Source organism: Podarcis filfolensis, assembly GCF_964270895.1.
Source record: "Podarcis filfolensis genome assembly, chromosome: 2".
NCBI lineage: Eukaryota > Metazoa > Chordata > Lepidosauria > Squamata > Lacertidae > Podarcis > Podarcis filfolensis.
Genome location: NC_139605.1, coordinates 4,880,178 through 4,939,691, shown reverse-complemented (window position 1 = coordinate 4,939,691; position 59,514 = coordinate 4,880,178). Strand labels below are relative to the sequence as shown.

Genomic DNA, 59,514 nt, shown 5'->3' with positions numbered 1-59,514 from the left:
TACAGGGGGCTGTTGGGTGTTGCTGACCAGCAGTGGCCAACGCTGGTGATGGAGGAATCCAGAGTTGAAACAGTTTTGGGTAAACCTGATGCAGAAACCACCCTGCTTCTGTTTTGAACCTTGGATTAGAATAATAGAATCATAGAATAGGATTAGAATACAGTGGTACCTTGGGTTACATATGCTTCCGGTTACAGACGCTTCAGGTTACAGACTCCGCTAACCCAGAAATAGTACCTCGGGTTAAGAACTTTGCTTCAGGATGAGAACAGAAATCGTGTGGCGGCAACAGGAGGCCCCATTAGCTAAAGTGGTGCCTCAGGTTAAGAACAGTTTTAGGTTAAGAATGGACCTCCAGAACGAATTAAGTTCTTAACCCGAGGTACCACTGCAATAGAATCATAGAATGGTAGAGTTGAAAGGGACCCTCATGATCATTTAGTCCAACCCCTTGAAGTGCAGGAATATGCAGCTGCCCCTTACAGGGATTGAACGTGAAACCTTGGCGTTATCAACCAACTGAGGTATCCGCCCACAATCTAGAATCCCCAGTTCTGCATAGGATTGCTAGGCACCACTGCATAAACCTCTAAGCAAGGACTTGCCAAGAGATGATTTAGAAATGCCACCTTTGGTTAAGTTTCCACCGAACTTTCCTTCTAATTTCTCCATAACTAGCCTTGTTCCTACTATTTTACATTGCTTTCAACTCTTTGCACCGTTTCTTAAATTTTATTATGTTTTAAAGGGACCCCTGACCATTAGGTCCAGTCATGACCGACTCTGGGGTTGTGGCACTCATCTCGCTTTAGTGGCCGAGGGAGCTTCCGGGTCATATGGCCAGCATGATTAAGCCGCTTCTGGCGAACCAGAGCAGCGCACGGAAACACCGTTTACGTTCCCGCCGGAGCGGTACCTATTTATCTACTTGCACTTCGATGTGCTTTTGAACTGCTAGGTTGGCAGGAGCAGGGACAGAGCAACAGGAGCTCACCCCGTTGCGGGGATTCGAACCACCAACCTTCTGATCGGCAAGTCCTAGGCTCTGTGGTTTAACCCACAGCGCCACCCGTGTTCCAAAAAAATTATGTTTTACGAGCTCACTAAATGAAAGGACGCCAAAAAAACCACACCCAACCAAAAAACACACTGACAAATGTCCTCCTCTCAACTCAGTTCAATAGCTGAATCCTACTGTGACCTGACTGAATCATTGCCAAAACAAGATGACACCTGATTGGCTCTCTAAACACTCATGCTCATTGGCTATATTGATATATAATGTTATAGTAAAAAGGTAAAGGTACCCCTGACCATTAGGTCCAGTCGCTGACAACTCTGGGGTTGCGGTGCTCATCTCGCTTTATTGGCCGAGGGAGCCAGCGTTTGTCCACAGACAGCAAGAGATGAACACTAGCTCTTGATTCTGATAATTTCACAATATCCAAGTACAACTCAAGGCCTCTCAGATGAATGGACTGAGTAAGCAGAAGATCCTGCTCTTTTGAACACGCAAAGGCAGAAAATCAGTCTTCCAGAATTGATACCAGGGCTGGATCTAGGCACATCAAAGAAGTGATTCAGTTGAATGCATTGTTAACTTCATTCATACAGGGAAATCCCGTTGGTGAAAAATGGAACTCCACAGTCCCATCTGGTGTCACAGTGCTATAACGCATATAAAGCATTTTATCTTTATGAATGTAGCTGAGTCCCAGGCCTTATTTGGCTAACTCATGGTTTGCCAAGTACACACAGTCTGTGGTAGGGTGCTAGGCCAGTGTTCGCCTAAGGCTGGGAGATTGTTTGCCCAAATCAAGGACTTCCCAACAGTGGCGTAGCGTGGATTGTCAGCACCCGGGGCAAGGCAAGTAATTTGTGCCCCCTAACCCGTGGATTTGCGCCCCCTAACCCTAACCCCCAGATGTTGCGCCCGGTGCGGCCGGCCCCCCTGCACCCCCCACGCTACGCCACTGCTTCCCAATAAGAAGTGGCTGGGCATAGCTCTTGAAAGAAACAACCCAGACTCTTCAGGAAGAAACTCTAGCTTCAAGGAGCTCTGAGTTGCAGCCCTCTTGAGAGCTGGGCTGGTGTCTTACTCCCTTTCTTGAGAGGCTTGAGGGCATTGGGCAGCAAAGACAAGCCAAACACTAAGGATCCACTCAGTTTATTTCCAACTCTATGGCTGCTGCTATTGCTACTACTAATTTATTTATCTGCCCCCCAACTGGGTTGTCACAGCCGCTCTGGGTGGCTCCCAATTCTTGGCAGAATGTCAAGTGCTTTAAATGTGCTTTACCTATCCTTTGAGGGACGTGGGTGGCACTGTGGGTTAAACCACAGAAGAAGAAGAAGAAGAAGAAGAAGAAGAAGAAGAAGAAGAAAAAGAAGAGGAATTTGGATTTGATATCCCGCTTTATCACTACCTGAAGGAGTCGCAAAGCGGCTAACATTCTCCTTTCCCTTCCTCCCCCACAACAAACACACTGTGAGGTGAGTGGGGCTGGGAGACTTCAAAGAAGTGTGACTGGCCCAAGGTCACCCAGCAGCTGCATGTGGAGGAGCAGAGACCCAAACCCAATTCACCAGATTACTAGTCTACCGCTCTTAACCACTACACCACACTTGCTCTAGGGCCTAGGGCCTGCCGATCAGAAGGTCAGTGGTTCAAATCCCTGTGACGGGGTGAGCTCCCGTTGCTCTGTCCCAACTCCTGCCAACCTAGCAGTTTGAAAGCACATCAAAGTACAAGTAGATAAATAGGTACTGCTCCAGCGGGAAGGTAAACGGCATTTCCGTGGACTGCTCTGGTTCGCCAGAAGTGGCTTAGTCATGCTGGTCAATATTTATTGTGTGGTTTTGTTTTTTATTTCAAATATTGTACAGTGGACGCTTGGGTTGCGAACGTGATCCGTGTGGGATGCACGTTCGCAACCTGCTGCGTTCGCAACCCGCAGCGGCGTGTCTGCACACGTGCGGATTGTGATTTGGCGCTTATGCGCATGCGCAAGGCACGATCACGTTCGCAACCCGAGCATGCACTGTACTGGTCACAGGTATGAGTCCAGTACAGAGCAAGCATGTAACTATGTATTTGGCTTCTGGCACAACTCACACATACCGCTCTGTCTATTGTTCTCCTTCCTAGCAACTACGTGAGTGTGGGGAGCGGGGAAGGTCCACCTATTTTTTCCTATGGCAGAGCAGCTTCTTTCACAATGCTTCTGGTGCTTCGCTTCCGGTCTGGGAGGGGAACCCAGTATGGTATCTGGGAGAGCCATTGCCTGTCAGTCAGAAGCTGGATGAACTAGGTGAACCAAGAATCTGGCTCAGCGTAAGGCAGCTTCCGACCTTCCTCCCACCATCATGCAGCCTGCTTCCCCATTTACCTGCATCCCATCATGCCAAGATTTCCTTTTGCCCACCTGATAGCCCATGAACCAGTTGGGTGGGGATCAGTTTTGTTATTGTTGCAGTTGCATCATGTTGCAACCACCTCAAAGTTCGTTTGTTTTTTAAATCAAGCAGTGTATAAATAAATACATAAATTTAAAAAAGGTTGGCCGAAGCAACTTGTTTGTCGTCGGTTGGTTTTTTGTGTGCTATTTATTGATGGCAATTTCGTTTTTTCTTCTTCTTTTAAGCTGTATTCATTGTGATAGTGGTACTACTAGATACATTCATTGTATTATTATTGACCCTCCCCTCATGGAATATTTTATTTATTTATTTATTTATTTATTTATTTATTTATTTATTTATTGTTTTTATTAAAGATTTTCTTGGGTTACAAAAGACCATACATTGTCTCTATTTTCATATCATAAAGTCCTTTCTATAGATCAGTTATATCTGATGTAAGGTTTTAATGTTGTATATCGTATAAGGTTGGGGGAGAAGACAGGTAGGGAGAGAGAGAAAGAAGGAAGGAAGGAGAGAAGGGGATAGTAAGCTTTCATTTTTCTACATAGTGTATGTGTGAGGTTTTGTTTCAGCATCACATGGGTAGATTTTCTTTCTATTCATTTATTAGTTTTCATTGACAGTGAGAGAGATGGGTATTTTTTTTTTTCAGGCAATTTTTATCTTGTGATTAGGAAGGGACAATGCAATGTTAATACTTATACTCTCTAATATTTAGGAATGGAACATGAAATTCATCTGAGTTCTCTTCCTGCTGGGAGCTCTGCTCTTTCCTGAGGTTCCTGTGGGTGCAGGGGACCCCCCCCATGAGGCACAGTGAGACATTTGCCTTGGGGACAGCTGGGAGGGGCAGAAGATCTGGGTCCAAGGATCATGGTGCTCACTGTCTCCTGTTCTTGCCACCCTCCTCCTTGCTAAATATAATTGATTTAATTCACACTGAGATGAAAAGCTAGCTTTAAAATGGGAAATGTCTGAATGTGTATTAATGAAGCATTGCTAATATTGGGGCTTTTCCAAAGCTATTTCCTAAAGCACTCTGAGCTCCTTAATTTGTTAACAAATTGCTGTTGGTTGTTTTCTACTCCGTGCTGAGAGTGAACCTTTGATCATGTGATGAAGGAATTGAGTTGCAAACCTCCATTTCCAAAGGGAGTTGCCTTTAGTCTTTCTCTCCCAAGTTCCATGGAGTGAGGATGAAAATGAAGGGAGAGTAAACAGCCTAAGGCCAATGGTGACTGGAAAGCAGGCTGTGGAGGAGAGACAGACTTCTCCTTCTAGGTGTGCATGGATTATTCCATATTTTCCTAAGATGCTGAGCCTGTGCTGGATAGCACAAGACATTGTATGGATATTTGGGTAGTATCTTTGATTATTGTGCTCTGTTTTTGAAGAGTTCTGCCACTAAAACTTTGAATAATATTTTTATGGGCCTGCACAATGATTTCTTCCAGAAGGAGTCAGTTCTTGTGCTTCCAGTCGCTTCAGACTGTGCAATATTAATATCTGCAACACTCCTCAGCTGCCACGTCCCCTGCAGCTCCCATTGCATCCCTCCCTTCGCGACCTGCTCATTTCCAGTCGTCTTTTTTCTTGCCCGCCACCTTCAGCACAACAGGACTTTTGTGGGCTGCCTCCAGGTGGCATCAGAACACCCAGGGCAGCAATATTCAAGCAGACTCTCTTGATACGCACAGCACAAAATGAAGAGATACCAATGGAATATGTTTCTTTTCATTTTGAAAAAGAATGCATAAGCAATTTATTTGTAATACTATCTTTAAAAAAGATTCTCTTAATGAACAGCATTCATTATTATTGAATTGTGATAAGGATTTCTTATTAGGCAAAATATATAAACAGTATTCAGAAAAGAATTCCTAAATCAGGTAAAAAATGAACAGTACTAAAGATGGAATGTGATTTAAATGATTATTTTGCGTTCTGATTTCCAAAACAATAGCTTTTAAGGAGCTACATTCCCAACTCATGTGTCCTGGTTTTATTGCTACCATGCTGGCTGTCAATTGCAAAAACCAAAAACATATTCTAGGAATCAGGTGCCATATTAAATCTTTGTAGTCAGGTGTTCCTTTGTATTCAGACTAGGCCTGAGTACAATAATGTAGCACTTGGGAAGGAAGATGCAGCCCAGAAGCCCAGCACTGGAGGCCAGCATAGAGAAGACCTGCACGGCTACCATGTACTTCCCCTTGGTGCTCAGGTAGGTGGGCACAAAGGAGATCCAAACACTGCAGAAGACCAGCATGCTGAAGGTGATCAGCTTGGCTTCATTGAAGGCCCCAGGCAGCTTCCTGGCTAGGAAAGCAACCATGAAACAGATGGCAGCCAGGAAGCCCATGTAGCCAAGGACAGTGTAAAACATGGCAACAGATCCTTCACTGCATTGCAGGATGATCTCTCCAACCTGGGAGTGCATGTCAGAGTCTGAGAATGGAGGAAAGGTACCCAGCCAGATGCCACAGATGAGAATTTGGATACTGGAACAGGAAATGACAATGGAATTAGCCAGGCTCTTTCCCAGCCATCTCCTCACCCTGTTTCCTGGCTTAGTGGCCAGGAAGGCCAGCACAACGGTAATAGTTTTTGCCAACAAAGAAGAGACAGCAACTGAGAAGATGATGCCAAAGGCCGTCTGCCTGAGAAGGCAGGTCACTTTCCTTGGCCGGCCTATAAACAGAAAGGAGGACAAAAAGGAAAGGAGGAGGGAGACAAGGAGGATGTAGGAAAGGTCCCTGTTGTTGGCTTTGACTATGGGAGTGTCAAGATATTTAATGAATATTCCTAAAACAAGACCTGTGATTAAGGCCAAAAACAGGGCAGTGGAAGCCAAGAGGGTCCCCAGATATTCATCATAGGACAGGAAGGTGATAATTTTGGGGATGCATTGATCTCTGTCTTTGTTAGGATATTGATCTTCTGGACACTTGGTGCAGTGGTCTGCATCTGGAAAAAGAAGAGCATCTGCATGAACATTTCCCTGCAGACTAGCAAAAAAAGCAGGTCAATTTTGAATCCAGCCAACCCCCTTCAAACAGAAACAGTGATGGGACTTACTATTTCTGCTAATCAACACAGAGAGTTGGTCCTCTCTTTGTAGGTCCCTAGTGCTGATAACCTCTTATTCCCCTTCTCTAGGAAGAGCTTGGAGTGATCTTGAAGCTCCAAGTTAATTGCAGCTACATCTGATCTCACCCCAACACCAGGTGTTATCAGATGGGTGTAATTTACAGAAAAAAATGTTCCTTGGAGGAGCATGCACTGGAACTCTGGTCTTCCCCGTACAAACCAAACACCCTAGCTACTTTGCCACACTGACTGGTTCAAGGGAGCCTACCAGATGCAGCAACACTGCCTAATTCTTACATACTCAAGGCTGTCTCAGTGGTACCTGGAAAGCTTTTTAAGACTATGTAAATCACTGTTGAAACTTTATTAAGTTCAGCCATATGATTATACTTGAATATTCATCAAAAAAGGACATATATTATTGTACTTTTTGCTGCACATTCCTCTGAAGTCTCCTACCTTCCTGAGTGGAGATCATCCCTTCCGCACATGGAGCACAAGCATGGCAGCAAATGGGTTCCCCTTCCTGAACCTTCTTGGCATATCCCGGGCGACACCTTTCGGTACACCTGGCATGTGGAAGGGTCTGACCAAAAAGACAGAAAGCATCAATGAAAGACTGTTAGCAAGTAACTTCTGGGTCAGTGCAGTCTCAGTCTCAGTCTATGTGGAATAGGCACGGCTTTGTTGTGGATGCTTTTTTTGATCCATGGGACAAAACAAAGGGTCATAGACCTTGGGTCACAGTTGGGGCAGAAAGAGATAATCAAGAAGAAAGAATTACATGGAGACTGTATTGCCCTTGGATTTAGGAGTCAGAGCTGTCTGCCATTATTACAAAGGTCTAGTAAACACACTACAAATCTGCAATCATGGAAACCATTTACAAATATCAAAATCCAGAGAAAGAAACAAGCTGAAACAGAAAGGTATTTGGAGCAGCCATGTTGTGCTCAATTCTGAAGTCTGGCATGCTTCCTGACTACTGCAAAAGCCATGCCCCAGTCATATTCTAACCTGCTTTTCCATTTTCATGTTTCTTATTTTGACTTTCCTCCATTCATCTCCTCCCCCGTATAGTTTTAGCTCGTTACATGGATAGGCATAAATTATATTGTTTCTCCCAACAGAGTATCAGAACTTAACATATCTCTAAAAGGGAATACAATGCAATGAATGGGTTTTCCAAACCTGGTTGAAAAGCCTGGACCACACAAGAGCCTCTTGGTCAATGGTGAATTTTGGGCCTGAGGATCCCTGACTGCTTATGCTCCCAAATTTCATGGCACCAAAGGACTTGTTGGGAAATGGTACCCAGTTCACAACGTCAGATTCGACTGTCAACTGCCCATTCTCATTCAAATACACTCCTTCCATGGAAGTATTGTAAAACTGGGAGCTTCCCAGGAAAGGGTGAAGCTAGAACAGGAAAGAAAGCATGCACATTTAGAAAAGAAGAAAATTATCTAGATAACATAGCCTAATTGCCGAAGATCTTTGTACAGACTGACAATGGGATCTTTAGCCCATTGTTTCTGCTTCAGCCTTTTGGGACAGACTAAAGCCGTGAGATACATAAGCTTTATTCCACACCCCTGGAAGAATTCTGCAAGGATTAGTTTCCTTGGCTAGTAATAGCATGAAGCTTTGCTAAGGAAGCAGGTGGTAAAGTGGAGACAGATTGTCTTCTCAGCAGCAAAATAAAATGTGGGTAACAGTACAGTACAGCGGTACCTCGGGTTACAGACACTTCAGGTTACAGACGCTTCAGGTTACAGACTCCGCTAACCCAGAAAAAGTACCTCGGGTTAAGAACATTTCTTCAGGATGAGAACAGAAATCGCCCGGTGGTAGCGCGGCAGCAGCGGGAGGCCCCATTAGCTAAAGTGGTACGTCAGGTTAAGAGCAGTTTCAGGTTAAGAATGGACCTCCAGAACGAATTAAGTTATTAACCAGAGGTACCACAGTAAATGGAGGCAAAGTAAAGTCAAGCCTGAATGGAATTCACAGCACCGATGCCTGTTTAGCCTGTGAGGAAAACAGCAATACCTGCCAAGACTGTATCCTTCGATATTTCAGCCTCTTTTTACCCTTCGCCACCATCTGATTGGATTTGGAGGAAAGGGCAGCCCTTAAGGCCCCTGCCAGAGCAAGGACAAGATTGTAAATACTGTAACTATCCAGAGACAGGATTTTCTCAATCACTTCGTCAGGCAGGGACTCCAGAGTGTCATCTTCCCTGCACCTTTCCCTTCCTTTTACAGATAACATGTGCTTTGAATATGAACACTTAAATGATTTCTGTCCAAACTGCCACATAGGAGTGAGAAATGTTTCATAATTATCATATTTTGGCCTTCTTTTAATACGAGTTAAGAAAGAGAAAAACCCATGGATGTGCAGGGGAGAAAGCAGATCATCAGACAAATTCAAGGTGAGATCCCACAAAGCTGTTGTGATCCAGACTTTTCCCACAATGGGACTTAAAAGTATTTCAACCATATTTTGCAAATAACGTATTATACTAAAGAAGTAACGATTCTCCCCATAGTAGACTAATACATTGACTTCGTTCCACCTGAAAAATGTTCTGAGAGGCACTGTTACTATCTTCTGTACTGAGGTGCTAAGTGAGAAGGCAGCACAAATTGTGTTCCTGGTTAGCAGGGGCTTCAAGGTCCTCATGAACCTCTCTCCATTGTTGGTGTCTGGAGCAACGAGGCCAATCCAAGTCCAGTTGAAGTGCAGGAGCAGTTGGACTATCCCCAGATACTGATGCTCTTCTTTGGGGACCATTCGGTAGACAAAAGGGAACTGAGTTTTATCATTAAGATCATCAGAAACAAAACCATAACTCACCTAGTAAAGAACAGAAGAGATTAGTGTTGTCACTCCCAACAAAATCCCAAATGTAGTACTTTGTACTTTCCTGAATGATAACTTTTCTCTGACATGGAAAACAGAGAAAAGACACAGTTTCATGGGAGCTAAGAAACTTTACTCCAGGGAGCTTAACAACACCCCATATTTAGCTGTTTGCTTTCAAAAAATGGTGACAGAGTCTTTGGAATGGATTGTGTTTGCTTTATGTTATGCCCTGATTGCATTTTTTTTTACTGCTTTTAGAACATGTATCATGTAGCAGTTTTATTTAATTGTATATGATCTCATCATTATTTCTTCATTAAAGTGTCACATTTAAGAAAAAAGAACAGATTTTGTTAAAAAGAAAAGAGCTCACACAAAATTACAATGAACATTTTTAGCTCACATTAGACCTATAATAGCCATCAGTTCTTCCATATAAAATTATGCTCTAAAATTAGTTGCTATAATCCCTACAGATGTCTAAATAGATTGCTGAGGTATTTGTAGTAGAAGAAACCTGCCTTGTATAATAAACTGTGATCCCCCTCCTAATATCATCAGCTCACTTTTCTTTAGTGAGAAATGTGTGCAGATTTATCCCAAATAAATGTACAATCTTTGGAGAATAAATATAGCTTGACAACAACAACACATTTCATTTTGTGTTTATGATGGCACAATGCAAAATCATAACTATTTACTGACTTATTTCTATGATCCATTTTTAAATATTAGAATTATTATTATATTAGTATTATATTATTAGAATTCATTTGGGTTCTCCTCCCAGTTTTTTCTCCTCTAGTTGGTTCTGCATTTTTATACTCCATTCCCTGTATTTCATCATGGTCTAAACCACTAACCCTCTTGGGATTTCTGATCTGAAGGTCAACGGTTTGAATCCCCATGATGGAGTGAGCTCCGTCGCTCTCTCCCAGCTTTTGCCAACCTAACAGTTCAAAAGCATACCAGTGCAAGTAGAAAAATAGGTACTGCTGCAGTGGGAAGGTGCATGGAAATGGTGTTCCGTTGTGCCAGAAGTGGTTTAGTCCTGCTGGCCACATGACCCAGAAAGCTGGCTGTGGACAAATGCCAGCCCCCTCAGCCTGAAAGTGAGATGAGTGCTGCACCCCATAATCACCTTTGACTGGATTTAACAATCCAGGGGTCCTTTACCTTTACCTTTACCTTCCTAGATACAATACTAGTGAATCACAGAATCGTCAAATTGGAAGGGACCACAAGGGCCATCTAGTCCAACCCCCTGAAATGCAGAATCTTATGTGGCTAGAGTTCTGATTAAGACTGAAAGCATATATTTGACCTTGAAATTCCTGGGCAACTATGAGTGTGGACAAAGCAGATAAGGGAGCAGTAAGACGAGGCTCTAGAAGTACAGCTTTTGAGGATAATGTGATGCAACTGTTGTCAGAAATTAAAGATGATATAAAACACAATTCACAGGGTACTGAAAAATTGAATAAAATTTTTGAAGACTTGAAAGTGGAACTGAAAGAGGTGAAGACTGAGGTCACAAGCCATGAGACAAGATTGACACAGCTTGAGATAGTTAGAGTGATTGATCTAGAAAGATTATAGTATGAAAATTCAAATTCGATTGCATTTCTTCAGATGAGGGAACGGGAATCTCATTTAAGATTGAGAGGTGTGCCTCAACAGGAAGAGGATCGGCTCAGGGAGTGGATGATAGATCAACGGGTGGTGTGGTGGGATTTGAAAAAAGACGAAGTTGACTCTTGGATAGAAAAGGCCTACAGATTTGGTCCCAAAAAAGATTCAAAAATCACCTATGACTGCATAGTGGTCTTTAACACTAAAGAACAAAGAGATACCATTTTGGGCCTGCATTATAAAGAAGGTTTAAAAATACAGGATAAAGCCATCATCCTTTTCAAAGAGATCCCTTAACACTTTTTGAGCTTGAGATCCAACTATACAGACCTGACCACCATTCTGAGGAGGAAAAATACTTTCTTCAGGTGGGAATTCCCAGAGGGCCTTTCCTTCAAATTTGAAGGAAGAAAACAAAGACTTAAGATTGTTGGAGAGAAAGAGTCAAACTTGGATTGGAAAGCCCACAGCTTCCAGGGGTGGGAGCAGCGACCCCGTAACTTATCATGATGGCTTTAAGAATTTATTCTTGGAACGTGAATTGCTTAAATTCCCTTCAGAAAAGGAGGAAGGTTCATCATGTTTTGGCAAAACAGAATTTGGATGTAATTTGTTTACAGGAAACACTCATTACAAGACTACATAGAAAAATCTTATTGAATAAGAAACTTGGTCAAGAATTTATTTCTTCAGACAAAGTAAAAAAAAGAGTGGTTTTCTACGTTAAAGAAAAATGGAATCCAAAATTGATTTTTAAAGATGAGGCGGGAAGATACATAGCAGTGGAAATTACAGCACAAGGCGAAAAATACTTGCTATTGGGAATCTATGCACCCAATGATGGCAAGGCAGAGTTTTTAAAAAAACTGGAAACAAGCCTCTTGGAACACTTGGATTATAAATTAATCTTAATGGGAGATCTGAATGGAGTGGCATCCACTTTAATGGATAGAACTCAGAGACAAAAAATATTGAATGCTGGCAGACTAAGACTTTTTTTTTATCTAACTGATAAATTTGACCTGTCAGATATATGGAGAGTCAGAAATCCAACTGAAAAAGACTTCACATTCTATTCAGATGCAAATCAATCATTTTTGAGAAAATGATTATTTATGGCTATCCAGAGACTTGGTTCCCAGAATAACAAAAACGGAAATTTGCCCTAAAACTTGCTCAGATCATAATGCAGTATTTACGGAAGTGAAATTGTCTATACAGGGATCTTTCAGATGGAGAATGAATGATGACTTGCTGAGGAGTGAGCAAATTGTAAATAAGGCCCAAAAACCTTAAAGGACTATTTTTAGATTAATATGAACCAGGGCATGGACACAAGGGTTATTTGGGACCCCAGTAAAGCTGTAATGAGAGGATTCCCCATTCAACAAAATTCAATTAGGAGAAAGATACAGAATGAAAAGAAAGATAAAATTTTGGACCAACTAAAAGATAAAGAGAAGATCCTTAGAGGCAATCCAAAGAATTTGCAGGTACAAAAGGAAATTAAAGCTTTACAGACTCATTATTCACAGATTATCAATCAAGAAATAGAATGGGCATTAAGAATGATGAGACAAAGGAACTTTGAATCTGCAAATAAATGTGGGAAACTTTTAGCTCAGCAATTAAAAAAGAGGCAAAAACAAAGTACTATTACAAATATTGTATCAGATGGAAAGTCTGTAGAGAACCATGTGGACATACGAAAATGCTTTCAGAAATATTACAAACAACTATATAAAAAGAGTAAAGAAGATAAAGTTAAAATTGAGCAATTTATTAGAACTAATGGTTTGCAGAAGATTCCCGAAGGTAAAAGGATCCTACTAAATGGATTAATTACAAGACAGGAGGTTGAAAATGCAATAAATTCAATGCAACTTGGCAAGGCCCCGGAACCAGATGGTTTGTCAGCAAAATATTATAAGATCCTGAAAGACTGGCTCATTCAGCCATTGTTAGAAGTTTGCAACAAGATTATAGGAGGGGACAAAGCACCCAAAACCTGGAAGGAAGCTTACATTACTCTGATTCCAAAACAAGATCAAGATAGATCTAATGTTAAAAATTATAGACCAGTCTCCTTACTCAATGTGGATTACAATTTTTTTGCCAATATATTGGCCAATAGGCTGAAGTAGGTCTTGTCAGAATATATTCATAAGGACCAGGCAGGTTTTCTGCCTGGAAGACACATGAAAGATAATATTAGGAATATAGTAGATATTTTGGAAAAATTGGAAGCAAGAAAAAATTGTAAAGCAATGTTAATATTTATTGATGCGGAGAAGGCCTTTGACAATGTATCTTGGAGTTTGATGAGACAAAATTTAGAAAGCATTGGGGTTGGTCAGGAATTTTTCAATGGTATTAATGTGATCTATCATGAACAAAAAGCTAAAATTATAGTAAATAATGTGCTATCGGAGGAAATAAGAATTGAGAAGGGTACCAGGCAAGGGTGCCCACTTTCCCCTCTGCTTTTTATTTCAGTTCTCGAGGTCTTCTTAAGCATGATAAGGAAAGATGAACAAATTAAAGGTATATCAGTAGGATCAAAACAATATAAATTAAAAGCCTTTGCTGATTATTTGGCACTGACACTTCAAGACCCAGACTCCAGTGCAGTAAAAGCACTGGAGATGATACAGGAGTTTGGACAAGTAGCAGGATTTAAGTTAAATAAGAGCCAAACCAAAGTGCTAGAGAAAAATTTGGACAATGAGGAAAGGAAATTATTACAAGAAAAGATGGGCCTAGTCTTTGTGGAAAAAGTAAAATATATGGGGGTTAATTTGTCAGTGAAAAAATTGAATTTATATAAAGACAACTATGAGAAATTATGGAATGAAATTAAGAGAGATCTTGAGAGTTGGTCAAATTTAAAATTATCATTAATGGGTCGGATCTCGGTAGTTAAGATGAATGTATTGCCAAAGATGTTGTTTTTGTTTCAAGCCCTCCCAATTATTGACAACGTGGAATGTTTTAAAGAATGGCAGAAAGTTTTGTCTAGATTTATCTGGCAGGGGAAAAACCCCAGAATTAAATATAAATTACTAACAGATTCTAAAGAAAGAGGAGGATTTTCCCTGCCAGATTTGAGGATTTACTTTGAAGCCGCAGCTCTCTATTGGGTTAAGGAATGGATACAACTAGATAACGCGGATGTTTTAGATTTGGAGGGATCTGACAATGTGTTTGGATGGCATGCTTATCTATGGTATGACAAGACAAAGGCCCATAATGGTTTTAAAAATCATGGAGTTAGAAAACCCTTATATAATGTTTGGATAAAATACAAAGATCTTTTAGGAAGGAAAACACCCAGATGGCTTTCACCAATGGAAGCAAAGGCCCAGAAAAAGTTAAATATGGAAACTAATTGGTTGAGATATTCAGATCTATTACTGGAAGAAAAAGAAGGATTTAAATTAAAACCATTTGATCAAATTAAAGATAAAATAAATTGGTTACATTACCATCAGATCAATGAATTGTATAAATTAGATAAGAAAAATGGTTTTGCATCAGAAAAAACCAAGTTGGAAACGGAGTTGTTAGATTCTAAAGTTAAAAATTTATCGAAAATGTATAATCTATTGTTGGAGTGGCATACAAAGGACAAACAATTTAAATCTGTGATGATAGATTGGGCAAGAGATGTTGGACATAACATAATGTTTGAAGACTGGGAAAGGTTGTGGAGGAAAGGGGTTAGGTTCACTGCATGTTCGGTGTTAAAGGAAAATATTATGAAAATGATGTATATAGGTGGTACTTAACTCCTGTAAAACACAATACTGATAATCTATGTTGGGTGCGTTTAGCCTCGAAAAGAGGAGACTGAGAGGAGATATGAAAGCTACATTCAAATATCTTAAGGGCTGTCACATAGAAGAAGGAACATGTTTGTTTTCTCCTGCTCTGGAGGGTAGGACTCAAACCAATGGCTTCAAGTTGAAGGAAAGGAGACTCCAATAAAACATAACGGAAAAACTTTTTGACTGTAAGCACTGTTTGACAGTGGAACGGTCTCTCTTGGAGGTGGTGGACTCTCCTTCCTCAGAGTTTTTTTAGGCAGGGGTTGGATGGCCATCTGTCATGGATGCTTTAGCTGAGATTCCTGCATTACAGGGGGTTGGACTAGATGACCCTTGGGTTTCTTCCAACTCTAATCTTCTATCATTCTGTGATTCTAAGAGTTGCCATGTCTTCTATGTTTGATTAAAGAGGGCCATAGAGGGGAAGCATAGAGAAGCCATTAAAGCTAAGTGATCCAGTTATTTTCCATGAAACTAATTATCTTTCATGAGTCAAGGTAGCATATGAATATGTAAATAATAAGCAGGACCACATTAGGAATGTAAATCTCTTGCCTTTACTGTAAATTGCTCTTACTTTTACAGGTTTGTCTAAGGTTTGCTTAGCCTGAGCTCACAGAGTTTGTTTCAAAGATGATGACATTCCATTGTCTTGTCATGCATTTTTTTTTGTATTTTGCCTCTTGTTTCTTTAATGTTTCCTTTTGCATATTTGTTCATTTGCATCTCACATGCCACTAGCTTTCATTACTTATTCCATTCTTCTGTCTTAATTTTGACAATTTCCTCAAATATCCTTCTCCATAAAACACAGCATTTGCATCTGTGGGGTCTTATAGATTTAGCTATGGGCTTATTGACACATCCCTTATCCCGTTGCTTTTCCAATTTAGAGTGGGTTTTCTGTGGGAAAGGAGAAGGGTGAGGGAGAAATGCCCTGGGTCCATGCCTACAAAGCACAAGGGAAATGGAAAGCCGCTCAGACCCATGTTTCTAGCCATGGGATGGGAGGAAGTGAGAACAAACCCAGAATCCCCTTAGTCATCTTTGTTAAGAGAGGCTTGAGGTCAATCTCTCCTTCTGCCTTAGAAGCAGGAATGACATTTTCACATCTTTCCAAAGAAATTGCAATAACTTTCTGGGATTTTTTCCTTCCCTCCTGATTTTCATACCTGTGGGGTTTTGTAGATGCTTGACATGGTGGAAATATCTTTGGATGTGTCAGAGTCAGCCCCTTCAATAACTGCCAATACTTTATTCCATGGTCCACAGTAATAGTTTGGGATGTTTGCCTGCCCAGGGCAGAGCAGGTCCACCATGGCACCAGAAGTCATTCTGGCATCGTTATAGTTGTCATAGATGTCATAGCCCAGGGTGAGGTTGGGGAAAAGCATGTGGTTCTCATTGACCTCCTGAACAGCAAATAAGAAGGACAGGATATGCCAGAAGGCCCGCATTCCAAACCTGGAAAAAAGTGTGTGTCATCTTGACATTTTTTCCATACAAAGACCAGATTGTGTCATCCTTACCTGTGACGGGGGGGGGGGGATCATGAGATGCTTCTGCAGCATCTGTACACCTGAGATCCATAGACCCCTTCCTGTCCAAATCTTAGAAGAACGGGCTATTCTAAAGCAAAGGTCTCACTAGTGTGGGTGAAAGCACACAGATTGCAGTAGATGACTTTCTGACATTCAGAATGAATCCTACCATCTCCCTCCAAAAGGACGAAAATGGAAGACATGATTTACCAAGCAAAGGTACCAGAAATGAGGATACGTGCCTAGCAGACAACATTTGGTGTCCATGAAGTCAGATTCAGCTTGCATAAAGCTTTTACAACAGTAGGCACATAAGGACTTACCCATTAACTCTGGTTAAGGGAGGCTCATTGAAGACGCTTGGATTGAACCCAACAGGTGTAGCGGATATGACCCCACTAATATGGTAGTCTCCTCGCCTGTACCAATTCAAGGGTGCATTGGGATCCCTTATCAAAGTCAATGGGCATTTTGAGTTCAGCATCTCTGGTGTTGCTTCAGGTAGTAGCAATAGCAACAGCAGAAGGTGAATTATGATGCACCTGCCTTTTACTGCAATCTCCTTCTTGAGTGCTATCAACAACAGAACTAGCAAATTACCAGCAGTCAAAATCTGCTTGGAAAACCCAGGCTGCAGCAACGTAATCAGAGAGAACATGCCTAGCATACATGGCTTGAGAGCCAAAGAGGATTCACTTCAGCCCCATGTGGGGAGCATAACCCCACCCCACCCTCAGTGGCACAGTGGAGAAGTATTTATGTACCAGTCTCTTCTGGCTGAGTTTGATGAAGTTACATCATGTTGTTGTTCAATGCTGGACGCAAATATGATTTTATTCCTCTTGAGCTTTGGCAAGATGATGACAAAGAAATCACCATTATTTTTAATAATTACATTTGCCTTCACACCATGTTGAACTCCCTTTATGGTGCCAGGTGTAGACCTGAAGGAATACATGTTCCATCGAACCATAGAGCTATAGAATTGCAGAATGAGAAGGGACCCTGAAGGAGATTTACATTGTTGAACAGCTGTCAGAAAGTTCTTCCTAAAGTTTAGTCTGAATCTCTTTTCTTCTTACTTGATCCACTATTTCAGGTCCAACCCTCCAGAGCAGAAGCAAACAACCTTGCTTCATCTTCCATGTGACGATCCTTTAGATATCTGAAGAACTTCCCACTGCATTGTGGTTCTACTTGTGACATGGGCCAGAGAGGGGCACGGGAGATTGGCATGACCTTCCCTAGCACTTCTGAAAGACTGGGCCATGGTCCAGCAGTGGGCCTCAGTGCCACAGCCCACCCAGTGCCTCCTAATTCACCCGTACTGCCCCTGGGCCACACATAGCTCTTTGGTTGGACCAAGGGCATTACTGGCAGTTTAAAGGGGCATAAAGGTGTCCAGGAGACAGAGAGGCTGAAGGAGGGCAAGGGTTTAAAGAAGGAAAGGAGATCTCTCTGCTCTGAGGAAAAAGGGCGAAAGAATGTGTTGTGGGAAATTAGGATGAGTGATAAAGGGTTAATATCTACAATTACAATAACTTGGGAAAAGAAAGAAAAGGAATAAGAGAGGGGGAAAGGAAGAAAAAGTGAATATAAAATGAGCAGGGAAGAAAGATGACAGTTTTTGGAGGTACTGTATTTTTTGCCCCATAGGGCGCACCGGCCCATAAGGCGCACCTAGTTTTTTTTTGGGGGGGGGAAATAAAGGGAAAAAAATTATTCCCCCCCCAAGGCGCGAGGCTGGGGTGGGGGAAGCCCAAGCTTCCCCCGACCCCAGCCCCCAGAACAGGCTGCTCTCCGCAAGCCGTGGAAGCCGTCCCGCGGCTTGCGCAGAGCTACCCGAAGCCCCAGCGTGACTCCTCAGCGTGCAGGGGCTTCGGGGTAAGAGGCAGCTCTGCGCAAGCCGTGGGAGCCCGGGGGGGACTCCCGTGGGCTCCCACGGCTTGCGGATAGCTTCCTGAAGCCTGGAGAGCGAGAGGGGTTGGTGCGCACTGACCCCTCTCGCTCTCCAGGCTTCAGGGAAAGCCTGGATTCGCCCCATAGGACGCACACACATTTTCCCTTCATTTTTGGAGGTATATTATACAAGCTGTGAAAAGAATAGGGAAGAAGAAACAAGAGATGACAAGTAAAATGTGAGGCATGCCGGGTGATATGAAAGAAAAAGCCTTTTCCACTTAGTGCTTTTGAATGCAGAGATTCTGCTTCACTTGGGGAGGCTGAGTCACAATACTAGTCCCTGAGTCATTAATTGCTGCTTGATTTTGCCAAACTCTGCCTTCATCTGCCACAGTTTTGTCACTGGCTCCTCCGGCGGACCTGCCATTTTGTGACCTCACTAAGTTTTAGCCCTGTGATTTGGCCCCTACATGAAAGTCAGGAAGGATGACTGTTTCTGGAGCTAAACTGTGGAATACTACGCCCCAGAAATATGCTTGGTGCCATCATTCTTCATTTTAGATGGCCGGCTAAGACACTTCCATCTATACATGCCTTTGGTATAATAATAATAATAATAATAATAATAATAATAATAATAATAATAATAATAATTTATTATTTATACTCCGCCCATCTGGCTGGACTTCCCCAGCCACTCTGGGCGGCTTCCAAAAAAATATTAAAATACTGTAATACATCAAACATTGAACGCTTCCTTAAACAGGGCTGCCTTCAGATGTCTTCTAAAAGTCTGGTAGTTGTTGTTCTCTTTGACATCTGGTGGGAGGGCGTTCCACAGGGCGGTCGCCACTACTGAGAAGGCCCTCTGCCTGGTTCCCTGTAACTTGGCTTCTCGCAGTGAGGGAACTGCCAGAAGGCCCTCGGTGCTGGACCTCAGTGTCCGGGTAGAACGATAGGGGTGGAGACGCTCCTTCAGATAAGCTGGCCTTGACCATGGTGCTGAACTTTTAGTGGGATGGAGTAGTATTTCTTATTATTATTACTGTACTATTGGTTGAGCATTTTAGGAATTCTTTTTTGTCACTGGCTTTACCCCTGCAGTGCCATTTTGTGACTGGTGAGCCTCAGTAATTTCCCGCCCTTTCTAGAGTTCTCTACCTTAGCTCTGCTATACTTTCATGTGAGTCAAAATCAATATTTGTCTAGCTAGCCTTGAACATCTTTCGAACAGTTTTCCATTGAGAGAGAAGTGGGATGTGAATGTTTCATAGCAAAGTGAAGAGAAAACAAGTAGTCTTGCCTGGCGCTTGGGGTCCACCAACATTTTTGGGCTTGGTTATGTGCACATTTGGAAAAGTAAGACACTGTTGTGGGCACCACAAAATAGCAATTTCATGGAGGAAAAACTGGCAATGTTCGCCCACAAAGGCAAAATAAGCACAACCAAATAAAAAACCAGACAAAAAAGGAGACACAACCTCCCCACCACCTTGTGCAAGAACAGATAACTCCTCCAACCAAATGATGCAGAACCTTGCAGGACCTCAAAGCACAACTGCAATAGCCCAACTTCTGTTCTTGGTTGGACTACTGCAATGAGTTATATGTTGGAGTGCCTTTGAGGATGGTTCGGAAACTGCAGGTCAAGGTCAAGGTAAAGGACCCCTGGATGGTTAAGTCCAGTCAAATTTGACCTGGGGTGCTGTGCTCATCTCTGCTTTCAGACTGAGGGAGCCTGTGTTTATTCACAGACAGTTTTCTTGGTCATGTAGCCAGCATGACTAAACTGCTTCTGATGCAACAGGACACCATGACAAGTGCCAGAGTGCATGGAAATGCTGGATCACATTGGCCTTTGGCCTTGAAGCAGAGCACCTCTGATGAGTTCTTGAGAAGTTACTTTTTTTGTTTTGGCCTTGGTTCTGACTTTACATTACCAGTTGCAAAGGCAATCTTTATGGAGAAATCCCTGGAGATTTTGCGAGAAGACTATAATTACATAATTAAACATCTCCTCCTGCAACCTCCTGGGTTGATCAAGGAACAGGTGCAGAACTTGAGGAAAAACATGTTTGTGAGAAATCGTCACTGTGTCCCATAGCCTGACACTTGACAAAACTTGCTAAAGAAACCCCTTTTTAGAGAATCAGTGGTAGAGCATTTTTTTATTTTTTATTTTTGCATGGATAAAGTCCCAGGTTCAATCATACATGGTTCTTCTCCTCCCCAGTGTATTTTCATGGCAACCCTGTTACACTGAGAGGCAGTGAGCGCTCAAGGTTACCCAGTGGGCTTCATCTGAGGAATGTTGAAGGCTATGTAACTGGCCACTGTGAGAACAGGATGCTGGACTAGGTGGGACACTGGACTGATCCAACAGTCTTCTCCTGTGATGGAAGGCTCAGCAGCACAGCCCATCTCATTCTGGGCAACCAGCAGCTGCCTCCTTTTCTCCCTTAGCTGGGCTTCTCTCCTACCCCTCTGGGCACTTCCAAAACTCCCCACCCTGCTTTCCTTCACTTCCTCTCTCTCTATATCCCTGATGATATAAGAATTAGAGATCCCATTAAAACCTTATTTTAATCATGTTTCACTTTAATTGTATCTAACCTTTTAGAATGTATTTTGGAACCTTTTAGAATGTATTAGGCTTGATTTTTGTGTGTTCTGCACTTGTGAGTCTCCCTCCTATGCGGCTCTCTCCTCTCTCCTGATCTACCTCTGAAAGTGATACAAGTGGCAGGATGTTTTAGCACCAGAGTGTAACTCAGCTATCCCTGAAGCTATCTGAGACCCAGGAAGAGGATTTTATCATGCTCTTCCCTCACTGAAGGCTAGGTTGCCAGGATAATGCCAGACACCCAAGATATAAAATGGTACAGTGATTTGGACAAATCGGGGCCACTCCAAGCTGATGTGGGGGTGAAGATACCAGGATGGAGCCATGTGTGCTTTACTTCTCATGACTTGTAACCTTTCCTGACATATGTGAAGATTTTTTAATGATTATTTGTTATGTTTGAAATACTATATGAGCTTTTCTTCTGAAGTGCCTAGAGGCAGACGTTCTCAACTGGCATGTTGAGTTGAGTGAGCTCTGTCCTATTACAATAGCTATAATAAATGTTTGGTCCCTAAATCCAAGAAGTTCCCTTGGTTCTGTGATTTATTCAAAAGGTTCCTCACCTGGGTAACAAACAAGGTGATCAGGGTCCCTTCCGATTATACAAATCTATGATTCTATGTAGGGTAGAGTGGGAGGAGACAGGATTAGTTGGGAAAATTTTCCACTACTAGACCATGAGATGGTCCATAAGAGATCCTGATTCCAAACCCCTTGGATCAAATTAGACCTAATCCTCAGAAGTGGAGAAAAGATACAATGCCAAGGGAAGAATGGCAGATGATGTTAATAGAATTTATAGAAATGGCAAGACTGATAAATAGAATAAGAGATCTGGAAAAAAAAACTATTTGAGAAAGATTGAAAATGCTTATAGATTATCTGGAGACATACTGTAAACATATTAAAAAGTTAACAGTAATAGAATAAATTTGGCAGTTTAAAAAAATATTGAGATATAAAGATGGTGGAAAATAAGATATAGGTAGAAATCAGGATATGGAGTTGAAAAAGAATGTAATAAAATGCACCATGGAAGGAGAGTCAATATTTATTGTGTGGTTTTTATTTCAAATATTGTACAGTGGATGCTTGGGTTGCGAACGTGATCCGTGTGGGATGCACGTTCGCAACCTGCTGCGTTCGCAACCCGCAGCGGCGTGTCTGCACACGTGCGGATTGTGATTTGGCGCTTATGCGCATGCACAAGGCACGATCACGTTCGCAACCCGAGCGTCCACTGTACTGGTCACAGGTATGAATCCAGTACAGAGCAAGCATGTAACTATGTATTTGGCTTCCGGCACAACTCTGTCTATTGTTCTCCTTCCTAGCAACTATTCAAGTGTGGGAAGCGGGGAAGGTCCACCTATTTTTTCCTATGGCAGAGCAGCTTCTTTCACAATGCTTCTGGTGCTTCGCTTCCGGTCTGGGAGGGGAACCCAGCATGGTATCTGGGAGAGCCATTGCCTGTCAGTGAGAGGCTGGATGAACTAGGTGAACCAAGAATCTGGCTCAGCGTAAGGCAGCTTCCGACCTTCCGATCACCATCATGCAACCTGCTTCCCCATTTACCTGCATCCCATCATGCCAAGATTTCCTTTTGCCCACCTGATAGCCCATGAACCAGTTGGGTGGGGATCAGTTTTGTTATTGTTGCAGTTGCATCATGTTGCAACCACCTCAAAATTTCATTTGTTTTTTAAATCAAGCAGTGTATAAATAAATACATAAATTTAAAAAAGGTTGGCCGAAGCAACTTGTTTGTCGTCGGTTGGTTTTTTGTGTGCTATTTATTGATGGCAATTTCGTTTTTTCTTCTTTTAAGCTGTATTCATTGTGATAGTGGTACTACTAGATACATTCATTGTATTATTATTGACCCTCCCCTCATGGAATATTTTATTTATTTATTTATTTATTTATTTATTTATTTATTTATTTATTTATTGTTTTTATTAAAGATTTTCTTGGGTTACAAAAGACCATACATTGTCTCTATTTTCATATCATAAAGTCCTTTCTATAGATCAGTTATATTTGATGTAAGGTTTTAATGTTGTATATCGTATAAGGTTGACGGAGAAGACAGGTAGGGAGAGAGAGAAAGAAGGAAGGAAGGAAGGAGAGAAGGGGATAGTAAGCTTTCATTTTTCTACATAGTGTATGTGTGAGGTTTTGTTTCAGCATCACATGGGTAGATTTTCTTTCTATTCATTTATTAGTTTTTATTGACAGTGAGAGAGATGGGTATTATTTTCAGGCAATTTTTATCTTGTGATTAGGAAGGGACAATGCAATGTTAATACTTATACTCTCTAATATTTAGGAAGGGAACATGAAATTCATCTGAGTTCTCTTCCTGCTGGGAGCTCTGCTCTTTCCTGAGGTTCCTGTGGGTGCAGGGGACCCCCCCCCCCATGAGGCACAGTGAGACATTTGCCTTGGGGACAGCTGGGAGGGGCGGAAGATCTGGGTCCAAGCAGCATGGTGCTCACTGTCTCCTGTTCTTGCCACCCTCCTCCTTGCTAAATATAATTGATTTAATTCACACTGAGATGAAAAGCTAGCTTTAAAATGGGAAATGTCTGAATGTGTATTAATGAAGCGTTGCTAATATTGGGGCTTTTCCAAAGCTATTTCCTAAAGCACTCTGAGCTCCTTAATTTGTTAACAAATTGCTGTTGGTTGTTTTCTACTCCGTGCTGAGAGTGAACTTTTGATCATGTGATGAAGGAATTGAGTTGCAAACCTCCATTTCCAAACGGAGTTGCCTTTAGTCTTTCTCTCCCAAGTTCCATGGAGTGAGGATGAAAATGAAGGGAGAGTAAACTGTTATGAAAAAGGAGCAATGCTGCTGAGTGCTCCAGATGGCTGGAAAGCCAAACAGGATGTTGATGTTATGGGACTGTACCGTGGGAACAAGGAACAGTCTATTATGTGCACTGAGCACCGGATGTTAGCTCAGAGTGTCACATGACCCTGTACCAGAAGTACATGGGTGCAGTTTTCTCTCTCTGCTATTGCTGTAAAGAGGGTGCAGACATGTTTCCTCTGCACTGCTGGAAAGACAGAAATAAAGGCATGTAAATACATTTCTGTCTGTCTCTCTCCCCTCCCAGGGAATGAGGGGGGGGGGGAGGAGGGATGGTGTGTCCTTCTCACGTTTGTGAAGGATCGCCGGGATCTCGCCTTGTCTTGCCGGGAGTCGCTGATGGGGGAGATCAACAAGGAATCAAAGCCGGGCACCTGGAGAGTGGCCAATTCCTCTGACTGATATGGCTTTGAAGATTCCGACCTAAGGCCTAAGGCCAATGGTGACTGGAAAGCAGGCTGTGGAGGAGAGACAGACTTCTCCTTCTAGGTGTGCATGGATTATTCCATATTTTCCTAAGATGCTGAGCCTGTGCTGGATAGCACAAGACATTGTATGGATATTTGGGTAGTATCTTTGATTATTGTGCTCTGTTTTTGAAGAGTTCTGCCACTAAAACTTTGAATAATATTTTTATGGGCCTGCACAATGATTTCTTCCAGAAGGAGTCAGTTCTTGTGCTTCCAGTCGTTTCAAACTGTGCAATATTAATATCTGCAACACTCCTGAGCTGCCACGTCCCCTGCAGCTCCCATTGCATCCCTCCCTTCATGACCTGCTCATTTCCAGTCGTCTTTTTTCTTGCCCGCCACCTTCAGCACAACAGGACTTTTGTGGGCTGCCTCCAGGTGGCATCAGAACACCCAGGGCAGCAATATTCAAGCAGACTCTCTTGATACGCACAGCACAAAATGAAGAGATACCAATGGAATATGTTTCTTTTCATTTTGAAAAAGAATGCATAAGCAATTTATTTGTAATACTATCTTTAAAAAAGATTCTCTTAATGAACAGCATTCATTATTATTGAATTGTGATAAGGATTTCTTATTAGGCAAAATATATAAACAGTATTCAGAAAAGAATTCCTAAATCAGGTAAAAAATGAACAGTACTAAGGATGGAATGTGATTTAAATGATTATTTTGCGTTCTGATTTCCAAAACAATAGCTTTTAAGGAGCTACATTCCCAACTCATGTGTCCTGGTTTTATTGCTACCATGCTGGCTGTCAATTGCAAAAACCAAAAACATATTTTAGGAATCAGGTGCCATATTAAGTCTTTGTAGTCAGGTGTTCCTTTGTATTCAGACTAGGCCTGAGTACAATAATGTAGCACTTGGGAAGGAAGATGCAGCCCAGAAGCCCAGCACTGGAGGCCAGCATAGAGAAGACCTGCACGGCTACCATGTACTTCCCCTTGGTGCTCAGGTAGGTGGGAATAAAGGACACCCAAACACTGCAGAAGACCAGCATGCTGAAGGTGATCAGCTTGGCTTCATTGAAGGCCCCAGGCAGCTTCCTGGCTAGGAAAGCCACCGTGAAGCAGATGGCAGCCAGGAAGCCCATGTAGCCAAGGACAGTGTAAAACATGGCAACAGATCCTTCACTGCATTGCAGGATGATCTCTCCAACCTGAGAGTGCATGTCAGAGTCTGAGAATGGAGGAAAGGTACCCAGCCAGATGCCACAGATGAGAATTTGGATACTGGAACAGGAAATGACAATGGAATTAGCCAGGCTCTTTCCCAGCCATCTCCTCACCCTGTTTCCTGGCTTAGTGGCCAGGAAGGCCAGCACAACGGTAATAGTTTTTGCCAACAAAGAAGAGACAGCAACTGAGAAGATGATGCCAAAGGCCGTCTGCCTGAGAAGGCAGGTCACTTTCCTTGGCCGGCCTATAAACAGAAAGGAGGACAAAAAGGAAAGGAGGAGGGAGACAAGGAGGATGTAGGAAAGGTCCCTGTTGTTGGCTTTGACTATGGGAGTGTCAAGATATTTAATGAATATTCCTAAAACAAGGCCTGTGATTAAGGCCAAAAACAGGGCAGTGGAAGCCAAGAGGGTCCCCAGATATTCATCATAGGACAGGAAGGTGATAATTTTGAGGATGCATTGATCTCTGTCTTTGTTAGGATATTGATCTTCTGGACACTTGGTGCAGTGGTCTGCATCTGGAAAAAAGAAGAGCATCTGCATGAACATTTCCCTGCAGACTAGCAAAAAAAGCAGGTCAATTTTGAATCCAGCCAACCCCCTTCAAACAGAAACAGTGATGGGACTTACTATTTCTGCTAATCAACACAGAGAGTTGGTCCTCTCTTTGTAGGTCCCTAGTGCTGATAACCTCTTATTCCCCTTCTCTAGGAAGAGCTTGGAGTGATCTTGAAGCTCCAAGTTAATTGCAGCTACATCTGATCTCACCCCAACACCAGGTGTTATCAGATGGGTGTAATTTACAGAAAAAAATGTTCCTTGGAGGAGCATGCACTGGAACTCTGGTCTTCCCCGTACAAACCAAACACCCTAGCTACTTTGCCACACTGACTGGTTCAAGGGAGCCTACCAGATGCAGCAACACTGCCTAATTCTTACATACTCAAGGCTGTCTCAGTGGTACCTGGAAAGCTTTTTAAGACTATGTAAATCACTGTTGAAACTTTATTAAGTTCAGCCATATGATTATACTTGAATATTCATCAAAAAAGGACATATATTATTGTACTTTTTGCTGCACATTCCTCTGAAGTCTCCTACCTTCCTGAGTGGAGATCATCCCTTCCGCACATGGAGCACAAGCATGGCAGCAAATGGGTTCCCCTTCCTGAACCTTCTTGGCATATCCAGGGTGACAGCTTTCGGTACACCTGGCATGTGGAAGGGTCTGACCAAAAAGACAGAAAGCATCAATGAAAGACTGTTAGCAAGTAACTTCTGGGTCAGTGCAGTCTCAGTCTCAGTCTATGTGGAATAGGCACGGCTTTGTTGTGGATGCTTTTTTTGATCCATGGGACAAAACAAAGGGTCATAGACCTTGGGTCACAGTTGGGGCAGAAAGAGATAATCAAGAAGAAAGAATTACATGGAGACTGTATTGCCCTTGGATTTAGGAGTCAGAGCTGTCTGCCATTATTACAAAGGTCTAGTAAACACACTACAAATCTGCAATCATGGAAACCATTTACAAATGTCAAAATCCAGAGAAAGAAACAAGCTGAAACAGAAAGGTATTTGGAGCAGCCATGTTGTGCTCAATTCTGAAGTCTGGCATGCTTCCTGACTACTGCAAAAGCCATGCCCCAGTCATACTCTAACCTGCTTTTCCATTTTCATGTTTCTTATTTTGACTTTCCTCCATTCATCTCCTCCCCCGTATAGTTTTAGCTCGTTACATGGATAGGCATAAATTATATTGTTTCTCCCAACAGAGTATCAGAACTTAACATATCTCTAAAAGGGAATACAATGCAATGAATGGGTTTTCCAAACCTGGTTGAAAAGCCTGGACCACACAAGAGCCTCTTGGTCAATGGTAAATTTTGGGCCTGAGGATCCCTGTCTGCTTATGCTCCCAAATTTCACGGCACCAAAGGACTTGTTGGGAAATGGCACCCAGTTCACAACGTCAGATTCGACTGTCAACTGCCCATTCTCATCCAAATACACTCCTTCCATGGAAGTATTGTAAAACTGGGAGCTTCCCAGGAAAGGGTGAAGCTAGAACAGGAAAGAAAGCATGCACATTTAGAAAAGAAGAAAATTATCTAGATAACATAGCCTAATTGCCAAAGATCTTTGTACAGACTGACAATGGGATCTTTAGCCCATTGTTTCTGCTTCAGCCTTTTGGGACAGACTAAAGCCGTGAGATACATAAGCTTTATTCCACACCCCTGGAAGAATTCTGCAAGGATTAGTTTCCTTGGCTAGTAATAGCATGAAGCTTTGCTAAGGAATCAGGTGGTAAAGTGGAGACAGATTGTCTTCTCAGCAGCAAAATAAAATGTGGGTAACAGTACAGTACAGCGGTACCTCGGGTTACAGACACTTCAGGTTACAGACGCTTCAGGTTACAGACTCCGCTAACCCAGAAAAAGTACCTCGGGTTAAGAACTTTTCTTCAGGATGAGAACAGAAATCGCCCGGTGGTAGCGCGGCAGCAGCGGGAGGCCCCATTAGCTAAAGTGGTACGTCACGTTAAGAGCAGTTTCAGGTTAAGAATGGACCTCCAGAACGAATTAAGTTATTAACCAGAGGTACCACAGTAAATGGAGGCAAAGTAAAGTCAAGCCTGAATGGAATTCACAGCACCGATGCCTGTTTAGCCTGTGAGGAAAACAGCAATACCTGCCAAGACTGTATCCTTCGATATTTCAGCCTCTTTTTACCCTTCGCCACCATCTGATTGGATTTGGAGGAAAGGGCAGCCCTTAAGGCCCCTGCCAGAGCAAGGACAAGATTGTAAATACTGTAACTATCCAGAGACAGGATTTTCTCAATCACTTCGTCAGGCAGGGACTCCAGAGTGTCATCTTCCCTGCACCTTTCCCTTCCTTTTACAGATAACATGTGCTTTGAATATGAACACTTAAATGATTTCTGTCCAAACTTCCTCATAGGAGTGTGAAATGTTTCATAATTATCATATTTTGGCCTTCTTTTAATACGAGTTAAGAAAGAGAAAAACCCATGGATGTGCAGGGGAGAAAGCAGATCATCAGACAAATTCAAGGTGAGATCCCACAAAGCTGTTGTGATCCAGACTTTCCCCACAATGGGTCTTATATAATTTTCAACTATACGTTGCAAAACACGTATTGTACTAAAGAAGTAACGATTCTCCCCATAGTAGACTAATACATTGACTTCGTTCCACCTGAAAAATGTTTCGAGAAGCACTGTTACTATCTTCTGTACTGAGGTGCTAAGTGAGAAGGCAGCACAAATTGTGTTCCTGGTTAGCAGGGGCTTCAAGGTCCTCATGAACCTCTCTCCATTGTTGGTGGCTGGAGCAACGAGGCCAATCCAAGTCCAGTTGAAGTGCAGGAGCAGTTGGACTATCCCCAGATACTGATGTTCTTCTTTGGGGACCATTCGGTAGACAAAAGGGAACTGAGTTTTATCATTAAGATCATCAGAAACAAAACCATAACTCACCTAGTAAAGAACAGAAGAGATTAGTGTTGTCACTCCCAACAAAATCCCAAATGTAGTACTTTGTACTTTCCTGAATGATAACTTTTCTCTGACATGGAAAACAGAGAAAAGACACAGTTTCATGGGAGCTAAGAAACTTTACTCCAGGGAGCTTAACAACACCCCATATTTAGCTGTTTGCTTTCAAAAAATGGTGACAGAGTCTTTGGAATGGATTGTGTTTGCTTTATGTTATGCCCTGATTGCATTTTTTTTACTGCTTTTAGAACATGTATCATGTAGCAGTTTTATTTAATTGTATATGATCTCATCCTTATTTCTTCATTAAAGTGTCACATTTAAGAAAAAAGAACAGATTTTGTTAAAAAGAAAAGAGCTCACACAAAATTACAATGAACATTTTTAGCTCACATTAGACCTATAATAGCCATCAGTTCTTCTATATAAAATTATGCTCTAAAATTAGTTGCTATAATCCCTACAGATGTCTAAATAGATTGCTGAGGTATTTGTAGTAGAAGAAACCTGCCTTGTATAATAAACTGTGATCCCCCTCCTAATATCATCAGCTCACTTTTCTTTAGTGAGAAATGTGTGCAGATTTATCCCAAATAAATGTACAATCTTTGGAGAATAAATATAGCTTGACAACAACAACACATTTCATTTTGTGTTTATGATGGCACAATGCAAAATCATAACTATTTACTGACTTATTTCTATGATCCATTTTTAAATATTAGAATTATTATTATATTAGTATTATATTATTAGAATTCATTTGGGTTCTCCTCCCAGCTTTTTCTCCTCTAGTTGGTTCTGCATTTTTATACTCCATTCCCTGTATTTCATCATGGTCTAAACCACTAACCCTCTTGGGATTTCTGATCTGAAGGTCAACGGTTTGAATCCCCATGATGGAGTGAGCTCCGTTGCTCTCTCCCAGCTTTTGCCAACCTAACAGTTCAAAAGCATACCAGTGCAAGTAGAAAAATAGGTACTGCTGCAGTGGGAAGGTGCATGGAAATGGTGTTCCGTTGTGCCAGAAGTGGTTTAGTCCTGCTGGCCACATGACCCAGAAAGCTGGCTGTGGACAAATGCCAGCCCCCTCAGCCTGAAAGTGAGATGAGTGCTGCACCCCATAGTCACCTTTGACTGGATTTAACAATCCAGGGGTCCTTTACCTTTACCTTTACCTTCCTAGATACAATACTAGTGAATCACAGAATCGTCAAATTGGAAGGGACCACAAGGGCCATCTAGTCCAACCCCCTGAAATGCAGAATCTTGTGTGGCTAGAGTTCTGATTAAGACTGAAAGCATATATTTGACCTTGAAATTCCTGGGCAACTATGAGTGTGGACAAAGCAGATAAGGGAGCAGTAAGACGAGGCTCTAGAAGTACAGCTTTTGAGGATAATGTGATGCAACTGTTGTCAGAAATTAAAGATGATATAAAACACAATTCACAGGGTATTGAAAAATTGAATAAAATTTTTGAAGACTTGAAAGTGGAACTGAAAGAGGTGAAGACTGAGGTCACAAGCCATGAGACAAGATTGACACAGCTTGAGATAGTTAGAGTGATTGATCTAGAAAGATTATAGTATGAAAATTCAAATTCGATTGCATTTCTTCAGATGAGGGAACGGGAATCTCATTTAAGATTGAGAGGTGTGCCTCAACAGGAAGAGGATCGGCTCAGGGAGTGGATGATAGATCAACGGGTGGTGTGGTGGGATTTGAAAAAAGACGAAGTTGACTCTTGGATAGAAAAGGCCTACAGATTTGGTCCCAAAAAAGATTCAAAAATCACCTATGACTGCATAGTGGTCTTTAACACTAAAGAACAAAGAGATACCATTTTGGGCCTGCATTATAAAGAAGGTTTAAAAATACAGGATAAAGCCAGCATCCTTTTCAAAGAGATCCCTTAACACTTTTTGAGCTTGAGATCCAACTATACAGACCTGATCACCATTCTGAGGAGGAAAAATATTTTCTTCAGGTGGGAATTCCCAGAGGGCCTTTCCTTCAAATTTGAAGGAAGAAAACAAAGAATTAAGATTGTTGGAGAGAAAGAGTCAAACTTGGATTGGAAAGCCCACAGCTTCCAGGGGTGGGAGCAGCGACCCCGTAACTTATCACGATGGCTTTAAGAATTTATTCTTGGAACGTGAATGGTTTAAATTCCCTTCAGAAAAGGAGGAAGGTTCATCATGTTTTGGCAAAACAGAATTTGGATGTAATTTGTTTACAGGAAACACTCATTACAAGACTACATAGAAAAATCTTATTGAATAAGAAACTTGGTCAAGAATTTATTTCTTCAGACAAAGTAAAAAAAAGAGTGGTTTTCTACGTTAAAGAAAAATGGAATCCAAAATTGATTTTTAAAGATGAGGCGGGAAGATACATAGCAGTGGAAATTACAGCACAAGGCGAAAAATACTTGCTATTGGGAATCTATGCACCCAATGATGGCAAGGCAGAGTTTTTAAAAAAACTGGAAACAAGCCTCTTGGAACACTTGGATTATAAATTAATCTTAATGGGAGATCTGAATGGAGTGGCATCCACTTTAATGGATAGAACTCAGAGACAAAAAATATTGAATGCTGGCAGACTAAGACTTTTTTTTTATCTAACTGATAAATTTGACCTGTCAGATATATGGAGAGTCAGAAATCCAACTGAAAAAGACTTCACATTCTATTCAGATGCAAATCAATCATTTTTGAGAAAATGATTATTTATGGCTATCCAGAGACTTGGTTCCCAGAATAACAAAAACGGAAATTTGCCCTAAAACTTGCTCAGATCATAATGCAGTATTTACGGAAGTGAAATTGTCTATACAGGGATCTTTCAGATGGAGAATGAATGATGACTTGCTGAGGAGTGAGCAAATTGTAAATAAGGCCCAAAAACCTTAAAGGACTATTTTTAGATTAATATGAACCAGGGCATGGACACAAGGGTTATTTGGGACCCCAGTAAAGCTGTAATGAGAGGATTCCCCATTCAACAAAATTCAATTAGGAGAAAGATACAGAATGAAAAGAAAGATAAAATTTTGGACCAACTAAAAGATAAAGAGAAGATCCTTAGAGGCAATCCAAAGAATTTGCAGGTACAAAAGGAAATTAAAGCTTTACAGACTCATTATTCACAGATTATCAATCAAGAAATAGAATGGGCATTAAGAATGATGAGACAAAGGAACTTTGAATCTGCAAATAAATGTGGGAAACTTTTAGCTCAGCAATTAAAAAAGAGGCAAAAACAAAGTACTATTACAAATATTGTATCAGATGGAAAGTCTGTAGAGAACCATGTGGACATAAGAAAATGCTTTCAGAAATATTACAAACAACTATATAAAAAGAGTAAAGAAGATAAAGTTAAAATTGAGCAATTTATTAGAACTAATGGTTTGCAGAAGATTCCCGAAGGTAAAAGGATCCTACTAAATGGAAGACAGGAGGTTGAAAATGCAATAAATTCAATGCAACTTGGCAAGGCCCCGGAACCAGATGGTTTGTCAGCAAAATATTATAAGATCCTGAAAGACTGGCTCATTCAGCCATTGTTAGAAGTTTGCAACAAGATTATAGGAGGGGACAAAGCACCCAAAACCTGGAAGGAAGCTTACATTACTCTGATTCCAAAACAAGATCAAGATAGATCTAATGTTAAAAATTATAGACCAGTCTCCTTACTCAATGTGGATTACAATTTTTTTGCCAATATATTGGCCAATAGGCTGAAGTAGGTCTTGTCAGAATATATTCATAAGGACCAGGCAGGTTTTCTGCCTGGAAGACACATGAAAGATAATATTAGGAATATAGTAGATATTTTGGAAAAATTGGAAGCAAGAAAAAATTGTAAAGCAATGTTAATATTTATTGATGCGGAGAAGGCCTTTGACAATGTATCTTGGAGTTTGATGAGACAAAATTTAGAAAGCATTGGGGTTGGTCAGGAATTTTTCAATGGTATTAATGTGATCTATCATGAACAAAAAGCTAAAATTATAGTAAATAATGTGGTATCGGAGGAAATAAGAATTGAGAAGGGTACCAGGCAAGGGTGCCCCCTTTCCCCTCTGCTTTTTATTTCAGTTCTCGAGGTCTTGTTAAGCATGATAAGGAAAGATGAACAAATTAAAGGTATATCAGTAGATTCAAAACAATATAAATTAAAAGCCTTTGCTGATTATTTGGCACTGACACTTCAAGACCCAGACTCCAGTGCAGTAAAAGCACTGGAGATGATACAGGAGTTTGGACAGGTAGCAGGATTTAAGTTAAATAAGAGCCAAACCAAAGTGCTAGAGAAAAATTTGGACAATGAGGAAAGGAAATTATTACAAGAAAAGATGGGCCTAGTCTTTGTGGAAAAAGTAAAATATATGGGGGTTAATTTGTCAGCGAAAAAATTGAATTTATATAAAGACAACTATGAGAAATTATGGAATGAAATTAAGAGAGATCTTGAGAGTTGGTCAAATTTAAAATTATCATTAATGGGTCGGATCTCGGTAGTTAAGATGAATGTATTGCCAAAGATGTTGTTTTTGTTTCAAGCCCTCCCAATTATTGACAACGTGGAATGTTTTAAAGAATGGCAGAAAGTTTTGTCTAGATTTATCTGGCAGGGGAAAAACCCCAGAATTAAATATAAATTACTAACAGATTCTAAAGAAAGAGGAGGATTTTCCCTGCCAGATTTGAGGATTTACTTTGAAGCCGCAGCTCTCTGTTGGGTTAAGGAATGGATACAACTAGATAACGCGGATGTTTTAGATTTGGAGGGATCTGACAATGTGTTTGGATGGCATGCTTATCTATGGTATGACAAGACAAAGGCCCATAATGGTTTTAAAAATCATGGAGTTAGAAAACCCTTATATAATGTTTGGATAAAATACAAAGATCTTTTAGGAAGGAAAACACCCAGATGGCTTTCACCAATGGAAGCAAAGGCCCAGAAAAAGTTAAATATGGAAACTAATTGGTTGAGATATTCAGATCTATTACTGGAAGAAAAAGAAGGATTTAAATTAAAACCATTTGATCAAATTAAAGATAAAATAAATTGGTTACATTACCATCAGATCAATGAATTGTATAAATTAGATAAGAAAAATGGTTTTGCATCAGAAAAAACCAAGTTGGAAACGGAGTTGTTAGATTCTAAAGTTAAAAATTTATCGAAAATGTATAATCTATTGTTGGAGTGGCATACAAAGGACAAACAATTTAAATCTGTGATGATAGATTGGGCAAGAGATGTTGGACATAACATAATGTTTGAAGACTGGGAAAGGTTGTGGAGGAAAGGGGTTAGGTTCACTGCATGTTCGGTGTTAAAGGAAAATATTATGAAAATGATGTATATAGGTGGTACTTAACTCCTGTAAAACACAATACTGATAATCTATGCTGGAAATGTAAAGGAAAAGAAGGTACCTTTTATCATATGTGGTGGACCTGCCCCAAGAAAGATGTTAGATTGCCCAAGAAAGATGTTAGATTGTTTATGTATGCCACAACCGCTGCAAGGATTTTGTTAGCCAAGAATTGGAAAACACAAGTAGTGCCAACAGTGGAGGAATGGCAGATGAAGATGATGGACTTTTGGGAGCTAGCCGACCTGACCGGAAGAGTCTGCGACCAGAAGGAGGAGGAGTACCAGGAAGAATGGATGAAATTTAAAGAATATCTAGTTAAATATGCTGAGATAATTTAAATAGAAATTCTTGCAAATACCAGATTGGCTTAGGATTTAAATATGTGATTTTATATAATAATATGTTTAAAGTTTATATGAAAAGTAAGAAAGAAGTTAATTGACTAAGTAAATTTTATGAGAAATTAGTTTTGGAAAACTGTTACAATGATATACATTGAAATTCAGCCAGGGGGATTTGAGGAAGTCACCTAACAATGTTAATAATAGTGGAATAATTACAGTTAGGATTTATGTGTGTGTGTTTGTTTATTTATGAATTTTGAAAATCAATAAAAAATTTTGGGGGGAAAGACTGAAAGCATATTACAAGAATAGATCATTCCAGGGTGTGTGTGGCCAGACAGGAAAACTTAGAACAAAGCTCACACTCCTGGATGCCAAATTTTGTGAAGATGTTTAAGAATTGCTCTCCGCCCTGTACTCTTCAAAACCTCGCCTTCAGAAATGATTTTTTTTTAAAAAACAATCCAATCACAACACAAATACCAATTGTGAAGGAAGCAGAGGCAAAACATGATATAGGGAGTGGCTGCTTTTCAAAAAGATTTTTTTCTTAATTTTAAAATTTTATTTCTTATTGAAAATATTTCAGTTAAACAAAGTAAAAAGAAAAAAGGGGTTCATAAAAAACAAGGGGAAAACTATAATTCTATACATGCATATATAATACAGTGGTATATAAATGATGATTCTAATATATATGATATTGTTTATAACATACTATCTTTTTTATGAATCCTTTCCAAACATCTTAATATATGTCCATAAACAGTCAAAGTCTATAAGCTATCTGTTCACATGTTGCATAGTGTCCAGATCAAGGGAAATAATAGTAGCACTCTATTCTGCCTTGGTCAGACCACACCAGGAATACTGTGTCCAGTTCTGGGCACCACAGTTTAAGAAGTATGTTGAGAAGCTGGAAGATGGGCAGAAGAGGTTCAACTAGGATGATCAAGGGTCTAGGAGTCAAGCCTTATGAGGAATGGTTGAAGGAGCTGGGTGCGTTTAGCCTGGAAAAGAGGAGACTGAGAGGAGATATGAAAGCTACATTCAAATATCTTAAGGGCTGTCACATAGAAGAAGGAACATGTTTGTTTTCTCCTGCTCTGGAGGGTAGGACTCAAACCAATGGCTTCAAGTTGAAGGAAAGGAGACTCCAATAAAACATAACGGAAAAACTTTTTGACTGTAAGCACTGTTTGACAGTGGAACGGTCTCTCTTGGAGGTGGTGGACTCTCCTTCCTCAGAGTTTTTTTAGGCAGGGGTTGGATGGCCATCTGTCATGGATGCTTTAGCTGAGATTCCTGCATTGCAGGGGGTTGGACTAGATGACCCTTGGGTTTCTTCCAACTCTAATCTTCTATCATTCTGTGATTCTAAGAGCTGCCATGTCTTCTATGTTTGATTAAAGAGGGCCATAGAGGGGAAGCATAGAGAAGCCATTAAAGCTAAGTGATCCAGTTATTTTCCATGAAACTAATTATCTTTCATGAGTCAAGGTAGCATATGAATATGTAAATAATAAGCAGGACCACATTAGGAATGTAAATCTCTTGCCTTTACTGTAAATTGCTCTTACTTTTACAGGTTTGTCTAAGGTTTGCTTAGCCTGAGCTCACAGAGTTTGTTTCAAAGGATGACATTCCATTGCCTTGTCATGCACTTTTTTTTTGTATTTTGCCTCTTGTTTCTTTAATGTTTCCTTTTGCATATTTGTTCATTTGCATCTCACATGCCACTAGCTTTCATTACTTATTCCATTCTTCTGTCTTAATTTTGACAATTTCCTCAAATATCCTTCTCCATAAAACACAGCATTTGCATCTGTGGGATCTTGTAGATTTAGCTAAGGGCTTATTGACACATCCCTTATCCCGTTGCTTTTCCAATTTAGAGTGGGTTTTCTGTGGGAAAGGAGAAGGGTGAGGGAGAAATGCCCTGGGTCCATGCCTACAAAGCACAAGGGAAATGGAAAGCCGCTCAGACCCATGTTTCTAGCCATGGGATGGGAGGAAGTGAGAACAAACCCAGAATCCCCTTAGTCATCTTTGTTAAGAGGGGATTGAGGTCAATCTCTCCTTCTGCCTTAGAAGCAGGAATGACATTTTCACATCTTTCCAAAGAAATTGCAATAACATTCTGGGATTTCTCCTTCCCTCCTGACATTCATACCTGTGGGGTTTTGTAGATGCTTGACATGGTGGAAATATCTTTGGATGTGTCAGAGTCAGCCCCTTCAATAACTGCCAATACTTTATTCCATGGTCCACAGTAATAGTTTGGGATGTTTGCCTGCCCAGGGCAGAGCAGGTCCACCATGGCACCAGATGTCATTCTGGCATCGTTATAGTTGTCATAGATGTCATAGCCCAGGGTGAGGTTGGGGAAAAGCATGTGGTTCTCATTGACCTCCTGAACAGCAAACAAGAAGGACAGGATATGCCAGAAGGCCCGCATTCCAAACCTGGAAAAAAGTGTGTGTCATCTTGACATTTTTTGCATACAAAGACCAGATTGTGTCATCCTTACCTGTGACGGGGGGGGGGGGGGGAATCATGAGATGCTTCTGCAGCATCTGTACACCTGAGATCCATAGACCCCTTCCTGTCTAAATCTTAGAAGAACGGGCTATTCTAAAGCAAAGGTCTCACTAGTGTGGGTGAAAGCACACAGTTTGCAGTAGATAACTTTCTGACATTCAGAACGAATCCTACCATTACCCTCCAAAGGGAGGAAAAGAGAAGACATAATTTACCAAGCAAAAGTACCAGAAATGAGGAGACGTGCCTAGCAGACAACAACATCTGGTTTCCATGAGGTCACATTCAGTTTGCATAAAGCTTTTACAACAGTAGGCACATAAGGACTTACCCATAAGTTCTGGTTAAGGGAGGCTCATTGAAGACGCTTGGATTGAACGCAACAGGTGTAGCGGATATGACCCCACTAATATGGTAGTCTCCTCGCCTGTACCAATTCAAGGGTGCATTGGGATCCCTTATCAAAGTCAATGGGCATTTTGAGTTCAGCATCTCTGGTGTTGCTTCAGGTAGTAGCAATAGCAACAGCAGAAGGTGAATTATGATGCACCTGCCTTTTACTGCAATCTCCTTCTTGAGTGCTATCAACAACAGAACTAGCAAATTACCAGCAGTCAAAATCTGCTTGGAAAACCCAGGCTGCAGCAACGTAATCAGAGAGAACATGCCTAGCATACATGGCTTGAGAGCCAAAGAGGATTCACTTCAGCCCCATGTGGGCAGCATAACCCCACCCCACCCTCAGTGGCACAGTGGAGAAGTATTTATGTACCAGTCTCTTCTGGCTGAGTTTGATGAAGTTACATCATGTTGTTGTTCAATGCTGGACGCAAATATGATTTTATTCCTCTTGAGCTTTGGCAAGATGATGACAAAGAAATCACCATTATTTTTAATAATTACATTTGCCTTCACACCATGTTGAACTCCCTTTATGGTGCCAGGTGTAGACCTGAAGGAATACATGTTCCATCGAACCATAGAGCTATAGAATTGCAGAATGAGAAGGGACCCTGAAGGAGATTTACATTGTTGAACAGCTGTCAGAAAGTTCTTCCTAAAGTTTAGTCTGAATCTCTTTTCTTCTCACTTGATCCACTATTTCAGGTCCAACCCTCCAGAGCAGAAGAAAACAACCTTGCTTCATCTTCCATGTGACGATCCTTTAGATATCTGAAGAACTTCCCACTGCATTGTGGTTCTACTTGTGACATGGGCCAGAGAGGGGCACGGGAGATTGGCATGACCTTCCCTAGCACTTCTGAAAGACTGGGCCATGGTCCAGCAGTGGGCCTCAGTGCCACAGCCCACCCAGTGCCTCCTAATTCACCCATCCTGCCCCTGGGCCACACATAGCTCTTTGGTTGGACCAAGGGCATTACTGACAGTTTAAAGGGGCATAAAGGTGTCCAGGAGACAGAGAGGCTGAAGGAGGGCAAGGGTTTAAAGAAGGAAGGGAAATCTCTCTGCTCTGAGGGAAAAGGCAAGAGGATGTGTTGTGGGAAATTAGGATGAGTGATAAAGGGTTAATATCTAGAATTACAACAACCTGGGGGGAAAGAGTAAAGGAATAAGAGAGGGGGAAAGGAAGAAAAAGTGAATATAAAATGAGCAGGGAAGAAAGATGACAGTTTTTGGAGGTACTGTATTTTTCGCCCCATAGGGCCCACCGGCCCATAAGGCGCACCTAGTTTTTTTGGGGGGGAAATAAAGAAAAAAAAATTATTTCCCCCCCAAGGCGCGAGGCTGGGGCGGGGAAAGCCCGAGCTTCCCCCGACCCCAGCCCCCAGAACAGGCTGCTCTCCGCAAGCCGTGGGAGCCCTCCTGCGGCTTGCGCAGAGCTACCCGAAGCCCCAGCGTGACTCCTCAGCGCGCAGGGGCTTCGGGGTAAGAGGCAGCTCTGCGCAAGCCATGGGAGCCTGGGGGGGACTCCCGTGGGCTCCCACGGCTTGCGGATAGCTTCCTGAAGCCTGGAGAGCGAGAGGGGTTGGTCGCACTGACCCCTCTCGCTCTCCAGGCTTCAGGGAAAGCCTGGATTCGCCCCATAGGACGCACACACATTTTCCCTTCATTTTTGGAGGTATATTATACAAGCTGTGAAAAGAATAGGGAAGAAGAAACAAGAGATGACAAGTAAAATGTGAGGCATGCCGGGTGATATGAAAGAAAAAGCCTTTTCCACTTAGTGCTTTTGAATGCAGAGATTCTGCTTAACTTGGGGAGGCTGAGTCACAATACTAGTCCCTGAGTCATTAATTGCTGCTTGATTTTGCCAAACTCTGCCTTCATCTGCCACAGTTTTGTCACTGGCTCCTCCGGCGGACCTGCCATTTTGTGACCTCACTAAGTTTTAGCCCTGTGATTTGGCCCCTACATGAAAGTCAGGAAGGATGACTGTTTCTGGAGCTAAACTGTGGAATACTACGCCCCAGAAATATGCTTGGTGCCATCATTCTTCATTTTAGATGGCCGGCTAAGACACTTCCATCTATACATGCCTTTGGTATAATAATAATAATAATAATAATAATAATAATAATAATAATAATAATAATAATTTATTATTTATACTCCGCCCATCTGGCTGGACTTCCCCAGCCACTCTGGGCGGCTTCCAAAAAAATGTTAAAATACTGTAATACATCAAACATTGAAAGCTTCCCTAAACAGGGCTGCCTTCAGATGTCTTCTAAAAGTCTGGTAGTTGTTGTTCTCTTTGACATCTAGTGGGAGGGCGTTCCACAGGGCGGGTGCCACCACCGAGAAGGCCCTCTGTCTGTTTCCCTGTAACTTGGCTTCTCGCAGTGAGGGAACTGCCAGAAGGCCCTCGGTGCTGGACCTCAGTGTCCGGGTAGAACGATAGGGGTGGAGACGCTCCTTCAGATAAGCTGGCCTTGACCATGGTGCTGAACTTTTAGTGGGATGGAGTAGTATTTCTTATTATTATTACTGTACTATTGGTTGAGCATTTTAGGAATTCTTTTTTGTCACTGGCTTTACCCCTGCAGTGCCATTTTGTGACTGGTGAGCCTCAGTAATTTCCCGCCCTTTCTAGAGTTCTCTACCTTAGCTCTGCTATACCTTCATGTGAGTCAAAATCAAGATTTGTCTAGCTAGCCTTGAACATCTTTTGAACAGTTTTCCACTGAGAGAGAAGTGGGATTTGAATGTTTCATAGCAAAGTGAAGAGAAAACAAGTAGTCTTGCCTGGCACTTGGGGTCCACCAACATTTTTGGGCTTGGTTATGTGCACATTTGGAAAAGTAAGACACTGTTGTGGGCACCACAAAATAGCAATTTCATGGAGGAAAAACTGGCAATGTTCGCCCACAAAGGCAAAATAAGCACAACCAAATAAAAAACCAGACAAAAAAGGAGACACAACCTCCCCACCACCTTGTGCAAGAACAGATAACTCCTCCAACCAAATGATGCAGAACCTTGCAGGACCCCAAAGCACAACTGCAATAGCCCAACTTCTGTTCTTGGTTGGACTACTGCAATGAGTTATATGTTGGAGTGCCTTTGAGGATTGTTCGGAAACTGCAGGTCAAGGTCAAGGTAAAGGACCCCTGGATGGTTAAGTCCAGTCAAATTTGACCTGGGGTGCTGTGCTCATCTCTGCTTTCAGACTGAGGGAGCCGGTGTTTATTCACAGACAGTTTTCTTGGTCATGTAGCCAGCATGACTAAACTGCTTCTGATGCAACAGGACACCATGACAAGTGCCAGAGTGCATGGAAATGCTGGATCACATTGGCCTTTGGCCTTGAAGCAGAGCACCTCTGATGAGTTCTTGAGAAGTTACTTTTTTTGTTTTGGCCTTGGTTCTGACTTTACATTACCAGTTGCAAAGGCAATCTTTATGGAGAAATCCCTGGAGATTTTGCGAGAAGACTATAATTACATAATTAAACATCTCCTCCTGCAACCTCCTGGGTTGATCAAGGAACAGGTGCAGAACTTGAGGAAAAACATGTTTGTGAGAAATCGTCACTGTGTCCCTTAGCCTGACACTTGACAAAACTTGCTAAAGAAACCCCTTTTTAGAGAATCAGTGGTAGAGCATTTTTTTATTTTTTATTTTTGCATGGATAAAGTCCCAGGTACAATCATACATGGTTCTTCTCCTCCCCAGTGTATTTTCATGGCAACCCTGTTACACTGAGAGGCAGTGAGCGCTGAAGGTTACCCAGTGGGCTTCATCTGAGGAATGTTGGAGGCTATGTAACTGGCCACTGTGAGAACAGGATGCTGGACTAGGTGGGACACTGGACTGATCCAACAGTCTTCTCCTGTGATGGAAGGCTCAGCAGCACAGCCCATCTCATTCTGGGCAACCAGCAGCTGCCTCCTTTTCTCCCTTAGCTGGGCTTCTCTCCTACCCCTCTGGGCACTTCCAAAACTCCCCACCCTGCTTTCCTTCACTTCCTCTCTCTCTATATCCTTGATGATATAAGAATTAGAGATCCCATTAAAACCTTATTTTAATCATGTTTCACTTTAATTGTATCTAACCTTTTAGAATGTATTTTGGAACCTTTTAGAATGTATTAGGTTTGATTTTTGTGTGTTCTGCACTTGTGAGCCTCCCTCCTATGCTGCTCTCTCCTCTCTCCTGATCTACCTCTGAAAGTGATACAAGTGGCAGGATGTTTTAGCACCAGAGTGTAACTCAGCTATCCCTGAAGCTATCTGAGACCTAGGAAGAGGATTTTATCATGCTCTTCCCTCACTGAAGGCTAGGTTGCCAGGATAATGCCAGACACCCAAGATATAAAATGGTACAGTGATTTGGACAAATCGGGGCCACTCCAAGCTGATGTGGGGGGTGAAGATACCAGGATGGAGCCATGTGTGCTTTACTTCTCATGACTTGTAACCTTTCCTGACATATGTGAAGATTTTTTAATGATTATTTGTTATGTTTGAAATACTATATGAGCTTTTCTTCTGAAGTGCCTAGAGGCAGACGTTCTCAACTGGCATGTTGAGTTGAGTGAGCTCTGTCCTATTACAATAGCTATAATAAATGTTTGGTCCCTAAATCCAAGAAGTTCCCTTGGTTCTGTGATTTATTCAAAAGGTTCCTCACCTGGGTAACAAACAAGGTGATCAGGGTCCCTTCCGATTATACAAATCTATGATTCTATGTAGGGTAGAGTGGGAGGAGACAGGATTAGTTGGGAAAGTTTTCCACTACTAGACCATGAGATGGTCCATAAGAGATCCTGATTCCAAACCCCTTGGATCAAATTAGACCTAATCCTCAGAAGTGGAGAAAAGATACAATGCCAAGGGAAGAATGGCAGATGATGTTAATAGAATTTATAGAAATGGCAAGACTGATAAATAGAATAAGAGATCTGGAAAAAAAAACTATTTGAGAAAGATTGAAAATGCTTATAGATTATCTGGAGACATACTGTAAACATATTAAAAAGTTAACAGTAATAGAATAAATTTGGCAGTTTAAAAAAATATTGAGATATAAAGATGGTGGAAAATAAGATATAGGTAGAAATCAGGATATGGAGTTGAAAAAGAATGTAATAAAATGCACCATGGAAGGAGAGTCAATATTTATTGTGTGGTTTTTATTTCAAATATTGTACAGTGGATGCTTGGGTTGCGAATGTGATTCGTGTGGGATGCACGTTCGCAACCTGCAGCGTTCGCAACCCGAAGCGGCGTCTCTGCACACGTGCGGATTGTGATTTGGCGCTTATGCGCATGCACAAGGCACGATCATGTTCGCAACCCGAGCATCCACTGTACTGGTCACAGGTATGAATCCAGTACAGAGCAAGCATGTAACTATGTATTTGGCTTCCGGCACAACTCTGTCTATTGTTCTCCTTCCTAGCAACTACGTGAGTGTGGGGAGCGGGGAAGGTCCACCTATTTTTTCCTATGGCAGAGCAGCTTCTTTCACAATGCTTCTGGTGCTTCGCTTCCGGTCTGGGAGGGGAACCCAGTATGGTATCTGGGAGAGCCATTGCCTGTCAGTCAGAAGCTGGATGAACTAGGTGAACCAAGAATCTGGCTCAGCGTAAGGCAGCTTCCGACCTTCCTCCCACCATCATGCAGCCTGCTTCCCCATTTACCTGCATCCCATCATGCCAAGATTTCCTTTTGCCCACCTGAGAGCCCATGAACCAGTTTGGTGGGGATCAGTTTTGTTATTGTTGCAGTTGCATCATGTTGCAACCACCTCAAAGTTCGTTTGTTTTTTAAATCAAGCAGTGTATAAATAAATACATAAATTTAAAAAAGGTTGGCCGAAGCAACTTGTTTGTCGTTGGTTGTTTTTTTGTGTGCTATTTATTGATGGCAATTTCGTTTTTTTTTTCTTTTAAGCTGTATTCATTGTGATAGTGGTACTACTAGATACATTCATTGTATTATTATTGACCCTCCCCTCATGGAATATTTCATTTATTTATTTATTTATTGTTTTTATTAAAGATTTTCTTGGGTTACAAAAGACCATACATTGTCTCTATTTTCATATCATAAAGTCCTTTCTATAGATCAGTTATATTTGATGTAAGGTTTTAATGTTGTATATCGTATAAGGTTGGGGGAGAAGACAGGTAGGGAGAGAGAGAAAGAAGGAAGGAAGGAAGGAGAGAAGGGGATAGTAAGCTTTCATTTTTCTACATTGTGTATGTGTGAGGTTTTGTTTCAGCATCACATGGGTAGATTTTCTTTCTATTCATTTATTAGTTTTCATTGACAGTGAGAGAGATGGGTATTATTTTCAGGCAATTTTTATCTTGTGATTAGGAAGGGACAATGCAATGTTAATACTTATACTCTCTAATATTTAGGAAGGGAACATGAAATTCATCTGAGTTCTCTTCCTGCTGGGAGCTCTGCTCTTTCCTGAGGTTCCTGTGGGTGCAGGGGACCCCCCCTTGAGGCACAGTGAGACATTTGCCTTGGGGACAGCTGGGAGGGGCAGAAGATCTGGGTCCAAGCAGCATGGTGCTCACTGTCTCCTGTTCTTGCCACCCTCCTCCTTGCTAAATATAATTGATTTAATTCACACTGAGATGAAAAGCTAGCTTTAAAATGGGAAATGTCTGAATGTGTATTAATGAAGCGTTGCTAATATTGGGGCTTTTCCAAAGCTATTTCCTAAAGCACTCTGAGCTCCTTAATTTGTTAACAAATTACTGTTGGTTGTTTTCTACTCTGTGCTGAGAGTGAACCTTTGATCATGTGATGAAGGAATTGAGTTGCAAACCTCCATTTCCAAAGGGAGTTGCCTTTAGTCTTTCTCTCCCAAGCTCCATGGAGTGAGGATGAAAATGAAGGGAGAGTAAACAGCCTAAGGCCAATGGTGGCTGGAAAGCAGGCTGTGGAGGAGAGACAGACTTCTCCTTCTAGGTGTGCATGGATTATTCCATATTTTTCTAAGATGCTGAGCCTGTGCTGGATAGCACAAGACATTGTATGGATATTTTGGTAGTATCTTTGATTATTGTGCTCTGTTTTTGAAGAGTTCTGCCACTAAAACTTTGAATACTATTTTTATGGGCCTGCACAATGATTTCTTCCAGAAGGAGTCAGTTCTTGTGCTTCCAGTCACTTCAAACTGTACAATATTAATATCTGCAACACTCCTGAGCTGCCACGTCCCTTGCAGCTCCCATTGCACCCCTCCCTTCATGACCTGCTCATTTCTAGCCTTCTTTTTTCTCGCTTGCCACCTTCAGCACAACAAGACTTCTGGATACCAAGAGATACCAATGGAATATGTTTCTTTTCGTTTTGAAAAACAACGCATAAGCAATTTATTTGTAAAACTATCTTTAAAAAAGATTCTCTTAATGAATAGCATTCATTATTATTGAATTATCACAATTCAAGGATTTCTTATTAGGCAAAATAAGGATTTCTTATTAGGCAAAATATATAAACAGTATTCAGAAAAGAATTCCTAAATCAGGTAAAAAATGAACAGTACTAAGGATGGAATATGATTTAAATGATTATTTTGCGTTCTGATTTCCAAAACAATAGCTTTTAAGGAGCTACATTCCCAACTCATGTGTCCTGGTTTTATTGCTGCAATGCTGGCTATCAATCGCAAAGACCAAAAACATATTTTAGGAATCAGGTGCCATATTAAGCCTTTGTAGTCAGATGCTCCTTTGTATTCAGATTAGGCCTTAGTACAATAATGTAGCACTTGGGAAGGAAGATGCAGCCCAGAAGCCCAGCACTGGAGGCCAGCATAGAGAAGATCTGCACGGCTACCATGTATTTCCCCTTGGTGCTCAGGTAGGTGGGCACAAAGGAGATCCAAACACTGCAGAAGACCAGCATGCTGAAGGTGATCAGCTTGGCTTCATTGAAGGCCCCAGGCAGCTTCCTGGCTAGGAAAGCAACCATGAAACAGATGGCAGCCAGGAAGCCCATGTAGCCAAGGACAGTGTAAAACATGGCAACAGATCCTTCATTGCATTGCAGGATGATCTCTCCAACCTGGGAGTGCGTGTCAGAGTCTGAGAATGGAGGAAAGGTACCCAGCCAGATGCCACAGATGAGAATTTGGATACTGGAACAGGAAATGACAATGGAATTAGCCAGGCTCTTTCCCAGCCATCTCCTCACCCTGTTTCCTGGCTTAGTGGCCAGGAAGGCCAGCACAACGGTAATAGTTTTTGCCAACAAAGAAGAGACAGCAACTGAGAAGATGATGCCAAAGGCCGTCTGCCTGACAAGGCAGGTCACTTTCCTTGGCCGGCCTATAAACAGAAAGGAGGACAAAAAGGCAAGGAGGAGGGAGACCAGGAGGATGTAGGAAAGGTCCCTGTTGTTGGCTTTGACTATGGGAGTGTCAAGATATTTAATGAATATTCCTAAAACAAGGCCTGTGATTAAGGCCAAAAACAGGGCAGTAGAAGCCAAGAGGGTCCCCGGATATTCATCATAGGACAGGAAGATGATAATCTTGGGGATGCACTGATCTCTGTCTTTGTTTGGATGTTGATGTTCTGGACATTTGGTGCAGTGGTCTGCATCTGGGGGGAAAAGAGTGTCTGCTTGAACATTTTTCTGTAGACTAGCAAAAAAAAGCAGGTCAATTTTGAATCCAGCCACCCCATGCAAATGGAAACAGTGATGGGACTTTCTATTTCTGCGAATCAACACAGAGAGTTGGTCCATTCTGATAACTTCTTATTCACCTCCCAAGGAAGAGCTTGGAGTGATGTCGAAGCTCCAAGTTGTTAATTGCAGCTGCATCTGATCTCACCCTAACACCAGGTGTTGTCAGATGGGCCTAATTTACAGAAAAAAATCCTCTGAGGAGCATCTACTGGAACTCTGGTCTTCCCCGTACAAACCAAACATCCTAGCTACTTTGCCACACTGACTGGTCAAGGGAGCCTACCAGATGCAGCAACACTGCCTAATTCTTACATACTCAAGGCTGTCTCAGTGGTACCTGGAAAGCTTTATTAAGACTGTGTAAATCAACATTGAACTTTTATTAAATTCAGCCGTAAGATTATATTTGAATATTCATCAAAAAAGGACATATATTATTGTTCTTTTTGCTGCATATTCCTCTGAAGTTTCCTACCTTCCTGAGTGGAGATCATCCCTTCTGCACATGGAGCACAAGCATGGCAGCAAATGGGTTTCCCTTCCTGAACCTTCTTGTCATTTCCAGGGCGACAACTTTGGGTACACCTGGACTGAGGAAGGGTCTGATCAAAAAGACAGAAAGCATCAATGAAAGACTGTTGCCAAGTAATTTCTGGGGCATTGTACAATTTCAATCTATGTGGCATAGACACGGCTCTGGTGTAGATGTTTTTTTTGATCCATGGGACAAAACAGAGGGTCATAGTCCTTGGGACACAGTTGAGGTAGAAAGAGATTATCAAGAAGAAAGAATTACATGGAGACTGTATTGCCCTTGGATTTAGGAGTCAGAGCTCTCTGCCATTATAACAAAGCTCTAGTAAACACAGTACCAATCTGCAGTCAGTTAAAAATATCAAAAGCAGAGAAACAAACAAGCTGAAATGGAAAAGTATTTGAAGCAGCCGTGTTGTGCTCAATTCTTTTTTTTTTTAAATGAATATTTATTAAATTTTCCAATTTTATATAAAGACAAAAAGAAAAAGAAAAAGAAAAATATTAAAAACAATTCAGTTTCAATAACAATTTTCAGTCACATGTTTCTTTGACTTCCTCATACCTCCCCTTCTTGTTCTCTAGTTCAATTTGTTAATTCAATTCTTAAGTCTGGCCTGCTTTCTGACCACTGAAAAGCCCATGCCCCAGTCATAGTCCAACATGCTTCTCCATTTTCAGGTTTCCTTTTATAGATTTTTTATTTGTTTTTTAAAGTAAAGTTTACATTTAAACACAAGTCATAGTCATAGAAAAAAGAAAAAGGTAGGATTTCCCTAATCCTTGGATCATTATTATGTTGGATAGGCAACATACCTCTAAAAGGGGTAAATGCAATGAATGGGTTTTCCAAACCTGGTTGAACAGTCTGGACCACACAAGAGCCTTTTCGTCAATGGTGAATTTTGGACCTGAGGATCCCTGTCTGCTTATGCTCCCAAATTTCACGGCACCAAAGGACTTGTTGGGAAATGGCACCCAGTTCACAACGTCAGATTCGACTGTCAACTGCCCATTCTCATCCAAATACACTCCTTCCATGGAAGTATTGTAAAACTGGGAACTTCCCAGAAAAGGGTGAAGCTAGAACAGGAAAGAAAGCATGCACATTTAGAAAAGAATAAAATTATCTAGATAACATAGCCTAATTGCCGAAGATCTTTGTACAGACTGACAATGGGAAAACCATCTAGATAACTTGGCCTAATCTATGAAGGCATTTGTACAGACTGACACTTTGTGTGTGTGTTTGGGAAATGGATCTGTGGCCCATTCTTTCTGCTTCAGCCTTTTGGGACAGATTAAAGCCATGAGATCCATAAACTACATTCCACACCCTTGGAAGAATTGTGCAAGCATTGGCCTCCTATTTGTCAAAGTAAGGTTGTTGGAAGTGGTGTGTAGAAATCAGCTTCCTTGGCTAGTAATAGCAGGAAGCCTTATTGAGGGATTAGGTGGTGAAGTGGAGGCAGATTGTCTTCTCACAAACAAAATTAGGATGCGGGTAACAGTAAAGTGGTGCTGTGGTCTAAACCACTGAGCCTTGGGTTTGCCAATCGGAAGGTTGGTGGTTCAAATCCCCGTGACGGAGTGAGCTCCCTTTGCTCGGTCCCAGCTCCTGCCCACCTAGCAGTTCGAAAGCATGTCAAAGTGCAAGTAGATAAATAGGTACGGCTCCGGCGGGAAGGTAAACGCTGTTTCTGTGCACTGCTCTGGTTCGCCAGAAGTGGCTTACTCATGCTGGCCACATGACCCGGAAGCTGTCTGCGGACAAATGCCAGCACCCTCAGCCAGTAAAGCGAGATGAGCGCACAACGCCATCTCGCACAACGTACCTTTACCTTTAACAGTAAAGTAAATGGAGGCAAAGTAAAGACAGTTTTGAGGCAAGCCTGAATTCACCTGAGAATGGAATGCATAGCACTGATTCCTGTTCAACAAAGATATCTGTGAGAAAAACAGGAATACCTGCCAAGACTGTATCCTTTGATATTTCAGCCTCTTTTTACCCTTCGCCACCATCCGATTGGATTTGAAGGAAAGGGCAGCCCGTAAGGCCCGTGCCAGAGCAAGGACAAGGTTGTAAATACTGTAGCTATCCAGAGACAGGGTTTTCTCAATCACTCCGTCACGCAGGAACTCCAGAGTATCAACTTCCCTGCACCTTTCCCTTCCCTTCACAGACAATATGTGCTTTGAATATGAACATTGAAATGTTTTCATCCCAAACAGAAACATAGACTTGGACAATAAGTCTTCAGTGTCATCGTCTGCCCTTTTTTTAATATGAGTTAAGAAAGAAAAAAACCCATAAATGTGCAGGGGAGAAAGAATATTATAAGACAAGTTCCAGGTGAGGTCCCACAAAGCTGTTGTGATCCAGACTTTCCCCACAATGGGTCTTATATGCTTTTTAACAGCATTTTGCAATGTACTTATTGAATGTAAGAAGAAGCGCATCTCTCCATAGTAGACTAATACATTGACTGTGTTCCATGTGGAAATTCTTTTTAAAAGTGACGGTATTTCCTGATTCTGTATTGGGATGCTAAGTGAGAAGGCAGCACAAATTGTGTTCCTGATTAGCAGGGGCTTCAAGGTCCTCATGAACCTCTCTCCATTGTTGGTGTCTGGAGCAACGAGGCCAATCCAAGTCCAGTTGAAGTGCAGGAGAAGTTGGACTATCCCCAGATACTGATGCTCTTCTTTGGGGACCATTCGGTAGACAAAAGGGAACTGAGTTTTGTCACTAAGTGTGTCAGAAACAAAACCATAACTGACCTAGTAAAGAAGAGACGAGATTAGTGTTGTCACCCACAACAAAATCCCAAATCTAGTACTTTGTGGTTTTTTTAAAATAAATTTTTATTAAAGTTTTACAGAAGAGAAAAGTAGAGATTCTCAAAATAAAAAAAAACATAAGTTACAGAAAAAAGAAATACACAGAGATACAAGAAAAAAAAATCACAACTAATTAAGAAAAATTAAATTTAAACAAAAAACAAAAGATAAAAACAAATCCATTATTCCCAATGACCTCAAATTCATATGCTTATGTTCTTGACCTCCTCACGCCTCCCCCCTTTTTGTATTCCCGTTTAGATATTTAGTTCAGCAAATTCTTACCCTTTTTCAAATATTTAAACTTTATGCCATAACACATTCTATATCAATATTTTCAGCCAATCATCAATGCCTTTTTTTGCATGATCTTATTAACTTTTATCACTAATTACCACTTATGACCAATCCAAGCACAGTTTTAGCATTCATTAATTTTATAGTATTTCTGAAGATAGTCTTTAAATTTCTTCCAGTCTTCTTCCACCAACTCTTCTCCCAGGTCTCGGATTCTGCCAGTCATTTCTGCCAATTCCATATAGTCCATCACTTTCATCTGCCACTCTTCCAGGGTGGGTAGCTCTTGTGTCTTCCAATACTTTGCGATAAGAATTCTTGCTGCTGTTGTTGCGTACATAAAGAAAATTCTGTCCTTCTTTGGCACCAATTGGCCCACCATGCCCAGGAGAAAGGCCTCTGGCTTCTTAAGGAATGTATATTTAAATATTTTTTTCATTTCATTGTATATCATCTCCCAGAAAGCCTTAATCTTTGGGCATGTCCACCAAAGGTGAAAGAATGTTCCTTCATTTTCTTTACACTTCCAACATTTGTTGTCGGGCAGATGGTAGATTTTTGCAAGCTTGACTGGGGTCATGTACCACCTGTATATCATTTTCATAATATTCTCTCTTAAGGCATTACATGCCGTAAATTTCATACCTGTGGTCCACAACTGTTCCCAGTCAGCAAACATAATGTTATGACCAACATCTTGTGCCCATTTAATCATAGCAGATTTAACCGTTTCATCCTGCGTATTCCATTTTAGCAGCAAGTTATACATTCTTGAAAGTATTTTAGTTTTGGGTTCTAACAACTCAGTTTCCAATTTTGATTTTTCCACCTGGCCAAATCTAGTACTTTGTACTTGCCTGACTGATAACTTTTCTCTGACATGGAAAACAGACAAAAGACAAAGTTTCATGGGGGCTAAAGAGCTTTACTCCAGGGAGCTTAACAACATGTTTAGTTGTTTGCTTTCAAAAAACGGTGACAAGAGTCTTTGGAATGGATTGTGTTTGCTTTAGGTTATGCCCTGATTGCATTTTTGTTACTGCTTTTACAACATGTTTCTTGTAGCAGTTTCATTTAATTGTATATGACCTCATCATTATTTATTCATTAAAGTGTCACATTTAAGAAAGAAGAACAAACTTTGTTAAAAAGGAAAAAGCTCACACACAATTACAATGAACATTTTTAGCTTACATTAGACGTTTAATAGCCACCAGTTCTTCTATATAAAATTAAACCCTAAAATTAGTTGCTATAAACCATACATATGTCTAAATGGGTATCTATACTAGATTGCTGAGGTATTTGTAGTAGAAGAAAATTGCCCGTTGCTTGTACATGATAAAAGATATGCTTTGTGGCATAAACTCATATCTTGAAGATGCAATCTTTCTCCTGATACCATCAGCTCACTTAAGTGAGAAATGAGTGCAGATTTATCCCAAATGAATGTACAATCTTTGGAGAATAAATATAGTTTGACAACAACAACACATTTCATTTTGGGTTTACAATGGCGCAATGCAAAATAACAACTTTTTCCTGCCTTATTTATATGCTTCATTTTTAAATATTAGAATTCATTTGGGTTCTCATCCCAGTTGTTTCTCCTCTAGATGACACTGCATTGAGCTCTTGTGGAGGTAGACAACTCCTTCCTCCATTCTCTATCAAGAACTGACTACTGTGCTTTGAATATGAACATTTAAATGCTTTCCACAGAACCACAAAAGTCTGGTTCTGCACTTTTATACTACATTTCCTGTATTTCATCAACACTAGAAACAATACCATTGAATCTTAGAATCGTCAAATTGAAAGGGCCACAAGGGCCATTTAGTCCAATTCCCTGGGATGCAGGAATCTTATGTGGCTAGAGTTCTGGTTAAGACTGAAAGCATATACCGTATTTTTCGCACCATAGGACGCACTTTTCCCCTCCTAAAAAGCAAGGGAAAATGTGTGTGCGTCCTATGGAGCGAATGCAGGGGGGAGGCAGGCAGGAAAAGCCCCCAAGAGCTGCACACAAGCTCCGTGCGCTCTTGCGGGCTTTTCCACAGGAGGGAGAAGGGACTGACTGGCCGCATCAGTCCCTTCTCCCACCTCCCAGTAAAGCCAGGAAAGCCCTGCGCAGCGTCTCCCGGCAAGGAGAGGCTGCACGGGGCTAAAGGGGAAGCCAAAACAGCGAGCGGGATCCATCCCGCCCCCTGCCTTGGCTTGCTCCATAGCTGTGCACAACCCCTCCGGCAAGGAGAGGCTGCACGGGGCTATGGATTCTTTAGCCCTGCACAGTGTCTCCTGGCAAGGAGAGGCTGCACGGGGCTAAAGGGGAAGCCAAAACAGCGAGCGGGATCCATCCTGCTCGCTGCCTTGGCTTGTGCCATAGCCGCGCGCAACCCCTCCGGCAAGGAGAGGTTGTGCGCAGCCTGTACGCTGCTCTTTGGGGCTGGGGAGGAATTTTTTTTTCTTGATTTCCCCCCCAAAAAACTGGGTGCGCCCTATGGTCCGGTGCGCCCTATGGTGCGAAAAATACGGTAACAATAATATATCATTTCAAGGTGTGTGTGGTGCGATAGAAACCAAAATGGCCACTTAGAACAAAGCTCCCACTCCTGGGTGCTAAAATTTGTGAAGACATTTAAGTGTTGTTCTCCTCCCTGTACTCTTCAAAATCTCACCTTCAAAAATGGTTTTTTAAAATTTAATCACAACACAAATATCAACTAAGAAGGAAGCAGAGGCAAAACATAAGGAAGGGGAAATTATAGAAGTGTTGGTTCATATGAGGAGAGGCTGCCTTTTTAAACAATTTTTTTCTTACTTTTTAGTTGATTTATTTTTTGAAAATATTTCAGTTAAACAAAATGGGGAAAAAGGGTTCCTAAAAAAGGGAAAACTATAATTCTATACATACTTATATAATACATTGGTATATAAATGATGATTCATATATATATATATATATATATATATATATACACACACACACACAATTGTTTATACTATATTTTTTATGAATGCTTTTCAAACATCATAATATATGTCCATAAACAGTCAAGGTCTATAAGCTATGTGTTCTTATGTTGCATAGTGTCCAGATCAAGGGAAGTAATAGTACTACTCTATTCTGCCTTGATCAGACCACACCTGGAATACTGTGTTCTGTTCTGGGCACCACAGTTTAAGAAGCATGTTGAAAAGCTGGAACACGGGTGTCAGGGAAGTGCAAACGGCTAGAGAACCGAGGGGGGAGACTAGCACTTATAGAGAGCCGAAAGAGCTTATTAGCAGCTTCTCATCTGACTCGGAAGAAGAAACAGGGAGGGGGGATTCAGAGCCCGGAACTAGCTATTCACTGAACAGAGGAAGTAAGAGGCAGGTCTTTCGACGATTGGCCTGCTGGGGGAGGAGGAGTAAAAAAAAGCCATTCGAGGCATCTGAGTGAGACAGGCACGGACATGCCTTTGAAGCTCTTGTAACCGTTTGAACTTTGTAAATAAAACTTCAAGACAGAAACTGGCTGTGAGCCTGGAGTTTTATCTCTGCTAGCTTTGGCAGCACCAACCCCTTACAATGGGCAGAAGATCAAGAATGATCAAGGGTTTAGGAGACAAGCCTTATGAGGAATGGTTGAAGGACCTGAGTATGTTTAGCCTGGAAAGAGGAGATTGAGAGGAGATATGATAGCTGTATCTTAAGGACTGTCACATAGAAGAGGGAACATGTTTGTTTTCTCCTGCTCTGGAGAGTAGGACTTGAACCAATGGCTTCAAGTTGAAGGAAAGGAGAGTCCAATAAGACATACGGAAAACCTTTTTGACTGTAAGTGCTGTTTGACAGTGGAATGGTCTCTCTCGGAGGACTCTCCTTCCTCAGAGGTTTTTTAGGCAGAGGTTGGATGGCCATCTGTCATGGATGCTTTAGCTGAGATTCCTGCATTGCAGGGGGTTGGACTAGATGACCCTTGGGTTTCTTCCAACTCTAATCTTCTATCATTCTGTGATGCTAAGAGTTGCCATGTCTTCTATGTTTGATTAAAGACGGCCATAGAGGGGAAGCATAGAGAAGCCATTAAAGCTAAGTGATCCAGTTATTTTCAATGAAACTAATTTTCTTTCATGAGTCAAGGTAGCATATAAATAAGTAAATAATAAGCAGGACCACATTAGGAATGTAAATTTCTTGCCTTTACTGTAAATTGCTCTTACTTTTACAGGTTTATCTAAGGTTTGCTTAGCCTGAGCTCACAGAATTTGTTTCAAAGATGATGACATTCCATTGCCTTGTCATGCACTTTTTTGTATTTTGCCTCTTGTTTCTTTAATGTTTCCTTTTGCATATTTGTTCATTTGCATCTCACATGGCATTTGCTTTCATTACCTATTCCATTCTTCTGCATTAAATTTGACCATTTCCTCAAAGATCCTTCTCCATAAAATACAGCATTTACACCTGTGGGGTCTTATAGATTTAACTACGTGGGGCTGCCCTTGAAGCTGCCCCAGAAACTCCAGCAGGTGCAGAACAACTGCGGCGAGGCTCCTTATGGGGTTCTCGCCACTGGATCATACACACCCAGTGCTATACCAGCTGCACTGGCTCCTGGTGGAGTACACGGTCAGGTTAAGGTGCTGGTTTTAACCTTTAAAGCCCTATACGGCCTAGTACCGTTGTACCTATGGGACTGCCTCTCCTGGTATGCCCCACGGAGGACCTTACGGTCCACAAACAATAACTTCTTGGAAGCCCTGGGCCTCAAGGAAATTAGACTGGTCTCTACCAGGGCCAGGGGTTTTTTGGCCCTGGCCCTGGCCTGGTGGAATGCTCTGCCACAAGAGACCAGGGCCCTGAGGGATTTGACATCTTTCTGCAGAGCCTGCAAGACAGAACTGTTCTGCCAGGCCTTTGGTTGGGCCCTTATGGTTATAATTTGTGGGTTGTCATTAGATTTTTTTCTGATCTTAATTTGATTTTAAGCAGTATTTTAATCAATTGTTTGATTTTATGTTTTTAATATATTATATATTTTGATGTTTGGTGCCCTGAGCCCGGTCCTGGCCGAGGAGGACGGGGTATAAATAAATTGATGGTGATGCTGATGGTGATGATTAACTAAGGGCTTATCCACACATCCCTTGTCCCATTGCTTTTCCTGGGGAAAAACACAGATTGTTGTTTTTCCAATTTAGAGTGAAAGAGTGGGTGTTCAGTGGGAAAGAAGTAGGGTAAGGGGGAAACTGCTTGGACCCATGTCAAAAAAACCACATGGCAAATGGAAAGCTTTCTAACCATGGGATAAGTGTGGATGAGTCCAGAATCTCCTGAGTCATCTTTGTCAAGAGGGGGTTGGGGGCAAATGCTCCTTCTGCCTTAGAATCATAAATGACATTTTCATGTCTTTCCAAAGAAATTGCAATAACATTCTGGGATTTTTCCTTCCCTCCTGACATTCATACCTGTGGGGTTTTGTAGATGCTTGACATGGTGGAAATATCTTTGGATGTGTCAGAGTCAGCCCCTTCAATAACTGCCAATACTTTATTCCATGGTCCACAGTAATAGTTTGGGATGTTTGCCTGCCCAGGGCAGAGCAGGTCCACCATGGCACCAGAAGTCATTCTGGCATCGTAAAAGTTGTCATAGATGTCATAGCCCAGGGTGAGGTTGGGGAAAAGCCTGTGGTTCTGATTGACCTCCCGAACAGCAAACAAGAAGGACAGGATATACCAGTAGGCCCGGACTCCTCTCCTGGAAAAAAGTGTGTGTCATCTTGGCATTTTTTCCACACAAAGACCAGATTGTGTCATCCTTACCTGTGATGGGGATGTGTGTGTAAAAATCATGAGATGCGTCTGCAGCATCTGTACACCTGAGATCCATAAACCGCTTCCTGTTCAAATATTAGAAGAACGGGCTATTCTAAAGCAAAGGTCTCACTAGTGTGGGTGAAAGCGCACAGATTGCAGTAGATGACTTTCTGACATTCAGAACGAATCCTACCATTTCCCTCCAAAGGGAGGAAAAGAGAAGACATAATTTACCAAGCAAAAGTACCAGAAATGAGGAGACGTGCCTAGCAGACAACAACATCTGGTTTCCATGAGGTCACATTCAGTTTGCATAAAGCTTTTACAACAGTAGGCACATAAGGACTTACCCATAAGTTCTGGTAAAGGGAGGCTCATTGAAGACGCTTGGATTGAACCCAACAGGTGTAGCGGATATGACCCCACTAATATGGTAGTCTCCTCGCCTGTACCAATTCAAGGGTGCCTTGGGATCCCTTATCAAAGTCAATGGGCATTTTGAGTTCAGCATCTCTGGTGTTGCTTCAGGTAGTAGCAATAGCAACAGCAGAAGGTGAGTTATGATGCACCTGCCATTTACTGCAATCTCCTTCTTGAGTGCTATCAGCAACAGAGCTAGCAAATTACCAGCAGTCAAAATCTGCTTGGACGACCCAGGCTGCAGTGACTTAATCACAGAGAACATGCCTGGCGTACATGGCTTGAGAGCCAAAGAGGATTCATTTCAGCCCCATGTGGGCAGCATAACCCCACCCCACCCTCAGTGGCACAGTGGAGAAGTATTTATGTACCAGTCTCTTCTGGCTGAGTTTGATGAAGTTACATCATGTTGTTGTTCAATGTTGAACGCAAATATGATTTTATTCCTCTTGAGCTTTGGCAAGATGATGACAAAGAAATCACCATTATTTTTAATTATTACATTTGCCCTCGCACCATGTTGAACTCCCTTTATAGCGCCAGGTGTAGGCCTGAAGGAATACATGTTCCATCGAACCATAGAGCTATAGAATTGCAGTATGATAAGGGACCCTGAATGAGATTTACATTGTTGAGCAGCTGTCAGAAAGTTCTTCCTAAAGTTTAGTCTGAATCTCTTTTCTTGTCACTTGATCCACTGTTTCAGGCCCCACCCTCCAGAGCAGAAGAAAACAACCTTGCTTCATCTTCCATGTGATGATCCTTTAGATATCTGAAGAACTTCCCACTGCATTGTGGTTCTACTTGTGACATGGGTCAGAGAGGGGCACGGGAGGTTGGCATGACCTTTCCTAGCACTTCTGAAAGACTGGCCCATGGTCCAGCAGTGGGCCTCAGTGCCACAGCCCACCCAGTGCCTCCTAATTCACCCGTACTGCCCCTGGGCCACACATAGCTCTTTGGTTGGACCAAGGGCATTACTGACAGTTTAAAGGGGCATAAAGGTGTCCAGGAGACAGAGAGGCTGAAGGAGGGCAAGGGTTTAAAGAAGGAAGGGAAATCTCTCTGCTCTGAGGGAAAAGGCAAGAGGATGTGTTGTGGGAAATTAGGATGAGTGATAAAGGGTTAATATCTAGAATTACAACAACTTGGGAAAAGAGAGAAAAGGAATAAGATAGGGGGAAAGGAAGAAAAAGAATATAAAATGAGTAGGGAAGAAAGATAACAGTTTTTGGAGGAATATGATACAAGCTGTGAAAAGAAGACGGAAGACAAAACAAGAGTAGACAAGTAAAATGTGTGGCATGCCGGGTGATATGAAATAAAAAGCCTTTTCCGCTTAGTGCTTTTGAATGCAAAGATTCTGCTTAACTTGTGGAGGCTGAGTCACAATACTAGTCCCTGAGTCATTAATTGCTGCTTGATTATGCCAAACTCTGCCTTCATCTGCCACAGTTTTGTCACTGGCTCATCCGGCGGACCTGCCATTTTGTGACTAGTGGACCTTATTAAGTTTCAGCCCTTTGATTTGGCTCCTACATGAAAGTCAGGAAGGACGACTGTTTCTGGAGCTAAACTGTGGAATACTACGCCCCAGAAATATGCTTGCTGCCATCATTCTCCATTTTAGGTGGCAGGTTAAGATACTTCCATCTATACATGCCTTTGGTAAATAAGCTGGCCTTGACCGTGGTGCTGAACTTTTAGTGGGATGGGGTAGGATTTCTTATTATTATTACTGTGCTCTTGGGTTGAGCATTTTAGGAATTCTTTTCTGTCACTGGCAACGGGAGCTCACCCCATCGTGTGGATTCGAACCGCCCTTGTTGCGATGGATAAGCCCAAGAGGCTCAGTGGTTTAGACCACAGCTCCATCAGCTGTTTCAGAATCCCTTGGCCAGACTGATGACCAGGGCAGGGCGATCTGGGCATGTAACACCAATTCTGTCATGACTGCAATGGCTACCGATTAGTTGACGGGCTCTATTCAAAGTCCTAGTTTTGACTTTAAAAGCCTTATGAGGCTCAGGAGTCCACCACCTCAAGAACTACCTCTCCCCACATGAATAGACCCAGGCCCCGGATCATCACCAGAGGGTCTTCTTCAAGTTTTCACTTTGCCGCTGTGGAATGCTCTCCTCAGCGAGTCTCACCTGGTGCCATCTTTATTTATCTTTAGCCACCAGGAAAAGACTATTCTTCTACCTGGACTTTTGGCCTTTGATTTGAAAGGCAGCACTGAAGCACCTTTTAGTGGGGCAGGATTTCTCAGTCCCACCTTCTTATTGGATAGCTGTGTTTTTAGGCTGTAAATTGCTTTGGTTAACTCTGTGGAAAACTCTGAGAAAAGTGAATAATAATAATAATAATAATAATAATAATAATAATAATAATACGCACAGCTCTCTGGTCTTCTTCTTTGGCGATCACTCGTAGCCGAGTAAGATTGTCTTCCATAAACAGTTTTAACAATGAGTCTGTAAGTGACTGTGGAGGCCAATAACAGCCCTATAGTTAACAGAAAGATAGAGGGCACAAGGAGAAGGGGACGACAGAGGATGAGATGGTTGGATAGTGTTCTCGAAGCTACCAGCATGAGCCTGACCAAACTGCGGGAGGCAGTGGAAGACAGAAGTGCCTGGCGTTCTCTGGTCCATGGGGTCATGAAGATTCGGACACGACTAAACGACTAAACAACAACAACAAAGTTAACAGAACCATTGCAACACAGTGTCTTCTCTCAACCCACACAGCCTTCATATGATTAACTACCAATAGGTCCTGGAGAATGAACAGGGCAGAACCCTCTCCAGAAAATGGTGATCAAAGTGACCAGGTTTTTCCCAATCTGCTATCCAGGTCTAAAGCCAGACTGCAATGGGTCCAGACTGGGAATGGGGAACCTTTGAACTCCCAGTCTAACTGAATGTTGGGAGATTCAGAATAGATAAGAGAAAATATTTATCTGGGCATTGCTTAGCTAAACTATAGAACCTGCTCCCACAGGAGGCAGTGATGGCCATCACACCAAGATGGCTTCAAAAGAAGATTAGACAATTTCATGGAGCAGCAAGAAGCTGTTGGTGGCTGCTGGTGGGTCTGTTCTGTCTCCACAGTTGAGGCAGCAATGCCTCTGAACACCAGTTGCTGGAAACCACAGGAGGGCAGAGGGCTCTTGTTCTTGAGCCCTGCTTGTGCGTTTCCCGTAGGCTTCTGGTTGGCCACTGTGAGAACAGGATGCTGTGCT

General features: G+C 41.8%; 1 long non-coding RNA gene across 1 annotated transcript; it reads right to left on the bottom strand.

Annotated features, from left to right (window-relative positions):
• Positions 1-27,293: 27,293 nt before the first annotated feature.
• LOC310757464 lies at positions 27,294-36,999 on the bottom strand. The gene is made up of 3 exons (XR_014545234.1): positions 36,879-36,999; positions 28,133-28,224; positions 27,294-27,502 (listed from the first exon to the last, which is right to left on the bottom strand). It is a non-coding gene; the product is annotated as an uncharacterized lncRNA (long non-coding RNA).
• Positions 37,000-59,514: the final 22,515 nt, after the last annotated feature.